The sequence below is a fragment of the Pyrus communis genome, chromosome 16 (genome assembly GCF_963583255.1).
Source record: "Pyrus communis chromosome 16, drPyrComm1.1, whole genome shotgun sequence".
Classification (NCBI taxonomy): Eukaryota; Viridiplantae; Streptophyta; class Magnoliopsida; order Rosales; family Rosaceae; genus Pyrus; species Pyrus communis.
This window is the reverse complement of record NC_084818.1, coordinates 11196014-11268102: the sequence shown is the minus strand read 5'-3', so window position 1 is coordinate 11268102 and position 72089 is coordinate 11196014. Positions and strand designations below refer to the sequence as shown.

The following is a 72089-nucleotide window of genomic DNA, read 5'->3' as shown; positions in this document are numbered from 1 at the left end:
GGCTAGGAGACAAGCTAGGACGGCTAGGAGACAAGCTAGGACGGCTAGTGACAAGCTAGGACGGCTTGTTCTTCCAATACAGAAATTAGGCACCATGTGTGAATAGATAAAGCCTTCTAGAAATAAGGTTTTTAGGCCCCCTTGCAGCTCCCTAACTGAATTCAAGCCTTCAAATTCGTCCATCCTCATGCCTCCATGCTTGCACGATCCAATCTTGGCCCAAAAATGCTCTAGAATGCTCCAAATTGCTTCTTTTTGCATACTTTGACACTAAAACCTGAAATTGCACGAAAATGACTTTAAACACTAAACTAACTAAGGAAAAACAACATAAATGCATGAGAACAAGCCAATTAAGTCACATAAAAATGCTCCTATCACTATGTGGTACATGTAGAAACGTTGACGCTGACTTTTTCGTTAACAAAAGTCTCAACGTTAAACCTTTCGTTTTTACTCTTTGATCCAAGGTTAAACCTCTTATGTGTTGTAAAAAATTATTTGGGGATAATCATTCATTGTGTGGGGATGAGATTGGAATGTTGCGTAAATCAGGTTTCACAAGTCTAACCACACATTGTCATGCAATTATGATTGGTTAAGTCTTTTTTTTTTTTTTTTTTTGAAACACGATTGGTTAAGTCTTTTTATACAAAAGAGAATCAAAACAACTACGGACCTTTCATGTAAGATAACCGTAGATTCTGCTGAAGAGTAATAATCAAACTTGTCTATAGAAAGGAGTGAAAAAGTGCAGCAATCATTTCCTAAAGGAGAATAAAGGAAAGAAGGAAAGAAAAAGTGGGTAAAGAGTGGGGCGACCAACGGGGAAACCCAACCCCATTTGGATTAGAATAATACTATCAAGAACACGCTATTGTATGAAAAGAAGCACATTAACAACAGAGGTTCTTTTGCATTCAACTTCTAGCAAGTCCAACAGACAGTCAATTATGGTGGTTCTTGATAATTATTTCATTTTTAGTTTTACATTTTTTTAAAATTGAAAATTGAAATCTTATTTGACAATTACTTTAATAGTTTTCAAAATTTGACCTTAAGTTTTCACTTTTTTTGTTTTCAATTTTTTTTTAAACTAAAAACTTAAAACAGTTACCAAATAAATTTTCATTTTTCAAAAAAATAAAAATTGAAAACCAAAACTTGAAATGGAAAGCTGAAAACTGAAGATGAAAAACGGCCCCTAAGGAAATCACATTTTTATTACATTGGTATATCATCTGATTGGGTAAATAATGTGCACATACCACGATAATTAATAAATTTATTTCATTGAGTGGTAGTTGTATATGTAACACTTGGCACATTAGATGATATATCAATATGATTTAAATAAGTAGGCTTCCTACCATTACATTTTATTTGCTAACTAATTTTGGATAGAACTTTTATAAATTTCTAAAGAAAAAAAAAGGATTTTTTTTTTCACTAAAACCAAACTAAGCAGCAAATAAAACACGTTTTAGGGGTTTTTATTTTTTCTCTTTCTCTCTTAATGCAGAATGTTTATATTACATCCTCACTTATAGAGGCGGCACTTTTCCAACTTAAAGTATAACGTTAATAATTAAATACATATATTATAACACAATGAAATTATTAAAAAACCGTTTGATAAATATTTCGTTTTCAGTTTTCACTGTTTTGAAAAATTAAAATTAAAATCTTATTTGGTAATTACTTTTAATTTTCAAGTTTCAAAAAATACAAACTAAAAAACTAAAAAAATGAAAATTAAAGGAATTTTTTTGAAAAATAAAGGAATGTTGTGACTTATTTTATTTGAGAGAAAGAGATGGTGCAGTGCGGCATAGACAGAAAATGAGAGACAAAGAACACACTTGAGAAATTCTGTATACCTTATGCCTTTATTGATAGTAAATCAACAACGATTTTTTACCTTCATTCTACAGATTTCAATTTTTGCATTTTTGAAAATTAAAAAAAAAAAATTAAAATCTAAAAATGAAAAGATGATTAAAACCAGCACGGGACGTTACTAAGCAATTCAACACGTGTTGTGGCCGGAACACCGTACGCGAACACGTGGCCAGCGGTACAGCATGTCATTTAGTCCAATAAACCGACAATCTGGTACAAAACTACATGTTAATTCTCTCATTGCAATTTCGATCCGACAGAAAGAATACAATACAATTATGGAAAAAGATGATCATCTTAGCGTTGTGATGCTGCCATGGTCTGCCTTTGGCCACATGATGCCTTTTTTCCAACTTTCAATAGCTTTAGCAAAAGCGAAAGTTCATGTCTCCTTCATATCCACACCAAAAAACATCCAAAGACTCCCCAAAATCTTACCAGATTTACAACCCTTTGTGCAATTAGTCCCCATTCCATTTCCACCGTTGGATCCCGACTTGTTGCCGGAAGGAGCTGAGGCCACAGTGGACCTCCCCTTTGAAAATACCGACAACTTGAAGATTGCATACGACCTCCTGCAAACACCCATCAAGCAGTTCATTGGGGATCGATTGCCTGATTGGATCATAACCGACTTTGCTGCTCATTGGGTCGTAGAGATTGGCAAAGAGTACGGCGTTCCACTTGTCTATTTTTCTGTATTCTCTGCTGCTACAATTGTCGTTATAAGTTCAGCTGAAAATCCCTCTAGTGGTAATACAGATGATACTCTGCCATCGCCGGAAAGCCTTACTTCGCCGCCGGATCTGGTTACTTCTCAGTCAACGGTCGCATTCCGAGAGAACGAGGCGGTCGATTTTCACGCGGGCCTTTACGGAGTGAATGATTCCGGGATAAGTGATGCCGAAAGGCACGCCAAGATTCTATCAGCTTGTCAAGTTTTCGCCATTCGGAGTTGCTATGAGTTTGAAGAAGAGTACTTGGAGGCATACATGAACAACTCTGGGAAGCTTGTGATTCCCACTGGTTTGCTTCCTCCTGAGATACCTGCAAAAGGGGTAAAAAGGGAAATTTCCACTGATGATGGGACCTTTGCATGGCTCGATAAGCAAAAAACCAGGTCAGTTGTGTTTGTAGGGTTTGGGAGTGAGTGTAAGTTGAGTAAAGAGCAAGTCTTTGAGATAGCTCATGGGCTGGAGCTATCAGAACTCCCCTTTCTTTGGGCACTCAGAAAACCCAATTGGGCAAATAGTGAAGCCGATGCTCTGCCTCTAGGGTTTGTTGACCGTGTATCAGAGAAGGGGCTTGTTTGCCTCGGATGGGTGCCCCAAATGGAAATCTTGGCACACCCATCGGTTGGGGGTTCTCTCTTTCACTCTGGATGGGGATCAATAATTGAGACTCTGCAATTTGGGCATGTTCTTGTTGTGCTACCATGCATTCTTGATCAGCCTCTGAATGCAAGGCTTTTGGAGGAGAAGGGTATGGCTGTCGAAGTGAAACGACGCGGAGATGGGTCGTTTAGTAAAGATGACATAGCCAAAACACTCCGGCACGCGATGGTGGAGGAGGAAGGAGAGCAGTTGAGATCCAATGCTAGGAGCGCTGCAACTGTTTTTGGAGATCACAAGCTGCACCAAGAGCACTACATTGGCCAGTTTGTCAACTTTCTTAAAAACGACACTACAAAAAGGTCCTCCTGTTTTTAGATTTCCCAATTATATTAGCTAATAATTTGGAATGGCACCAAAAATTTCACAGCATTGGAGATGCTGGATTAATGTTGGATATGAATTACTGATCCCGTGTGTTTCTATAAGCTTTCAAGTGATTTTTGTGGTGATAAATATATGCTGGACTAATTTTATTGAATACGCCTGGGCTGCCCACTTTTATTATTTTCAAATTTTCTTTCTAAAATTCTTAATTTAATAATTAATTAGGCCTTAAAAATAGGAATTTTTGTTTCTACAGATCAAATTTAGCAATTTAAAATGAATTTTATTTAAAAAAACATTTTATTAATGAGAATTAACCTGTATATAAAATTTTGTACACAATCACAATACCAAACACATAATAATATGAGAGACACAATAAACAATATACACTATAAAGGTACATGAATATATATAGGTACACTACACATAGGTTCATATGTATAGGTACACAAAATTTATCTATAGGTGCATATTAATGGGAAGAGATACGGTCCGAATCTCTCCCATCAAAGGTTGCAAACAGGATAAGTACAAGTGAAGTCGGGTAGTCATGAGTTTTTTTTTTATTTTTTTCTTTTTTGTCAAACAAGAGATTTGTAAGATTAGATATTAGATTAGAGAGCTGACGATATTTGAACTCAGGCAATGATGTAAGGGAAACACTTCTCTTCACCACTGTGGTAGAGTGATACCTGCAAATGTATTGTTACACAAGAGGTTAATAAGAATTAGAAACTTTGTTTCTCTCTCTGGGCTTTAGCTCTCTTTCGTTTTACAGTTCTTGAGATTTCTTAGTTGCTATGCTTCCAACTCTGTTATAATGGTATCTAGAGCTTGCAATTCGCATGTGGAATTTTTAAGTTCTTGATCGAAGGGCTCTTTGTTTAATTCACTGCGAAGGTTTGTAAATTTTTTGGAGGTTGAGTTGCATGTTTCTTGTGATTCATTGTGTTCAATTTCTTGCTGCATTATTCACCACCTTGTTCGATTTAACAAAGGCGGTGCTTCAGATCTGAAATTTTTGGGTTTTTACTTTTTCTGATGATTTCTTGAATCTTGTTCTCTATTATATACATGGAGGTTGAATGATTTGATTCGTTAAGGCCAATGCATCGTTGTGATTGAATTTTTGTCGATGCCTAAATTGTTCTGAAGGTCAAAGCCATATAGTGCTTCTTTCTGCGTTCTTTTGTCGGTATCAAGGCCAATTGCCAGTGTTTCTGTTTTGTTGGTTCAATCAGTGATTGTTTATCAAGTTGTTATCTTGCTGAAAAGATTTACATTGCTGTTGCTATAAGATGGCTAGTTCACAGATCAAGGTTGAAAGTATCTTGGGAATGTTAACCATTAGGCTTGGGGATACAAATTACTCAAAATGGGCATATCAGTTTCGATCTGTGCCAGGGGTTATAAGTTGTTTGATCATTTTGATGGTACTTCAGTTTATCCTCCAGAGTTTGTTATTAACACTAATACAGGAGTTACTAAAGAGATCATTGTTGCCCATTAGGAGTCGGAACTAACTGATCTGGCATTTCTTAGTCTTCTAATGGCTACATTGTCAGATGATGAAATCAATGTTCTAAAAATTGGCCTAGGTGCTACACGGTGGTCATCCGCCCCAAATCAGGAGGAAAATCGAAGAAGAGAATAGGCAAGCGCTGGAGGCTTAGTAGGTCTAAGCATGGTTGAGAAAGGAAAGACGCAGGGCCTCTGTTTTTAATCTGTTTTTAAGTATAAGCAGACACTTATTTACACGAAATATAATAGATTTACTTAAATCCGCCTAGGCGCTAGGCCCCAGCTCGCTGCCCGACTAGCGCCTAGCGTCTTTTAGAACCTTGGTTGAAATTAATCAGGTTCTTGGGTGTAAGACTGCCCATGAAGCTTGGTCTTTTCTCGAGGATATGTATACTACTGTATTTAAGTCCATGATCAATATATTGAAGACTGAATTTCAGACCTTGCAAACGGGTTCAAATACTATTGATAAGTACTTGTCTCGTTTAAATCCATTAGCGATCAACTCATTGCTGCTGGTGAAGTAGTTTTTGATAACTACATGGTAATTGCTGCATTAGTTGGTTTGCCAAGAGAGTATGCTGCCATTCTATGAACTGTTATTTTGGATAGGGAAACAACTATTTCTCTAAAGTGTTTAGAGCTCAACTTCTCAATACTGCAAGGGATATTGAAAGTCCTGAGAATTCTTTGTCACACTCAATGGCTGCAATATATATGCAATGTTTTTCTTCTCAAAATAGGTTTGCTGGTTCTTTTTCTCAACATGGGTTTGCTGGTTCTTCTTAAATTCATTAGAATTATGGCTTGTCTTCTGCTACTGTTGGCATAATTTCTCCTAGTTCTACCCATCCCAATACAATGCCCTCACAGCTTCCACCTCAGCCCTCTTCTCCAATGCCTCAGCAAGTTCAATTGCAGCCACCGCCTTCATATGGTCATGGCTATGGATATACTGGCAGTGCACCTTCAAACTTTAATTCTGGTTCACGATCTTATACTAATCAGAGAGGAAATTCAGGACAACAAAGAGGTGGATACAAGTCCTTTTACAACAGGGAAAGGAATTTAACTTCTGGGAATACCAATACAAGACAGAATACGCAACCAGAGTGTCAAATTTGCCAAATGAGGGGTTACACAACTCCAAACTGTTTTTACAGGAGTCCCAATTCCAATTCTAACATCCAGGAGTGTCAAATCTATGACAAACGTGGTCACATTTCTTTGGACTTTTCATTCTTAAATGTTAATATCAATTGTCACTTAGGGGGCGTTTGTTGCGCCGGACTATCTCGGACTGGATTAGCTTCAAGGACTAAGATGGACTGGCTTAGACTAGACTAAACTGGACTAACTTAGTGAAGCGTTTGGTGCAGTATTGGACTAAGAAGCTGGATAATAACAAATTCTAATATTATATTATTTAATATATAAATTATTAATATTTTATTATGATCTTATCTTTTTCTCCATCTTTTCCTACCATTTCCGTCTCACTCTTTTCCTCTTCTCTCATCGTCCCACCCTCTCCCTCTTTTTTTCCTCTTAGACCTCTCAATTCATTTCTCTTTCTCATTCCTGGTCAAACTCCTTATTGATTCAAGTCTCTATTTCTCTGTCCTCCCTCCCTCTCTAGCTATGCGTTGTTCGAACGGAACCTCACGGCATCAATTTTCCCGACGAGTTGCAGGTTTCCCGATGTGTTTTCCGGCCAACCCTCATTAAATTGGATGAAGTTAGCACAGCCAAAAAATTCATCACCATCCCTGGACCGAGATCTTAACTTTGAATGCTCGAATCTGTCATGGATTTGAAGAAGCCCAAACAGGCCGAGACTTCCAGGCCATTTTTCGGCCACATTCGACCACATTTTAGCCTCGATTCAGGTAAAATCGTAATCTTGCCACTAACAGCTTCAATTTGGTATATTTTATATGAAAGTTGGTTGTGAAATGGATCTGAAAGAGAGTCGGAAAGTTAATGATTGATCTAGGTGACCGGAGATGACGAGGAGTCTGTCGGGAGTGGTCGTTGAGCATGACGAGGACGAGAAAGAGAGGATAGTCTTAGCTAGTCCCATGGTTATTGGGAGGTCTCGCTAAGACTTCTTAGTGAAGGGTTTTGTCCATGCTAGTCCCCTTTAGTCTCATTAATGTTAGTCCCAGCATGGAACAAACATAGTATTGGACTAATAGCTAGTCCAGTCTAGTCCAGTCCAACTTAGTGAGGGCAAACAAACGCCCCCTTAGTGTTATTAATTTAATGAGGGAGTATTAGAGGCGGCACTTTTCCAACTTAGAGTATAACCCCAATATTTAAATACATATTATAATATAATGAAACTACTAAGGAGTCATTTGATAAATATTTCGTTTTCAGCTTTTAGTTTTCAGTTTTCATTATTTTGAAAACTAAAATCTTGTATGGTAATTACTTTGTGTGCTTTCAAAAAGTAAAAACTAAAAACTAAAAAGTGAACTCAAGGAGTTTTCAATTTTCACTTAAGAGTAGTTACCCAAAAATATTTCAATTTAAAAAAATAAAAATAAAAAATGAAACCAATTACTACCAAACAATCCAACACGCGTGGCTGGCTGGGACACCTAAGCGAACATGTGGCAAGAGGACTGAAGGAGTACAATTCCCAACATTACAGAATGTCATTTAGTAACAAGGAAATGTTAGAGAGACTAAATTTGTAAACCAAATTTTGAAAACTAAAGGACATATAAATTGATGATTGGTTTATTACTTAAACGTTGATAAACGTGCTCATTTCTATTGTTGACACATCATTTAATTTACAAATTTAGTTTCCCTATCATTACTGGTACAAAACACAATCTGTTACAAAACCACATATTAATTCTCTCATTGCAAAAGTCCCTCCCCCAGAAAGAATACATTTATGGAAAAAGATGATCATCCAAGTGTTGTGATGCTGCCATGGTCTGCCTTTGGCCACATGATGCCTTTTTTCAACTTTCAATAGCTTTAGCAAAAGCAAAAGTTCACGTCTCCTTCATATCCACACCAAAAAACATCCAAAGACTTCCCAATATCTTACCAGCTTTACAACCCTTTGTGCAATTAGTCAGTCCCCATTCCATTTCCACCGTTGCATCACGACTTATTGCCGGAAGGAGCCGAGGCCACGGTGGACCTCCCCTCTGAAAACACTGACAACTTGAAGATTGCATACGACCTCCGATCCTGCAAAAACCCATCAAAGCAGTTCATTGTGGATCGATTGCCTGATTGGATCATAATCGACTCTGCTGCTCATTCGGCCGTAGAGATTGGCAAAGAGTACGTTGTTCCACTTGTCTATTTTTCTGTTTTCTCTGCTGCTACAAGGGCCTTTGTTAGTTCAGCTCAAAACCTCTCAAGTCGTAATACAAATGATGTTCTGCGGTCGCCGAAAACCCTTACTTTGCCGCCGGATTTGGTTACTTCTAAGTCAACCAGGTAATTTTTGATTCCCACTGGTTTGCTTCCTCCTGAGATACCTGCAAAAGGGGTAAAAAGGGAAATTTCCACTTATGATGGGATCTTTGAATGGCTCGATAAGCAAAAAACCAGGTCAGTTGTATTTGTAGGGTTTGGGAGTGAGTGTAAGTTGAGTAAAGAGCAAGTCTTTGAGATAGCTCATGGGCTGGAGCTATCAGAACTCCCTTTTCTTTGGGCACTCAGAAAACCTAATTGGGCAAATAAGAATGTCTTTTACTCTCTCTAAATTACATATTCTTGCTATGAAGAAGCTTTAAAACGTAATAGAAAACGTAATAGAACACACATTGTAAGAGCAGGGACAATCCTATGTGTAGTGATTAGGGTTCCTCTAAAACCGCATATTATAGTTAATAGAGAGATACACCAAATCACTATTAAGTCAAATTGTTGTCCTACCATAATAAGTCTCACCAAATAGGATTACGTAATTAGTTAATCAGAGTTAAGACTCTATTATTCTAGCCATACTGGAGCTGCATGATTACTTGAATATCAAGTCACTTAAATAATAAGTTTCTCGAGAATCAAGTGATTGATTGACAAGTTATTGATGCTCACAGTAATCCTTACATTCTCCCACTTGAGTATCAATAAATTTGTACACAAAATCAGTAAAAGATAACCATAATAAAAGTCATCATTGAAGCCTACAAATTCTGCAACCAAAATCCTAGTAACAACTGTCATTAACAACCTTAATGCCGAACTACAGAAATGTTGATACGAATTTTACTATACTATATAATCACATACACACTCAAACAATAAGGAGGCCCCTTGCTGCTGTTCTCTGTTTCGATTAGATAGTTTATTTGCAGAATTGATTCTTGGATAACCTCAAACATATGGTAAGCCCTCTTGCCTCCAATATTCTTACTACTCTGATTGCTTCAGCATCTGCTTCAATGTTTGTTTTGTGATTATAGAGCAAAGGAGAGCTATACTCTACCGATGAAGGGATTATTCTACGGTCGGCTCAGATAATTAAGGAGCACGGTGCTAAGCTGGGCAGCACCTACCATGACCACTCAATAGTCTTGCGTAAATCGGGTTTCACAAGTCTAACCAAATATTGTCACGCAATTATGATTGGTTATGTCTTTTCAAATAGAATCAAAATAATTACGAACTTTTGGTGTAAAACAACCGTAGAATCCGTTGAAGAGTAATAATTAAACACATTTATGCAAAGGGGAGAAAAAGTGCAAAAATCATTTCCTTGAGAAGAATAAAGGAAAGAAAAAGTTGGTAAAGAGGGGGCCGGCCAATGGTGAAACCGAACCCCATTTGAATTAGAATAATGTTATCAAGAACACCCCATTTGAATTTGAATAATGCTATCAAGAACACGTTACTGTTAAGGAAAAAAGCACATCAACAAAAGAGGTTCTTTTGCATTCAACTTCTAGTAAGTCCAGCAAACAGTCAATTATGGTGTTTTTTTTTTATATATAACTATTTCGTTTTTAGTTTTTGCTTTTTTGAAAACTAAAAACTGAAATTTTATTAATTACTTTATTGAGTTTTTAACATTTGACCTTAAGTTTTCACTTTTTGGTTTTTAGTTTTCATTTTTCTTAAAACTGAAAACTTAAAATAGTTACCAAACAAGTTTTCAGTTTTCAAAAAGTAAAAACTAAAAACCAAAACGAAAAGTTGAAAATTGAAAGTGAAGACGAAATGGTTATCAAACGGCCCCTGAAGAAATCACATTTTTATTACATGGTGTACCATCTGATTGGGTAAGTGATGTGTATATGTCATGGTAATTAATAAATTTATTTCATTGGGTAATGATTGTATATGCATCACTTGGCACATTGGATGGCACACCAATATGCTTTAAATAAGTACTCTCCCTACCATTACTTTTCATTTCCTAACTAATTTTGGATAGAACTTTTACAAATTTCTAAAACCAAACTAAGCATCTAATAAAATACATTTTAGTTTTTTTTTTTTTTTCCTATGAGTTCTCTTAATGCAAAATGTTTATATTACATCGTCACTTGGTATTACTAATTACATATAATAATATAACAGTAATAGAGGCGGCACTTTTCCAACTTAGAGTATAACGTCAATAATTAAATACATATATTATGACATGATGAAATTTAATAAGGGGCCATTTGATAAGCATTTTGTTTTCAGTTTTTAGTTTTCACTATTTTTAAAACTAAAAATTAAAATCTTATTTGGTAGTTACTTTTAATTTTCAAGTTTCAAAACATACAAACTGAAAATCAAAAAGTGAAAACTAAAGAATTTTTTTTAAAAATTCAAGGAATGTTGATGTTGTGACCTATTCTATATAAGAGAAAGAGTGGGTGATGTGCGGTATAGACAGAAAGAGAGATGGAGAATAGACTTGAGAAATTCTTGGTGGTATCCCATATAACTTGTGCCTTTATTTATAGTAACAAATGACGATTTTTTACCTTTTAAGCAATACAAAACTGATCTTCTAGTATCCTAAATACAATCTACTAATGATTACACAATTGCTAGAATTAGATTCACAACAAGAAAGAAGTTTTCAGTTTTTATTTGAAAATAATAACCAAACAAGATTTTAATTTTTAAATTTTTGAAAATTAAAAAAATTAGGATGAATTGCCAATTTAGTCCCTGAATTATCACCTGAGTGAAAATTAGGTTCCTAAATTTTTTTTTTCTTCAAAAAAATCAATCATTGAATTATAAAACCTGGCAATTACATTCCTAATATTACATTTCAAGCTATTCTATTTAATTTTCAGTCAATTTAAGTCACGTTACTTGCATGTGATACACATTAGAGGGTTGATTGGTAATTTTTCATAAAGAAATAGTATATGGAGTTAACTTTGGAGAGTAAATTAGACATTAGATTCACAACCTATATGAAATGTTAAGGGCTTATAGGCGAGAAAATGACAGTATTACACTCTAAAGTGTGTTAAGTGACTTAAGTTGACGAAAATTGAATAAAATAGCTTTCAATATAATAGCAGAGATGAAATTAGCAATTTTTAATGAATTTAGAAACTTATTTTACCCAAAAAATAATTCAAGAACCTAATTTTCACTAAAGTTATAGTTTAGAGACTAAATCGGCATTTTGAATTTAAAACTAAAACAATTATCAACACCAACACGAGATAGCTAGCTACCAAAAAATTCAACACGCGTCGTGGTCGGGACACCATACGCGAACAAGTAGCCAACGGCACTGCATGTCATTTAGTCCAATACACCGACAATCTGCTACAAAACTACATATTAAGTCTCTCATTGCAAATTCCATCCCATGTTCAGAAAGAATACAGTTATGGACAAAGATCATCATCTCAGTGTTGTGATGCTCCCATGGTCTGCCTTTGGCCACGTGATGCCTTTTTTCCAACTTTCAATAGCTTTAGCAAAAGAAAAGGTTCATGTTTCCTTCATATCCACACCAAAAAATTGTTAACTACATTGCAATGTTTGAGAACTGCAGGGAAAAGCAAGAAGAAAGGATGTACAAAAGAATGAACACAGAGATATTAGAGAGAGGAATACGACTTGTATTAACTAAAAGAATGAAGATTACATACTTTGTTTTTATACTAGTAAGCCAAACAACTCTAACCAAATACTAACAAACTTGCTAATTATATTTCTAACTGTATTGCTGATTTGTACCCTTAATACTCCCCATCAATCTTAACTAGGGAAACCCAATTTCGGATTGGAAGAACATATGCAATCACTACTATGAAACCAAAAAACAGAACACAGAGTTGAACAATCTACAATCTTGCAATCACTTGAAACTTCAAAAACTGCTTTTGATGGAATCACTTCTCAGTTGGCCATCAGACCCATCAACAGCTCCTGCTTATGTCCATTTCTAGGCCACCAGGACTTAAAATCAACATCACCATTTTCGATTGGACGGCTAAGATCAAATGCATCGTAGATGTCGGAAAAACTGCTGCTTTAGCACCCTGGACTGTTCTGCACTTGTCTCGGGGTCTTTGCCAAAATGAACTCTCTTGTGGCCACCCAACGCTTAGCCTGTTACGAACACCTTGAAGCAAATGGAGCACTTGTGACCCTTATTCTTAATAACTCCTTCTGTCTTCTCTTCTCATGCTGAATTATGACTGCATTCAGGCTTGGCAAGCTTGCAACTGGACTCCATCTCCAAAAACTTGTTAATCGAAATTCTATCTTCATAATCCTTAATATTTACCACAGAAGTGGTGCTGGTTGATTTGTGAACACTTTGGTGGCTTCCAAGTGCCTGATACGTGCCAAAAACCTTGTTGCAAAGCCTGCACTTGTGCTCTCTTTTCTTCAGGGAATCAGCAAAGACTTCAGATTCAGTAGCATATAACTTGAGACAGACTCCTCATCCAATCTCGGCCTCTTATATCCTACATCCCTGAAGAACCTATCTTCCATTTCGACATTCTTTTCCTCATCATTCGCAAACCCAGAATTATTTTCGCTAAATTCAAAAACTTTCTTCTCAATAGAGACATTCTTATAATCAAAAATAAAATCAACGAATTTCACAGTATCCTCATAAACAGAAACACCACCATCATTTCCCATGATCCAATTCTTTAAGCCTGGTGATTAAACCGCTAAAACTTGAATAAGTAACTTGTACCTCAATCATTTTGATCTTTTCATGAGCTAAGCTGCACACATCCAAAAGTCCAATGTTCCTCTGCCTTTTGCAGGGGCCTCAATCAAAGAACAACCTCTTATAAAGTTGGAACACACCCTCATGCTGATTATCACAATTTCTTGTGGGATTACCTTTCATGGGATTTACCATTAACAATATCAATTAACATTGGCTTTGGCCTTTAAAACAAAAAATTAACAAACTATAGTGTGGCATCGGCCTTAACTATAGTATCACTGGATCGCCCTTTGTGAATTTTACCAAAAAACAACTACTCTTAACAATAGTATCGGCCTTCACAATTTCAACAACAAAAAATCAACATCTATGTAGGATTACCCTTCGTGGGATTTACCTATTCATCATGGAATTACCCTTCGTGGGATTTACTGTTAACAACTTCTTCTACCCTTCGTGGGATTTACCTATTCACATCATGGAATTACCCTTCGTGGGATTTACCGTTAACAACTTCTTCAAACATCATCATATAACTAGACTTACAACAGATACATGCTAACAACTAAGCTGGTTAGACTCGACATTGTAGGCTGTAATAAGGAAAATATTGCACCGCTCCTCAGTTAGCTCCTGAACAATCTACCATTCATCAGTCAACACAATCTATGCTTCAGCAGCATCCACATTCATTTCTCAGGGGTCCCCAACAAGCGAACAAGAATTCCTTGTCATTACAGAGTGGGATTAATACGACACAAGCAATTGATTCTCTTCATTCGAGTTTTGGTATACTTCAATACCAACATATAAGACAAGATCAAGAAGATCAAATGCATCAGAATCTACTCAACATACAATTTTAGCAGCAACAGATTACAACAACAAGTAAAGTAGGTGCAGTCACAGCACCAAGCCAAATATCCCAGAAAAAACTCATAAGAAAGATGAACAAACAGAGTGTAACAAACATTTTCTTACTAAAACATTTAATCAAACAAATTATGTGCACTGTAAAAACCAGAAATCAAGAACCTTGTAAGAACTTCAATCTTGACCCAAGAACGCTGAGAGAGAAAACCAGAAGTCTCTCATCAATCTAAGAATCCATGGCAGAGTCAGAACCAACAATCGTTTCGCTAATGGATAAGATCTACATCCACCAGTCCTTGTCTTCATCGTACTCCGACAACGAAAAGAAGTTCAAGCACGCTGCCACATCAAAATTGCTTGCACATCATGGAAGCCGCTGTCGTACTGGAATGGCAGCTTCAGTTTGACCTACGGTTTCTCATTCTGCTCGACCACCTCTACGAGTTTGAAAAATTTTGAACCATGGGATATCCACTGGCGCGTCTTAAACAAGATTTACGTCACGCTAGTAACCTCAAAATCGCAGAAGAAAAATCAACCGAGAATATCAAGAAAAATCAACTGAGAAGTTACAGGATGATCGAAGAAGCACCGAATAAAATCTAATGGAAAAAAAAGATGAAAACGATGAAATCTAGTGAAAAACGAAACCACCAGAATCCATGGCGTGAGCCTGGTGACTCTGATACCATGTTAACTACATTGCAATGTTTGGGAATTGCGGAAAATCAAGAAGAAATGATGTACAGAAGGATGAACACAGAGATATTAGAGAGATGAATATAACTTGTATTAACTAAAAGAATGAAGATTACATTTTTAAAAAACATCCAAAGACTCACCAAAATCTTTCTAGATTTACAACCCTTTGTGCAATTAGTCCCCATTCCATTTCCACCGTTGGATCCCCAACTTATTACCGAAAGGAGCTGAGGCCACGGTGGACCTCCCCTTTGAAAAGTTTGACAACTTGAAGATTGCATATGACCTCCTGCAAAAACCATCAAACAGTTCATTGGGGATTGATTGCTTGACTGGATCATAACCGACTTCGCTGCTCATTATGTTGTAGAGATTGGCAATGAGCACGGCATTCCACTTGTCTATTTTTATGTTTTCTCTACTGCTTCAAGGATTGTTTTTAGTCCAGCTGAAAATCTCTACAGTGGTAAAACAAATGATGTTCTGCCATTGCCGAAAAACCTTACTTCACTGCCGGATTTGGTTACTTCTTGGAAGACTATAAATAAATTTGAAAAGATGTGTGTACCTTTTATACAAAAGCATGAACCTCAACACACTCCTACACACACGAACAACTACTCTGACCCTTTGTGCACGTCTAAAACCTCGTAGGTCATCGGGTTGGCTACGATATGTTGAGTTGCCCCTTGGTTTTTCGCCTCCCAAGACCTAAAGCCGAAAGTGATAGCTCTAAAGACCTAACTACAATATTTGAACTGTGGAAAAGCTTGTGTTTCTTATGTTTTCTCTCTTCCCCAAAGCCTCCTTATATAGTGGTTGGGAAGAGTGTATAAAGACTGAAAAACCCATGAAAATCCCAAGTATATTCTAATATGAATATCTCTTGATTTTCACCTAATTATCACATAGATAATTAGGAGGTTAATATCCTCATGTGGGTGGAATACACTTTGATATTTATTTATCCCATAAGATAATTTCTACATCTCCTACTCACCCACATAAGGTGTGGCATAGTCTCGATCAACACACTTAGTTCACATCCATTCTAGTCTATCTCCTCATACAGGAAATGGGACGTGCAACCTCACAAAAAAGAACATACATAACCAGGAGCACTGCCATTAAGCTATCACTAAACTAACAACAATGCATCAGTCAGAAGTTCATCACTTTATGCCCCAGACTGTTCGTAACACACCAGACTTGACATTCTTTATCCCTCATTATGAAATAAAAAACAATGTCATGTTTCATAAGTATCATGTATCCATGTCTTATGTTTGATAACAAATATCAAAAGACACCACGCATGACATGGTGTTTTCTTCGAACTATCTTCCTTAAGCTCTCATGTCAGTCTAATTTGATTTAACTGCTTGCCTAGACACACCTCTTGGGACAGTAGCTAACTTGACCGTCTTAGATAAACGTGCTAAAATAGCAATCATTAAACCTCATCTTTCTAACATAAACTTTAGTTCAAAGGGCATAAGGTTAGAATCATATAGATTCCTTATGGTTCACACAGTGATTGAAGCAAGGTTCAATTCATTACTCCCACTATCAACCGGTTATAGCACATACAGTGTGATTTGTATGTTATGGTGTATCCTCATTTCAATAAGTGTGTCACATGTCCATTTGACATACACCACACGGATCTTAGTCTAGTCGCTACACAAGCGCCTAACCTAAGTCTTCTAGCCTAGTCACCTTCTCGGTGCCCACCTAGATACTCATATCCGGCTTTACAAGATTTAACATGAAACCAATCTGATGTTCGACTTCTATTAAGTCTCATCTTAGACATTTCTAAGGAGACATTTACCTTGTGCATATTGGTACGTTCAACATACACGTGTTCGGTCTCGCATCCCAATGTGTTGAGGACACAAATGTCTCATCCTACTCGTTATCTTAGTGCCAAGGCCAATCGTTTATGTGAAAAACGGATTCTAGCTTGGTGACACTCATAAAGATGTGTAAACAATCATTTCAAAAATAAATAAATAAATAAATAAATATGAAATGAAAAACTTCAATGCCTTTTTATTGAATAATAATGAAAAACTGAAATGAATAACTCATTGTCCTCAACTTCTTCAGAGGCTTAATAATTTCTGAAAACTTCGGACAAGCCTTTAGGTTCAAAGTCTTCCCCCAACCTCTGGAAAACATTTCTAGAGGTCTCTTTCTCAACTGCCCATATGATACTCTTACGGGCCTCATACTCTTCTTTCTCTCTTCTTTTGATCAACTCTTGATCAATGATAGCTCCTGACACTGGTAGTTTTAGCTCACACTCACTTTGGCGCTTGCTACATAACACCACTCCCTTCACTATGGCCACTTTAGGTCTATCAGGCAACCCTTTAACTCCTTCTGTAGGCCTGGCAGCTTGCTTTCTATCTCATTTCACTTCCCAGGTGGCCTTTGCCTACCCTTTCTTAACTCAGTTTAGGTTGATCATGTTTATTGAGACCTTTGGGAAGGGATCCGTGTCTATCATCATATTTGCCTGGGGTTTCTCCAACAATAGCTTTCCTTTAACTATGAGGTTCTGTATCCAGTCCCTGAATTGTACACAATTGGTTATGGAATGATTAAAGGTGTATTGTAGTTTGCTATACTTCTTTCCTCTTAACTCATCTGGCTTAGGCATCTTTTTGGTGTCGTTGGGCATAATCATTCTTGCCCGCACCAACTCCTTATAGATATCCGCTACTTTAGTCAGATCAAAAGAATAAGTCTGGTAGTTGAGGGGTTTCATAGGCACGAATCCTAAGCCATTCAACACTACTTTGTGGTCTTTAATTGGATGGACCAAACCCTTCACCATTAAAGGTTTGAAGGGAATGGTCATCTCTACTACAAACATCTTTATTCCCTTTCCTCCATAGCTCACTTTTTCCAGGCTCTGATCATTCGAACTCCAATTGGTGAATTGCAGCTTTGTTCTTGTAGAAAGGAGGCACCTTGGATGAATGCTTTACTTGCTGTTCATCAATCAACAGTTTTTCATACTTGTGGCTGCAATTACCAACTTTTGTAGTTCATTGAATTCCACATCATAAAACTTCTTTCTCAGGGGTAATCTTAATGCCTTCTGAGCAATGGATATAAGTTGGGCATAGTTGATAGGGAACTAGCATCTCATCTTTATCCTTCTAAACCTCATCATGAAGTCTTATGTAGACTCATGCTCATATTGTTTCACCTCCACTAGTTCATTAATTGTCATCTCGGGCTCCACCCTATAGAACTGTTCATTAAATGCCATCTCCATTTACCCCCAGTTGACAATGGAATTAGGGGGTAACAGAAAGTACCACTGAGATGCTAAGCCAACCAACGAGTTCCCAAACAACCTTAACCTATAATTAGGATTGTCTTCAAACACCACACAGTAGTTGGAAAACTTGAAGATGTGATCTCTAGATGACACATTGCAGTCTTCTCCACTGAAAGTTGGGAACACATGCATCTTGAAGTTAAGGGGAAAAAGGTTCTGCTCATCGATATACTCAGGGTAGAGCTTCTGATACGTGATCCTGAACAGCGGGCGAGCTTGAGGTTGAGCATCCTGGACCATTATCCTTCTCAGCTTAGCCAACTCATTTCTAAGTTGCTAATTGGCTGTATTGTTGTGTGGGGTATAAGGAGTTCCCCATTTCGGGCTTCTCTTATTGCCCAAGAAAGCTTCATTATGTGGCTCCGACTGTCTCCACCTAGCTTCCCCTTCCTTATGAGCCAATGGTGGTGGCCTATAATGAGGGGGTTTGCAAGCACTTATGGGCACACCTTTTCCACTAGAATCTCCAACTTCTTGATTCATTTCATACTTCTTTTTATAGACAATTTAGCCCAACCGCTTTAGCTTTGTTCTTGGCCGAGGGCTTCTAAGGGCAGTGAGTCATCTTATATTTACACTTTTATGTCATCAAAAAGTGTTTTTTGTCTGAGAGTGAGTTGGTTTCCATCACTTGTCACTTCCATCCTAGGCATATGGTCTATGTTTTAATTGAGGAGATGCCAATTTGAACCCAGTTGGCCGACTGGGCCTTGGGTGAGTCTTCATCCAATTTTGGCATTCCTAGGCCTTGTCACTTGTAAAACCCATTGTCAAATATTAGCCCAAACACTTGGCACACCCTTCAATTAGGGGTTCTTTGTTTCACTTTAGATGGGGATCAATAATTGAGACTCTACAATTTGGGCATGTTCTTATTGTGCTACCATTCATTATTGATCAGACTCTGAATGCAAAGATGTTGGAGGAGAAGGGTATGCTGTCGAAGTGAAACAACGCGGAGATGGGTCGTTTAGTAGAGATGATAGCGCCAAAACACTCCGGCACGCGATGGTCGAAGTGGAAGGAAAGTAGTTAAGATCCAATGCTAGGAAAGCTGCAAATGTTTTTGGAGATCACAAGCTGCACCAAGACCACTACATTGGCCAGTTTGTCAACTTTCTTAAAACAACACTGCAAAAAGGTCATCATGTTCTTAGATGTCCCAGTTGTATTGCCTAATAATTTAGAATGGCGCCAAATTTTCATAGCATTGGAGATGTTGGATTATATTTGGATCTGAATTCCTAATCCTATGTGTTTCTATAAGCTTTCAAGTGATTTTTGTGAAGATAAATATAGGTTGGACTAATTTTAAGCTGATTGTCTTAGCCATAGGTATTAGATAATGCTGAGAAAACTAAAGGATGTAGAATTTGATAATTGGTTTATTATTTAAATGACTCGTACTAGGATATGTGCGATCAATTTTCTGGTTAGACTAACCTGTTGTTTAGACATACTTTGGTCAACCAGTAAGTAGGAATGTTTCCAAAAAAAAAAAATATATACATATATATATATATATATATATTTTGGAAACTGGATATATTAACTAGGGCAAAGATGCCAAAATACAACGAAAGCCCACAACGAGGCAAGCAACCAAAAAACAACTCGGAAGTGCAAGCGGAAAATACTCGACGCTAAAAGGAAACAACTAGCATCACCCCTTGCACAACCGAAAAACATCAATGTGGGCAAGGTAGACCATCATTATGTAGTACATGAATAAGTGAAGATAAGGGTTTGTCATGCCACATAAAGTCACATATCTCCACACAACGTCGCGACATCAAACGGTCCGTCGCTATATTGGCTGATCTTGGAGTCCAAGATTAGCTACAGTCATGGAAAGAATTCCCGATTTTCTTGCACCTTGCTAAGGTTAGGAATGCCTCCCATCTGCCATTTTTCATATTACCTATTAAACACGAAATGGAGTCCGCATAATTAGATTCAACTACCACAAAGTTAAGGCCCAACGCCTGACCCAACTCACAACCTAGTATAATTGATAATGCCTCAGCAGCAACTGCACAGGGAGCATGTATACGGTATCGTCAAACAATATAGAATCCTCCAACAGCATCCCTCACCATAACCCTAGTAAAACCGTCATTCGTAACTGTAACCCAGCTTGAGTCTACATTTATTTTGGCATATGGATAGCTCGGAGGCTGCCATCACGCCTCTTGATGATGACGAGAAAGGCCCTGCACCGAACTCCTCTACATCAACATCCCCGAATGAATTATAGAAGCCTTCCTAGAAGCTCTGACGTTCGTAGATATTGCCACCAACACCTGAGAAAGGAAGATTTGATTCTGTTGGAATAGATAACAACACCTAGCCTTCCAAATATGCCAACAAGATAAAGCAACCTAAGTCATGACCCTTTCTCTATCAGCTTTAGAACGCTCGCAGACCCTACTGATATCCAGAATCCATTGTAACCATGTGGTAATCTGATCCCGATGAACCTTATAGTTTAGGATTCCTCCAAACCAAATATTTTCCACCCATGGGCATGGAAAAAGAAAATGCTCAATCGTTTGTTCCTGGGACCTGCATACAGGACAAAAAGGTAAGGAGGCTGACTTCCTTCGAAATAGGGCTGCCATAGTTGCCACGGAATTATCAGCATTTTCCACATGAAACATCTGATCTTTGGAGGGGTCTTAAGTTGCCAGATCAAGTGCCAAAGTGATTCCAGAATGGTGAAAAATGATAACAATCTAGAGTTGGGAAGAGGTATTCCTGTGGAGTAAGCCTAATGATAACCCGATCGAACGGAATAAATCCCTCATTTATCCATAGGCCAAATTAACCTATCTTGAAGCTCAGGATCACCAAGATGGGTAACCAAAATTGCCTCATACTCTTGGGACGAAATAAATGGTTTTAAGAAATCAATGTCCCACTACAACTTTAAGGGTTAATTAATGACGCCACTTTTGTATTGCGACTCACCTGCACCGGCCCAGACGGCATAGAATGTCCCATTGGTAGGGACGGCAGCCACCTATCATCCCAGACACGAATTTCCTAGCCACCCATAACTTGCCAATGAGTCTCTTATAACAAAATATCACGTCCAGTAAGTAAGCTTGACCACGCTCAGGACGCACATCCTCCCCGTTTAGCCTCCAACAAAGAACAGTGAAAGAAGTACCGAGCTTCAGAACCTTCACCCAAAGTGAATTCGGTTTATGGATGAGCCTCTAACATTGTTTTGCCAAAAGGGCATCATTAAAATCCATAAAATATCTAAACCTGAGTCCCCCCTTTCCTTTTGGTAGCCCTAGAGTAGCCGTGGAAACCCAATGAATAATCTTCAGCTCCACTTCCGTGCCCAACCAAAAATTAGAAATCAACGAGTCCATCTCTTTGCAAATGGTAGCTAAAAATTTGAATAGATTCGTCGGATATGCAGGAATAGCTTGAACCACTGCCTTAATCAGGACCTTTTTCCCCGCCTGTGATAATGTTCCAAGTTTCCACCCCTGAAGTTTCCAAAAAATTATATCCTTCACATAAGCCAATCCCCTTCTTTTAGACCTTCCCCACATAGCTGGCACACCAAGATAAGTTCTGGGGTCATCAACAATTGGCATACGAAAAGTACCACTAAGCTTGGCCAATAAGGTCGTCGGTACATTAGCACTGAAAAAAACATTTGATTTCTAAAAGTTCACATGTTGCCTAGAAGCCTCACAGTATTCGTTAATTATCTTTACAAGGCTATTGCAGTTCATCACATCAGCTTTTAAAAATAATAGTGTATCATCCATGAAGAAGATGTGTGAGATAACCGGGCCATGGGGGTTGAACTGAACTCCTGAGATAAGCTTGATCTCACACGCCCGTGAGATAAGCAAAGATAGCACCTCACCAACAAGTAGGAAAAGATATGGGGAAAGCGGATCACCTTGACGAAAACCACGCGAGGGAGCAAACTTACGACATGGCTGACCATTAATAAGAATAGCAAAATTAACCGAAGAGATGCACCTGAATATCAAGCTCTGCCAACGTAGATCGAACCTTATCCGTTCATGACTGCTATAAGAAAGTCTCATTCAACCCTATCATAAACCTTATGCATATCAAGCTTAACTTCGAGCTGAAACTTGCCTTTTGTTGTCCTCGTTTTAAGGAAATGGAAAACCTCATGAGCAATGCCAATGTTATCCTGAATCTACCGACCAATAACAAAAGCATTTTGTGAAGGGGAAATCAACTCCGGTGACAATGGCCTTAGATGATTTGCAAGCACTTTCGACAAAATTTTGTAGGAATAGTTACAAGGCTTATTAGGCGGAATTGAGAAATAGACTCTGGATTGGGAATCTTAGGAATAAGGACCTACGTGTAGAATTAAGCAAGGAAGGTTTGGAATCTCCCCTCATAAACCAACCCATTGATTTCAGTTATAAGATTGCCCTAAAAAGACTAATAAAATACCCATTGGAAACCATCAGGGCCAAATGCCCTAAGGCCCCCTATTTAAACTGCAATGGCCTTAATCTCCTCTATAAAAACTGGTTCAAGAAGAGAAGCATTCATAGCAGCCATCACCTTAGGCTGGATGCAATCCAAAATCGATCCTCATTGTCGTTGACCCACCGATGTAAACAAATTAACAAAGTGTGTATCTATAATTTCCTTCACTCTCCGAGGGCAATCGGTCCACTCCCCGTTCTCATCTTTAAGCTTAAACACTTTATTTCTTCTTCTTCACTGTAAAGTAGACTAATGGAAGAATTTAGTATTCGCATCTCCTTCCTGAAGCCATTTCACCCTCGATCGTTGTTGCCAATATCATTCCTCCTGTCTCCATAACAAATCAATCTCCATATAGAGATTCTCAATTTGTTGTTGATGCCGCTCCCAATTTCCTTGCAATTATCCAAGATATGCTGGCTTTTCCTCAATTCGATGCCTTCTAGCCTTAAACTTTCTCTTACTCCATGCAATTAATTTGGATTGGCAGTCATTCACCCTTTTATTCCATCTAACCATGTTATCACCTAAGCAGTGCATCTCCCAACAATTCCTAACAATTTCTTCATATTCAACTTCCTTAGCCCAAAAGGCTTCAAATCGAAATAGTCTTTCACCTTTTCCACATCTCGGCTCAACCTAAACAGTAATTGGATTATGATCCGAATCCAATACAGTACTATGATCCGAATCCAATACAGTACCATGGGTAACAATGGTATTCGGCTACCTTTCTATCCACTCTTTATTGACTAAGCCACGATCTAAGCGAGCCTCCACAAGATGATTGTTACAATGACCATACCACGTAAATTTGGGATCGTTAAATTCCAAATCCATTAACTCCATTCGATTCATGAAATCCCCCAAATTCCAAATCCATTAACTCCATTCGATTCATGAAATCCCCCAAATATCTCTCCCTGTTAGGCCAAACCTCCGCACCTCTCATCTTCTCCCAATCCTAAAGAAAATTATTGAAATCTCCTCCACAAATCCAAGGATAGGAGAGAATGAGAGAAATGCTGCATTCTCTACTTTATAAGATGTCCCATAAACCCCTGTTAAATGAAACACACATTGAGATTCCACAACCCGACAGTGGCATCAATAAAATACCTTAAAGAGTCCACTGTTTCAATCTTCACCGAATCGTCCCACCATAAACTTAATATGCCAGCTTTCCCAATCAGAGCAACATTATAACCATCCACATAACCCATCCGTCTTCTAACACCATCAGTTCTAAGATCTTTCATCTTTGTTTAGGAAAGAAAGATCATAGTGGTGTATACTTTCGAATTAGCCCCTGAGGGTCCCGAACTACCGTGTCCGACCCAAGACCACGGTAGTTCCAAAACAAAGTGATCATGGTGACCGTGCAACTATTGAAGGCCAGCTGCCACCACCTTAAGAAGAGCTTCCCGCTTCCTCCCTGTAGTTTACCTTCTTCGCTCTTTCTAATAGTTCCTTCAAATGCTCCCACATATCTTCATATTCAACTTGAAGCTCATGCAAGTCCTCCTTACCATAAATTACCCGTTCCATCATCAAGCATCGTTCCCTTATGCTCATTCTTCGAAGTTTTTCAACCCTTCGCTGTTTTCTCTCCACAACATTTTTCGAGGCTTGAACTGGTCGACTTTTCTTTTGCGGAGATTAACTCCAAGCAACATCCATTACCAAAGGCTCAGACCCTTTTTCACATGACTACCCTTTAGATCCCCACAATGTGGGAGACAACCTGCTTCGTTTAAAACTGTTTTACCCCTCGTAGCCAGCACATTCTGCTCGATCTCAGCCAAAGAGGTCTCCACCCTTAGTGGATAGTTCTCTACCTCTGGGAATTCCTCAATCCAAACATTCAAGTTACAGGTAACTCTTCTAGATAGGTTCGTATGTTGAAAAGTAGAGGAGTCAACTGGCCCAAAATTCAAACGTACCTGATGTCTTGGGTGAAAAATATTGTCACGTGAAATCCAGTGGGCCCTGCATACTTTCTACTCATCATTCTAATCGCCGCCATCTCTTATGACTAACCTGCCTTCCACTGGTCTCAATAGTAGGAGAATGCTTCCGCGAGTTCTCAGTGTCTGTAACCTCACTTCCTGTCATACTCTCCTCTCTTTGTTTTCTACATGCTGGAGCACCGCATCTTCGATCACCGGCCCGTCGACGATCTCCTGAACTAACAGCTAAAGATCTGGTAATTTCTCCAGGCTCCCAAATCAGTGTCGTTCTAAGCCAATCACCATACCCTGCCACTCCACCTTTCATTGGTTCAAAAGAGCATTCAGTATTCGCGTGCCCAATTTTGCAACATCAATAGCAGATATCCTGTAATCTTTCATAATGGAACTCAACCCAAGTCTCATCGTTATCATCGCGTTTCAACCAACACCCAGTGATTAGCGGGTGCATCGTATTCACCCCAATAGTCAAATTTTCTAACTCCAAAAAGTCACCTATTTCTTGAGCCAGTCGCCAGACATTAGTCACTGAGCATAGATTTAGCGACACCCCATGTATCTGGACCCAAAAAGGAACTAGTTCCAACTGAATCTCCTCCAAAACCAATTCTAGAGGCCATCTCTGCATCGAAAAAAATTTCATCATAACCGTCCATGGCACTTGACTGAGGATTTTTGTTGTTGTACTTTCATCTAGCACAGTGATTAGAAAAATATTCTCTCTGACCCACTTGATTTGAATATATCCAAATTCCTTCCACGCAGCACAAAGTATAATGTGAACCCCCATTTATTTAGAGTCCTGTGTGTTTGGGTTATTATTTAACTTTAGGCTTCAAAAGAATAAAGCTCAAAATAGCTCAATAAAGGAGATTTTGCACGAGGCCCAGGGTCAAGCCCAGATACCCATCTCGAGATAATATGATGACTCCCCATTTAATGCAAAGGTTAGGTGCTTACAAGAGAAGTGACAACCGATGGAAATCAATCCACCTACTCTCGGCCCAAAAGCACTTTCTGAATGGCAGAACATGTAAAAATACTGATGATTCACTACCCTTCAGTTGCTTTCGGGCAAGAACAGAAATAATATAGTTAGGTTAATTCACCTATAAAAGAAGGAAGAGGGCCCAGAGACAAGGATACTCAACCAATAAAACAAAGAAACATACAACTTGCCTCTCAGTCAAGGAAATACCCAGAAAGGTGTGCTTTGTCCAAATTATGTACCCTATTGATAAGAGCATATTTATGCGACTTTGTTAGCTTATTTTTTGCATTTAGTAAGTTAGTTTCTATTTATTATAGTGATTTAAGTTATTTTCGTGTGTTTGTAGGTTTAAATGGCAAAAGAGGCAATAAAGTGCAGTTTGGTGCATTTTAAAGCAATTTTGGGCTGGAATGGATAGCTTGCATATGGAGCAAGGTGGATGGACGATTTGAAGTTCAAGAGAGGCTAGGAATGTGCTTAACATCTAGAAGAATTGATTCAAGATCAAAGAAGATAGGGAATCAGCTAAAAGGAAGGAATATTATCCAAAACCTTATCCGTTCCTATTTTATCTCAACATTATCCTAACCTTATCTAACTTAATTCCAGCTGCAAGGAGGACATCCAAATGACATTAGGATACCTACAAATCAGGTTTCTAGAAGCCAAAACACTATCCCTAAATCTATGCCACACCACCCTTTCTAGAAGTTCCAGAATCTGCCGCAAAGACCATTCTTTATCCTCCCTGGAATCTGATTGAAAGTGTCTTTGTTCTTTGTTGATTTGGAGTCCTAATTCCCCTTTTCCTCAGCCTTGCCATGCCTTCCCTTCTCCCTATAAATATATAGTGTCACAGCCTTCATTCATCACCTATCTCTCACCACAATTCTCACCACACATCCATCAATCACAGAAATCACCCTTGTTCCGTAATTTTGCAAGGAGAAAGGAGAGGAGACCCTTGGAGCCGTGCCTTGCCATTCAAGCTTGGATTGCTGGAATGTCCTAGGTGTATTCAATCTTTTGTTTTCAATGTTTAATTTAAGTTATCTTTGTTTAAGTGCGAACATGAGGAACTAAACTCGTTTTAGCTAGAGGTGGATTCAAAGCCATGAACATATATGTGATATGAATTGATTTCCTCCAACTATTGTTTCGTGAAACATAAATGCGATTTACTTATCTGTTTGATTGATAACTTATTCTTGTGTGTTGATTAAGGATTCATACTTAGTTTGCATGCATGAATTTGATGCTAAAATATAAGGGAATTTCACCTAATCGTTATGAACTTATATTTATAAGTAGTGGAAGTCACTAGTTATGATTGTCTTAAGTAAATCCATGGCAGGAGTATCATGCAGTTCATAGTTACGAATGTCATGTCAATGCTTATAATTTTCATAGAACTTAATGATCTTTGATATGTATCTCTATCATGCAGTTCATATAGGGAACTTGATAAGAATAATTTGATTGCGTCGTTGAGTCCAATTTAATGAAATTAGGAAAATCTGAGAGTTACTTTGTGCAGGTCACAATTAATTTGGGGCATTGTCATTCATCGTTTATAGGAATAATAATTGGAAATCGATTTGTATACATATGTGTCATGTGTGGAGATGAACATTCTAGCTAGCCTTTCACCCATTCATTCACCCAAATTCGTACCCTTTAGTTTATTTCTGCAATTCGCTTGTTTAAGTTTTAAATTCGTCAAAACCAGTCCCCCTTTAATATTGTGTGTTTGAACTTAGTTAGAACATGTTTAAGTTTATTTCTATTAGTGTTTTGAGTCAAGTTAAGTTAAAATTCGTCCAAATACCCCCTTAGTTCTTATTTATGTTAGTTTAGTTTAAATTCGTTAAAATTTGTCCCCATTTAGTATTTTGAGTTTTTTTTAGTTCAATTTTCGTCCAAATCACTTTCTAGTACCTGTTTTGAGTTAATTTAACTTAGTTTGTGTGTTTTGAGTCAGTTTAGCTTATCTTGAGTTGTTAGAGTTTAGTTTTCTGTTTTTGAGTCTACTTTAGTGTTTTAGAGTTTAAATTGTGTAGATTAGCATCCCTTCTAATCCCCAGCCTAGAACGATCCCTACTTACACATACTACAATTATAGGGTTTAATTTATGTGTTAGTTTATATCACATCACCTTTTAGCCTTAGACTTCTCTTAAAAAGACATCTTTTGTCTAGTGTAAAAGCTCTGCTACCTTTTCTAAATGATGTAGTATCGATTCTCTTATGTAAACCTGTTCACCATTCATCCTGCTTTAAGTACTCAACCCTCTACAACTACAAAGAGAAGAGATTGCAAGATGTTTAAACCTTGCCCGACTCTCTTTGTTTTGTCTTTAAGTTAATAGATCTAGTGTTATGATGTATTCCCCAGTATATATTCAAGTCATTTCCAGTCTTTTGATAAGCCAAAGTTCCTTCAGTTCTCATATCTGGTTCACTTAATGGTTTTGCCGTCATAAGAAGACTAAATGTGAATTGAACTGATGACTTGATCAAATCTGGACCTCCACCCTTTAAGCATACAAGATAACCAACTAAAATTCCTTGATCTCAAGGCATAGAAAAGAACTTAATGTAGACTTAACCCATCTACAACAATCATTTGATAACAAAAAGTCATAATAACTTAGGGTGAAAGTAATCGGCTTAAACACATTTGTTCTACATATGCCATACTGAGATGGTAGTGGCACGCCTAAGCACTCAGTTAGTTTTGATCGTGAGCCTCAAGGCCTACACCTAATGCCTCACAAAGGCACCTTTCAGAATTAACTTTGTCCTCCTCTTGTAGCATCTCGGCAAGCTGGAGCCCGACAATCAACCAAAGTGCCAACTCCTCGAGGAGCTGTGTGCTCAAGCCAGGGACCCCTCCCGACGAGATTTCCTGCCCGAACATAGTTTTGGCACGCCCGGTGGGACCACAAGTCTTGTATGTCAAGAAGACGAAGGAAAGAACAAACCTTCAGGAGGAAGACAAAGCAAAAAACACCCCAGTGTACATGAAGATCTAGCATGGCAAACCTCCGCAAAGACTTGCAAGGGCCTGTCTTGACGGAAAGCCCGACTCCTTCTGAAAAATCATAAGGGAGGGTCACAAATGAAGACCTGCAGGCTACCATGATGGCTGTCTTGAAAAGCATGGAGAAAAACTTTCGAGAAACAAAAGAGAAACTAAGCAGACTCTATTCCTTAACAGGAAATCTGCAAAGAAGGTTAGATCTGGAATATTCTACCCCTGAAAATGACCGTGTTAGAGAAATGATGAGTGATAGGATTTTTTTAGTACCTGCGCAAATAGGGTTAAAATCACTTAAAATACTTGTAGGAATACAAGGTAATTGTAGTATAAATGCTCATGCAAGGTCGTTGTCCCCAAAGATTGTTTGACTAATTTGTAATTAATCTAACTCTTAATTAACTATTAAAACAGATTTTATCAAAGATTTGAGATTTGTGAATTTAAAAAGATTAGATAAAAAATAAAAGAAATCTGAAAGTCTGGAAATAATAACAACAGAGAAGAAAAACGTTTTAATAAAATTAACAATTTAGAGAAATCTAGGGTTTAGCCATCACCGTCTGTGATGTTTAGATCAAATATAAACATGTAAGACTCGTTAAGTTTCGTGAAATTTCAGGGTGATGTTCCAACAGAAATTGCATCAAATTACTTGTCTAAATATCCTAATGGTGATCAGTCATTAAAATATATAGATAGTTTTAATCGCGGTGATTAATAATTCAAAGCAAGCATGCATCCATTCATAAGCAAATTAATAAAATCACATATTCATGCTAAGGCTTATGGCCTAACCCTAGCAAAGGAATTAGTTACGCATACTCATAATAAAAATCAAAGAAAATATCATTAAGAAGAAAAGGAATGAAAACACCTTAAAATAGAAAATCTCCAAGAACCCTAGCAATTACTCTTTGTCTCCAAAATTGCATAAAAGAAAGCGTAACGCCAAAACAGAGAACAGCAAAGCAATCTATTTCCTAAACCCTCGCACAAACCCTAAGACATAGGTCTCTTCTTCCAACTAGGTTACCAAATAATAATAAAATAACTTAGAACATAAAGTCCTAATTAAGTTAGGATAATCTGCCAGGTACCTGTACAGCCACGTTTTAGCCTCAGATATCCTCCAAATCTGGCCCATGATAGGTTATTTTGAAGATCAGGACGTTCTGAACACATCTGCAGAAGACTATGAACCCATCCGAAGCCATCTTGGGCACCAAAAAAGCAATTCAAGCCCAAAACATCATTATTCCAACACTGCGCAACGCTCCTTTATTTTATTGCCAGAAAATAACCGCTTGGTGGAAAAATCTGATATTTTGATACAATCAAGCCAAGTGTCTCACGAACATCCTCCAACTAGAATTACTCCAAAATTCATCTATTTGACCATTTTTTTCTTCAGAGGAAGTCGAAAGTCCTATATTAGAAATACAATTCAAAGTATCAAAATTCTTCCAAAATATACTAAGAATAGAGTTAAATATATAATATGAAATTAACTCATCAATGAGAGAAGCCAGCCCTGTGGAGGAGCCAGTTATTCCTCTGTTTCCTTTACTTGAGGAGAAGAGGAATAAAGGAAAGAGCAAGGAAGAATCCAAAACTAATCAGCCAGTGTTGGAAGAAATCCAAGAAGCAGAGTTGCCCGACCCCTTTTTATTCTCATTAAACAATAGAGGGTAGTGCGGGCCAGAAATAAAGCTGTTACTAGAAGAGCCACAAGCTGATACAATGATTGATACTGATCCCTTTCTACCGATCCCAATAAACATGATCAACCTAACAAGGGCATTGAAAATGAAAGGGAAAGCCACTTGGGAAGTGAAAGCAGAAAGGAGGCCAATCAAGACACCAACTGAATGAGCTATCAAGTTGCCCGAAAAACCTAAAACTGCTATAATCAAAGGAGTAGTGCTATGCAACAAGTGTCAATATGAATGTGAACTAGAGGTACCAATAGTAGGAGCTGATCAAGAAAAGGGAGAAGGAAGAACATGAAAATCATGTGAACGTCATGAGAGCAGCTGAGAATGAAACCTCTAGGAACATCTTCTAGAGGTTGGGGGGAGACTCTTAGCCTAAAAACTTGTCATAAGTATTCAGAAACTATAAAGCTTCAGAAGAAGTAGAGGACAAAGAGGCTAAGACGCTAAGGTGGGTGGATGTGAGGCCACCCCAGCCAAGTTATGCCGGTGGAGATATTAGAATGAAGGGAAAAACACATAACCCAGTCACAAAGAAGAATCTTGCTCGACTTGGGCAAATATGGTATATAGTCGGAATAGATGTAAGGCCTGTTAAAAATATGAGAACCTCCATGATCAGGAAAGTCCAAATGAAGTATAGGGCCCACATGAACTCGTTGAAAGTTCACACTACTTCAGAAACCTCAGAGAATGTAAAGTTCAAAAATGTACCTCATAAAGGGAGAAATCAACCTCATTGGAGAAGTAAAAATGAGATGAAGAAGGCAAACAGTAAAACCGAAGGGGAAGGAGATCATGTACCACAGAGCCCACATCCTGGAAAGTATAGAATCTTGAAGAGAGCTCAACATGATAAGATAATGATGACGACACCTAAGTGGAGCCTAGAGCCATTCTGTTTCAGAACAATATCACCGAAGAGAATGATACCCTCACCATTGCTGGTTGACACTCTCTGCGATAGCCTAGTGCAGGCACAGAACTTTGGCATAACTCAAGAGGAGGCATTGCCTAAACTGATGCTGCTAGAAAAAGCACAGACTTGGTTGAATGAGTTTATGAACCACATTGGGGGCAAGGAGAAAGATTTACCCAGACCCAGCAACTTCCACATAAACATGACATATGTTTTATCAGCCATGTTTCGCGCCGAGCATGATCAACCTCCCGTAATGGAAAGTGATTACTTGGCGACAGAACCTATAATGGCGCATGTTAGTGTCGAATAAGCAGGACAAGAAGAACCCAGCCAAGCAGGCTTGCTCAAGCAATTAATGAAGAAGCCTGAAAGAATATACTCGGACAAAATGGTCTTCGTTCACCCGAGTTTGGCCCTGGCCAACCATCTCAATCCTATATACGTAACTACTCACCTAGGGGAGTACCCTTCAAGAGGGTCTTGATTGATGGAGGGGCCACGGTCAATGTCCTGCCATACAAGCAGATGAAGAGAATGTGCAGCTGTGAGAATGATCTTATTCCCATAGATCTCACGGTTTCTAGTTTCTCGAGAGCTATCACCATGACTCATGAGATATTGCCATTTAGGTTCGAAACATATCATGTTGGGCTTTTTTATTGTAGATAGTACTTCCACTTATGAGGCTTTACTGGGCAGAGATTGGATTCATCAAAGTCTCTCTGTGCCATCTACCTTACACCAACAAGTGGATGTTTACCATGAAGAATGAGAAACAGGATCTGGGTTCTCGGAGATGGTAGAGGCCGAATCACAGCCATTCCTCCTTAAAGCCAACGTCGCAGAAGCCAACTTCTACAATCCTAGTGTTGGGATTCTTCAATGTTTAGGAGTTGATAAGAATGACTACCCAACTAAGGTGACGGCTCAAAAGCTTATGGAGCAAAGGTTATCTCTTACAAAGGAAGAATGAGATCGGCCATTTATCATCCAAATTCCCCAAGACCATTAAATGTCGGAAAAGAAAATGAATGACCAAGTAGTTACAGTCAGGTCTTTAATAAAAAGACTGTTGATGTATGGAAGAGAGAGGAAACAAGAGAGGGAAAACTCAACCAAGGAAGAAGAAAAGTGGAGTGGAGATGCTTCAAGCAGCCGAGTGAGTAAAGAATAATCTTTTAGGGAAGAGTTAGAAGCAGCCATACAAATGGCTGAATGTATATATGATCTGGATGAGCCAGATGATTTGCCCGAAAATCTAGAGTTGGTTGAGTTTTCATGTATAGAGCCTAACAAACCGGCCCCAAAAGTACAAGACCCTTTGAAGACCATTCATTTAGGGACTGAGGATGATCCAAAACCTATACAGATAAGTGGTTTATTGGAAACCAATGATCGGGCAAGGATTGTTAGTCTTCTGCGTGAATATAAAGATTGTTTTACTTGGCATTACACCGATATGCCAGGTTTAGATTCAACCTTGGTAGAACACAGAATGCCTATTAATGAGGGATTTAAACCTGTCAAGCAAGCACCACGGAGGATGTCAAAAGAAATTGAAGAAAAGGTCAAAAAAGAAATCGAAATGCTGGTGAAGACCAGATTTATTAGGCCTGCCAAATATGTTGAGTGGTTGGCCAACATTGTACATTTTTTAACAGCTATAACTAAAGCAGTTAGATGTTGTGTTGACTATAAAAACATTAATGGAGCCACGCCTAAAGATGAATACCCCATGCCCATGGCTAACCTATCCATAGATGTGATTACTAAATACAAAGTTATATCTTTCATGGATGGGAATGCTGGTTACAATCAGATAAAAATGGCTAAGGAAGATATACATAAAACAGCTTTTAGATGTCCAGGTCATATCGGAGCATATGAGTATTTGGTAATGCCATTCGGGCTCAAAAATGCTAGTGCAACTTATCAAATAACAATGAACGCCATTTTTCATGACTTAATCGGCCATAGCATGGAGGTATATATTGATGACATTGTGGTAAAGTCCAAAACTGAAGAGTATCATTTAATGGACCACAGACAAGCCTTAATAAGAATGAGGATCCATAAGCTGAAAATAAATCCAAAGAAGTGTGCTTTTGGGGTAAGATCGGGCAACTTTTTGGGATTCCTTGTTCATCAAAGAGGAATGGAGGTCGACAAGAACAAAGCTCGGGCAATAATGGAGTCACATTCCCCCACCAATAAAGTACAACTACAAAGGCTACTGGGAAAAATCAACTTCTTAAAGAGATTCATTGCTAATTTACCGAGCAAGATTCAGCCAAAGATAAATAAGAGTTCGAGTGGGACCCACCACACCAAGAGGCTTTCGACAACATAGAAGCTTACTTAGCTTATCCACCAGTGCTCATGCCACCTCAGATAGGGAAGCTGTTAAAGCTTTATATTATTTCCTCTGAGAAATCAATTGAAAGCTTGCTGGGCCAAAACAATGAAGGTCAGAAGGAACAAGCCATATATTACCTCAGTAAAGTCCTTACTGAGGTAGAGACAAAATATACTCCAATGGAAAATTTATGTTTAGCTTTGTACCTTAAGGTATTACATGTTGCCTTGCCACATCCACATCATTGCCAAGACTGACATGATCAAATATATGTTGTCAAAACCAATGTTGACAGGTAGAATTGGAAAGTGGATTCTCGCACTGTCAAAATTCAATTTTCAGTATGTACCTCAAAGAGCGATCAAGGGGCAGGCAATAGCAGACTTCTTAGCCAAACATCAAGAAACAGGAGATGAGCTTATCAACATCCCTGGAACTCTAAAGATGGTTAACTTTTGGATCCCACCAATCAAAGCCTCTCGGGCAGGGAAGAATGGGTTCAACAGGAAGTAAAGAGGATATCCAGCCTTTGGATTACTCTATGAAAGCTATATTTTGATGGATCTTATACCAAAATGTTGCAGGAGCAGAGATTGTCATCATCGATCCTAGAGGAACTCATCATTGTTATTCTTTCTTCCTAGATTATCAAGAAACTACCAACAATCGGGCAGAATATGAGGCATTAATAATTGGCCTAGAGATCTTGGTAGAGTTGGGGGCAACTGAAGTCAAGGTATTCAGTGATTCAGAGTTAGTGGTCAATTAATTAAATGGGGAGTACAAGTGCAGACACATCACCATGGCCGGTTATTACTTAGCAACCACTCAATTGTTAAACTATTGGGGCACTGAAATATCAGTCAGCCACATCCCAAGAAGATCAAACGTGATTGCCAACGAGATGGCATAATTGGCTTTTGGAGTACAGATCCAAGAAATGAGGTCTGAATGGGATATCGAAATCCAGAGAAAGAATCTCCTTTCTATCTTTAAAAAGGGATTCAGCGTAAATGTGTTGACTGAGGAAATAGAGATAGAATATTGGAGAACACCTATTGTTCGGTATTTAAAAGATCCATCATTTCCCACAAGTAAGAAAAATAGACAACAAGAAACTAAATACGTCATGTGGGATAAATCTATGCCAAAAAAAACTCCAGATGGACTGTTATTAAAGTGCTTAGGCCAAGACAAATCAATAAGGGTAATGGCCGAAGTACATGAAGAGATCTGCAGGGCACATCAAGCTGGAACTAAGATAAGATGGCTGCTTAGAAGGTATGGTCATTTTTGGCCCGAAATGGAAAAGGATTGCAAAGCTTATGCCTGAGGGTGTGAGGAATGCTAAAGACATGCGCCTCTCCAACATGTGCCATGAGTGCCCTTAAACCCCGTGGTCAAGCCTTGGCCCTTCAGAGGATAGGCGATGGACTTCATCGGGCAAATTCACCCATCTTTTAGCAAATGACACACGTTCATAATCGTGGCAATGAATTACTTCACCAAGTGGGTAGAAGCTTCCGCAATGAAGACAATCACCTCGGGTGCAGTCAAGAAGTTCATTGAAACCAAAATCTTACACAGATTAGGGGTGCCCAAGATGATTGTCACAAATCGTGAACCATCGTTTATTTCAAAAGAAGTGGAGGAGTTCGCAGGAAAGTTTAAAATAAAGATGATTCGATCTAGTCCTTACTACCCTCATTCAAACAATCAAGCAAAAGCTAGCAACAAGGTCTTGGTGAACATTATCAAGAAGATGGTGGCATAAAGCCCCGAAAACTGGCACGAGAGGTTGGGAAATACTTTGTGGGCTTATAGAACTTCCAAGAGAGCAGGAACTGGAACTACTCCTTATGCCCTAACCTTCGGGCAAGATGATTTCATCCCCATGGAAATTAATGTCAATTCTATCAGGATTCAGCACCAATTCGGGCTACATAGTGAAGAATACATTCAAGCTATGTGTCAAGGAATTGAAGTTCTTAATGTAGCTCGAATCGAAGCCCTAGACAAAATCCAAGAGGTGAAGAAAGCTGTTGCCCAAGCATATAATAAAAAGGTAAAAATAAAAACTTTCAAGGAAGGAGAGTTGGTTTGGAAAGCTATTTTGCCTTTGGGAGCTCAAATCAAAGGCTTTGGAAAATGAAGCTCAACTTGGGAAAGTTCTTTCATTGTTAACAAAATACTGGACAAGGGTGGATATTACTTAGCAAATGTGGAGGGAGGCTTGCAAAAGCATCCAATCAATGTTAAATTCCTAAAGAAATATCACCCGGCCATTTGGGACGTTAGGGACTGTTAAAAGAAGAAGTATAAGCGTCGCATGAAATCTAAAGTCAGTTTTGTGCTTATCATATATGGATCTCAAGAGGATGCAAGACAAAGTGATTTAAAGAAATATTGTTCATTTCAGTGAATATTGAAAGTTACATCAGATTTAGCTCAATGGTTTTACATCTTTAACTAAGGAAGTTATCCTAAAAGATTGGGTCTACATTTTTCCCAACTCCTTCTAAAACATTATTACTAGTGGCCAAATATGTTTCAATATGTCCAACTTTCATTTGTTGTCTTGACTCCTTCAAATCTTATGTGCCTTCTCCCAAAAGCTCGACTAAGTTGTCTGGCCAATCAAGTCGTGGTAGTTGATCCTGAAGCATACACCTATGATGATGAAGTGACCAAGAAAGCAGAAGCTATGGGGAAGTCTGGGTTTGTGAATATCAGCACAAGCGAGATCTACCAGTGCGATTAAGGCTACTCAGTTACTCTTCAATGTTATAGAAGTCCTGAAGCGGAAGCAGGGAGTAATGCGCTTTTCTGAAGATATTATAAGAACTGGTTTCTTATTAGGCATGTTATCTCCAACAATGATTGGGACTTGAGAAGTCCATGCAGGTTCTAAGGGATGCATTTGTCCCTCTTTGAAAGAAAGCCTAGTATAAAGGCCTACCCGAAGACGATGAAGGCCATTAAGAAGGCGATGCATGGTGGAAATCCTTTCACCAGTCTTAAAGGAAAATTGGATTCATGCGGCTTCGGGTATCTTTGAGAAGAAGATGGGAAGAAAAGTTGGAATTAGAAGGGTCTAAAAACATTTAAAAACTCTGAGAGATTCTAGGAAGATTTTGATAATTCAGAAAGACTCAAATTGGTTAAAGTATTTAGCCAGAGAATGGAATTAAAGGGAGTTTTATAGCGAATGATCAAGTGACGGTTAGGATTCATAGGTTAATGCAAAGGACCTAGTTCACAAACGGCTACATTAAGACGGCATAAGTTCCGAGTAAAGGCATGCGATGGTGGTTACTGAAAAGTGGTTGTTCAATCATTATTAGCACCTCGGTTTGTAGGCTTAACAACGATTGAAAGGGATCCTGTTTAGGTTATTATTTAACTTTGGGCTTCAAGAGAAGAAAGCCCAAAAAAGCTCAATAAATGAGATTTTGCCTGAGGCCCAGGGTCAAGCCCAGATACCCATCTCGAGACAATATGACGACTCCCCATTTAATGAAAAGGTTAGGTGCTTACAAGAGAAGTGACAATCGATGGAAATCAATCCACCTACTATCAGCCCAAAAGCACTTTCTAAATGGCAGAACATGTAAAAATACTAATAACTCACTACCTTTCAGTTGTTTTTGGGCAAGAACATAAACAGTACAGTTGGGGTTAATTCACCTATAAAAGGAGGAAAAGGGCCCAGAGACAAGGACACTCAACCAATCAAGCAAACATACATACAACTTACCTCTCAGTCAAGCAAATACCCAGAAAGTTGTGCTTTGTCCAGATTATGTACCCTTTTAGCCTTAGACTCCCCTTAAAAAGACATCTTTTATCTAGTGTAAAAGCTCTGCTACCTTTTCTAAATGTTGTAGTATCGATTCTCTTATGTAAACATGTTCACCACTCATCCTGCTTTAAGTACTCAACCCTCTGTAACTATAAAGAGAATAGACCGCAAGACATTTAAACCTTGCCCGACTCTTTTTGTTTTGTCTTTACGTTAATAGATATGGTGTTATGATGTATTCTCCAGTATATATTCAAGTCATTTCCAGTCTTTTGATAAGCCAAAGTTCCTTCAGTTCTCAGATATGGTTCACTTAATGGTTTTACCGTCATAAGAAGACTAAATGTGAATTGAACTGATGACTTGATCAGATCTGGACCTCCACCCTTTAAGCATACAAGATAACCAACTAAAAGTCCTTGATCTCAAGGCATAGAAAAGAACTTAATGTAGACTTAACCCATCTACGACAATCTTTTGATAACAAAAGGTCATAATAACTTGGGGCGCAAGTAATCGGCTTAAACACACTTGTTCTACATCTGACATACTAAGATGGCAGTGGCACGCCTAAGCACTCAGTTAGTTTTGATCGTGGGCCTCAAGGCCTACACCTAAGGCCCCTCAAAGGCACCTTTCAGAACTAACTTTGTCCTCCTCTTCCAGCATCTCAACAAGCCAGAGCCCGACAATCAACCAAAGTGCCAACTCCTCAGGGAGCTGTGTGCTTGAGCCAAGGACCCCTCCCAGCGAGATTTCCTGCCCGAACACTGTGAACCAGAGCCTTACCCACAAGCTTGATTTCATTCTCCATTAATACCATCTTCATAGACCTTTCAAGATGGACCCCAAGTTCTTCAACATCCTGAGTCACCATGAACCCAATTCTTGACCTACTTAGTCGAATCTTATACACCCGTACAAGCAATGGAATTACAGTTTGCTTTCTAAGAAACTTGTTAAACCGATTATGTCGTGGATTGCCTAGTTTTTCCTAAAACTGTAAATCGTGCTTAAGAGATAGTATAGCCACAAAAAGTAGATATGAAAGTAAGTACCTGTCCGCATAACCTTTAGCACATGTATTCTCTACGCCCTTCGATGCTCTGGAAGATGGATTTGGCGTAGTCACCATAAATTCCATGGATGGTTGGGTGTAAATGATCCTGCCATTTAGTTGGGGGTAATTACTAAGACCATATCCAAAGAAGATGTCAAATTTTGAACCTAAAATTTAAATTTGACAACTTATGTGGCATTTTGACATATTTTTATATTTTGCTCTCCACCCGATATGTCAAATTAAACTATTATTTTATTACTTTTTTTTTTCTTAATTTAAGTCTTATTTTATTACATTATGTTTTGCTATCCTTCGCTGACTCGCCTTTTGATCCATTTGCGCAAGCTCGAGGACGCCATCCACTAGATCATCGTCCACCGATTTGCGCCCGATTGGCCCCCCCCTTTTGCCTGGCGCCTCCTATTGGCTCCCTCCTCCACGATCGAGATCGCACAGCCTGGCTCAGCTGGTCGATAAGTTGGCCAAACCTTTGAGTGAGGAGGAGACCATGTCTATGAGCACCATTAGAGGGTGGCATTCTTCTGGTTATTTTATCGAAGGTTTGCTTCCCTTTTTCGATTTTATTAATTGGGTTATGTTCAAAATTGGGTTTTTATCCTTCAATCAATTGAGATTGGATTAAATTGTGTGTTATGGTTTATTTAATTGGATCATCTAATTCGTTTCTGCATCTGGGTTTGTTTCTGAATTGTGTAATTTTCTCTCTTTAGGTGAGAATTGGAATATCGAAAATCGAAAACATTTTCAAATCGATCGTATTTTGAGGCATTGATCTTGTGTTGTTCTATGATGAAAGGTTGCTGGAATGATTAAGATAAAGGAATTAGTCTGGCTTTTTTTTTTTAATAAATGACATTAAAATATTAATAAAAGACATTTAATAATTAGTAAAAAAAAATTAAAACTGCTATCAAATTTGTCAGGAAGCCCCTTTGCTGCCATTTCGTGTCATATCACATACGATTTGGCATTTCGGTTGGAAACAATTAAGGGAAATTTTATTTAAACTCATGTAACCTCATTCTACACCCAACTTAAACTTAAAATATGAATTGTCTTTTTTACCTTATTTCATAATTACCATCAAGTACAAGACGAAATTAACTATAAAACTAAAATTTATCAATAAACCCACACCCAATAATCAAGCCCTACCATCACAAGACAAAATTATGAGGCACAAAATGATGGAGAAACGAAACATGCAACAAAAGAAGGATTTGAAACCCGAAGATCAGTATTAACCTTAACAACAGTCACACAGATGACTGATCTTACAAGTTTCAAAATGCATCAGACGAGGTATAATCTAGATACCAATAAAGCACTTAATATTCCTTTCGAAGAATGGAGAATCATACCGCAGGAACTCATCAACTATGTATCATGGAGAATCATACCGCAGGAACTCATCAACTATGTATCATTCTTTTGCACTTTGAAAGAAGAACATAGGCCACCATAGCTGAAGATTGCCTTTATTTGTTAACAGAGGACAATCAATCTATCAACAACAGAACTTATAGCTGAAGAATGCCTTTATTTGTTAACAGAGGGCACCATATATGGTCCTTCTACCCTTAAACATGCATAAGAAAAACTATGATAAACAGTATGTCCACGGATCATATTCTTTCTGGCAGATATAACACCTAAAACTATCAATTCGCTTTGAAGTGAGACCTGTTATAAGTGGTTTACCTACTCCAGCAGGAACGTGTGCTCTGATTTTGGGTTACATTGGATTTTTATTTTACAAGTGAGTGTGAAGATAAATTTACATCATGAATTAGGTGGGTTTGTGAGGGTAGTTTAGGTAATAAATTTGGGTTTAAAAGATATTGATACTTTAACTAAAAATAATATGAGTGTAGAGAGTAAGTTGGGTGTAAAAAGAGATTGTATGGGTTCAAATAAAATTTCCCAACAATTAACGATGGTCTTTTTTTACTGTTATAATTTATGTGGATAATTTGACATCTCTTTTAAAGATGCTCTAAGTCACCTTTTGTTATTTTCAGTAGATCGGACCTTCTCAATGTCGTCTATGTTCCTGATGCGACCATCTGTACTTGAAGAGCTCAGTGGATCCCGCTTCCCCCTTTCAGTAATCCAGACCCACATATCGGTAGATCCAGTACCAAATTTGGTAAAGGTACAAGTAAAGAGATTCTCCAACAAACAGAACAAATTGGACAACAAGAAGGTTGAAACAAGAAATAGACTGAAAAGGAACTACATTTATGGGATTGAACGAAAGTAGGTAGAATTAGTTAGGTAACATTAATAAAGAAAGGACCCAGCAGAAAAGAGGAACGTGGGTGAACCAAGATAAACAAACAAAATAGAAGAGAAATGAAGATTGGACTGCTAAATGTACGAATTTTCAGTGAAGAAGTTGCGAAATTGAGACAAACACCACCTCTCACAGAAGAGAGAAAGACTCTCACCAAGCAAAATGATACTTAGTACAATGATCGTATTTATTTTCACTTAAAATTCCATAAACAATTAATAAAGCAAAACCAACTTAAAATTCCATAAACAATTAGAAAACTCAATTTTTTGTTGTGATTTTTAAGTTGTTAAATATTTGAAGTCTTTGGATATAAATTAATATAATATTATGGTTAATATGCATTTCGTATTTGCCACTTAGTTAGACCTGACAATTTCTTACACGATCCGTTAACACGACACGAAAATAACAGGTTTCGGGTCAACACGATAACTAATCGGTTCATTATCGGGTCACACGATAATAACCCGTTAATAACGGATCATTAATAAGTTTACACGAGAATGACACGTGGGTAACCTTTTTCTTCACGATAAGAAAAAAAATATTTTGATGATTTTAATTTTTTAAACTACTAAAAAAAACTTACTATAAAATACAATAGATATGATGAATATGTATATATTGTTTATTAATTATTATTCTATATAAATTTTAAAATTTAAGTTTTATTTATTAATTTTATAGTGTAATATAGGCAAAGATTGAGATTAAAAAAATCATAAAACACATTAAAAATAAAAATATCAAACACATTAAAAAAATATAATAATTAATTTACATGTGCGAAAAATATGCAAACGCTCGTAGTCGCATCCTCTACGCTTTGAGGATGGGTATATGATCGGTTGAATTTTTAAAACCATACAAACTCTCATGAATAGTATTTTTAAGAGAGTTCAAAATAAACAAAATTCATAATCATTAATGTATAAGTCTGAAAGATGTGAAAGCATAATAAACGTTTATAATTGCATCATTAACGCTGAGACGATGGTTACATGGTCATTTAGATTTTTAAAACCCTCCAAATCTCATGAACAACGTTTTTTTATTAGAGTGCAAAATTAATAATAATTATTGTAGAAGTGTGAAAAATGTAATCATTCGTAAAGAAAAGCGTTACAACTTTCATGAGGGGGTTAACTTCAAAATTTAGTATGTATATACTAATTTAGTATTATGTTTTACATTTTTTGGGGTCAAATTATGTTTTTCATTTTCATTTTTATTGATTTAAAATATATTTTTCTTAACGGGTAACGGGTCGAATCATATTACCTGATAATATTAACGGATTGATTTCGGGTCGGGTCATATTACCCATTTACTTTAACGGGTATTACACGACACGACCTGTTAAGCTATTGGGTATAACACGAACACGAGAAACACGACACGAATGTCAGGTCTACACTTAGTACAATGATGTATTGGCATTTATTTTCACTTGTAAGTGAGTCTTAGATTTAATTCTCGTCAAAGACGAATTTGAATCACTTTCTTAACGTAGATTACAAATAATGTTTAAAAAAAAATATATGCATCCTTTTTCCTTGGGTTTGTAGCCCTTTAAGTATAAACCTCAAATTCAAAAGGATACGATGATCAATGCTCAGCCAAGCACTAAATATCTAGTCTCAAATTGCATCCAACGGTGAGATGATCACTGATGTAGGAAAATATAATCTCAACATGCTTAAAATAACGCTACAATAATATAGAAGTCCAAAATTGAAAATCTCTGTAGTCCATTGTCATCAAGCAACTAAAAGAAAGAACGCTTTCCTAACGCATCCTAATTCAGAATGTTCACATGTTCATTCGAATCATGATGTGCTGGTCAACATTCAAAAAGCGATGAAGTTATAAAGTAAAATTGCTGTGTAAAAATGAGAATAAATTTGAACGTTAAATAAATAAACTAGAGTGTTAATGGGCAGCACACCTTTTTATCACCACATAAGCTAGCACATATGGACTACATTAAAAACACATAAAAACTGCACTTTCTTCACGAATTTTAGAAACCATTGGAGATTATTAGCTACCTCCTAAAATGGAGATTTAGGACGTCTTCTTTGTACAATTATTCTTGAGAAAGTTGACAAACTGGCCAAGGTAGTGGTCTTGGTGCAGCTTGTGATCACCAAAAACAGCTGCAGCTTTCCTTGCATTGGATCTCAGCTTCTCTCCTTCCTCTTCCACCATTGCATGCCTTAGTTTTTTGGATATCTCATCTCTACTAAGCGACCCATCTCCGCTGCCTTTCACTTCGACAGCCAGACCCTCATCCTCCAAAAGCCTTGCATTCAGTAGCTGATCAAAGACCATTGGTAGAGCAACAAGAACATGCCCAAATTGAAGAGTCTCAAGTATAGACCCCCATCCAGAGTGAAACAAAGAACCCCCAATCGATGGGTGTGCCAAGATTTCCATTTGGGGCACCCACCCCAAGTAAACAAGCCCTTTCTCTGATGTACGGTCAACAAACCCTACTGGCAAGGCATCAGCATCATTATTTGCCCAACTGGGTTTTCTGAGTGCCTAAAGAAAAGGGAGTTCTGATAGCTTCAGCCCATAAGCTATCTCAAAGACTTGCTCTTTACTCAACTTACACTCACTCCCAAACCCTACTAACACAACTGACCTAGTTTTGTGCATATCAAGCCATTCAAAGATCCCATCATCAGTGAAAATTCCCCCTTTTGCCTTTTTTGTCGGTTTCTCAGGAGGAAGCAGACCTGTACATTACTGGCTTTCCAGTAAGTTTATTGTAAACCTCCAAGTATTATTTTTGCTTTTCAAAGGTTGAATTGTATTTTTCATTATGAAAAAAGTTACAAGAAAAAGAAGATCACTCTTATAGAGGATCAAGAGGAAAAGCTACCAGAAAAGTAGACAAAACACAATCCCTAAGAAACTGCCCTTAACCCGTGGAAAAGCAAAAAAACTTAATTAAGTAAAGAAGCTCCTACAACTAAGAAGGTAGACCTAAGAGGTAAGGGACAAGACAAGGTATAGGAAGACAAGAGAGTAGGGTTGAGACCATCACTTTAGCCCATGACTTTGCTAAAGTGAGGATGACAACCCATCCTTAAGAACCTTACAAATCACTTTGGGAAGCTAAATACCAACTCCTTGAATTAAGGGAGTTGACAACTTATCACAAGGAAACCGACCTCAACCATGCAGGAAACCCTAATATCCATTAGACAACTTCCAATACTCCCCCTCAAGCTGGATCCAGAAGGTTGATGGATCCAAGCTTAGACAGAAGCCGCTGAAACTGATTAGAAGCTAAGGGCTTTGTGAAAATGTCGGCCAATTGGTCGGAGCTTCTTATGTAGTGTGTCTGAATTACTTGCGATTGCACATGTTCACGAATGTAATGGCAGTCAACTTCAATGTGTTTCGTTCGTTCTTGAAACACGGGATTGGATGCTATGTGTATGGCAGCTTGGTTGTCACAGAATAGGGACATAGGAAGGGTTGCAGGAAACCCTAAATCACACAGAAGACCCTTGAGCCAGATTAATTCATATGCTGTTGAAGCCATTGCACGATACTCAGCTTCGGCACTGGATATGGCGATGACAGTTTGCTTCTTACTTTTCCAGGTGACCAAGTTTCCACCAACAAAGGTGCAGTAACCACTAGTGGACTTGCGATCGATGGCATTGCCTGCCCAATCTGCATCGCAGTACCCTATGATGTGAGTGTGGTCGTTCTTTGTCATGAGAATACCACGACCAACAGACCCTTTCAAGTAACGTAAGATCCTCTTTACAAGGTTCAAATGCTCGATGGTGGGAGTGTGCATGAATTGACTGACAATACTCATTGCATATGAGATATCTGGTCTTGTGATCGTTAGGTAAATCAACTTACCAACAAGCCTCTGATAGGAGCTAATATTCGAGAGTGGAGTTCCTCCCAAGTTAAGTTTAAACTTGCTATCAAGAAGAGTAATGGCAGGCTTAGCCTCACTCATATTAGCATCCTTGAGGAGATCCATGACATATTTCCGTTGATTAAGAAATAAACCCTTATGAGAAGATGCCATTTCGATCCCAAGGAAATATTTCAACACCCCAAGGTCTTTAATCGCAAATCTTTGTTGAAGTGACTGTTTGAGTTTGGAGATCTTTGCCGCATTATCACCAGTAATTATTAAGTCATCCACATATATCAACACCACTAATTTTCCACCAGCTCCAGTGCGAACAAATAATGATGAATCGGCACCACTCCTTTTGAAACCAACACTATAAAGAACTGGACTTAGTTTAGCATACCAAGCACGAGGCGATTGCTTCAGTCCATAAATAGACTTATGTAACTTACACACCAAATCAGGGTCCTGACTTTGAGGATGTCCGGAGGGCAATCGCATGTAGACTTCTTCTTCGAGATCATCATGTAGAAAGGCGTTCTTCACGTCCATTTGATACATAGACCAACCCTTATTGACAGTAATAGACAATAACACCCTAACTGAGTTCATTTTTGCAACAGGCGCGAATGTTTCTTTGTAGTCCACCTCAAATGTTTGAGTGAATCTGCGAGCCACTAGCCTGGCTTTATGCCTCTCAATTGAACCATCTGAATTAAACTTAATCTTATAGATCCATTTGCAACCCACTGCCCTTTTTCCTTTTGGAAGTTTGGTGATGCTCCAGGTGTTGTGTTGGTCTAGAGCTTTGAGTTCATCTCGCATTGCTTCTTGCCACACAGCATGATTATTAGCCTCATGGAAGTTTTGAGGCTCACTGTGAGTGGAAATGGTGTTAAGAAAGGCCGCATGTGATAGAGTCACCTTTTGATACGACACATAATTTGATATTGGATGCCTCGGTTTATATATGTCAAAGTCTTGAAACCTTGTGGGAGGCTACCTGTCACGCTGAGGATTGCGTCGAGGTTCTGGGAGAGTTGGCTCACTCTCGTTCAAATTTTCAGCCACACTTTGAAGGTTTTCTTGGTTACCGCTGCCATCATCATGCACGGAACCATCAGGGTGAGGGCCTTCATGGTTATCTTCATTGAGATAAGCATCAGTGTTGACATGACTGAGCTCTCGTTGTTGCATACCCTCAGGTTCGATTCTTGGTAATGGGAACAGGTCTAAAATGTCATCCCCTTGGTCTATGATTTCACTTGTCTTGTCAAAAAAAGAGTTAGTCTCATGAAATCGAACGTCTTTGGACACAATCACTCTCCTTAGTTGGGGATTATAACACTTATATCCCTTTTGAGTAGATGAATAACCAAGGAAGATACATTTAGCAGTTCTAGGATCCAATTTATCTCGGTGTTGAGATTGAACATGCACAAAACAGATGCAACCAAACACTCTAAGATGTGAGAGATCAATTTTCCTTCCTTTCAGGACCTCTAGAGGAGACTTGAATTCCAAGACTCGGCTAGGTAACCTATTGATGATATATGCAGCTGCCATAACACCTTAGGACCAAAAACTCTTTGGTACATTCATTTGTAGCATTAGTGCTCTTGTTTTCTCAAGTAGGTCACGATTTTTACGTTCAGCTACCCCATTTTGTTGAGGGGTTCCAACGCAACTTGTTTGATGCATGATGCCATGAGTGCTCAAATATTGTTTCATGATATGGGACATGTATTCGGTGCCATTGTCAGATCGTAAAGTTTGTATTTGAGATGAGAAATGGTTTTTAACAAGGTTATGGAAGTCCTTAAACACTTCTACAACTTCACTCTTAGACTTTAGAAGATACAACCATGTGACTCGAGAGAAATCATCCACAAAAATCACAAAATACTTGTAGCCATCAAAAGATTCACTAGTTGGTCCCCATATATCTGAATGAACTAGTTCAAAACACTTATTTGTCCTAGACAGAGAAGAGTTAAAAGGTAATCTAGTGGCCTTAGACAAATGGCATGTTTCACAAAAAATAGCATCCTTTCCTAAGTTTGGAAATAAAGATGACAAAATGGGTGAGGAAGGGTGAGCTAAACGTTGATGCCACAATTGATTATCGTGAATGGAGTCGAACTTGGCTTGAAACCCTCTGGGATTGCTCTTTGACATGTAATAGAGACCATCTAAATAAAACCCTTCACCAATCGTCTTTTTGGTGGCACAATCCTGAAAAATCACATTGTGAGGAGAAAAAATGGCTAAGCAATTCAAGGTATTTGTGATCCTTCCCATAGATAGAAGTTGAAATGGGAAGGAAGGAACATACAAAGCTACTGACTCAATTTCATCAGACATCAACTTTATTTTTTCTCTTCCTAAAACCTTTACATGTTTTCCATTTGCAATTGAAACTTGAGAAGGCTTTGTCATTTTTCAAACTTTTGAGATTTAGACACATGGTTGGTCATATAATCTGTGGCACCTGAATCTACAACCCAAAAATCATGCAACATATTTAATTTGAAAGCAGTTTTAAAGGCTTTTATAATACCTTGCATGTCCTCTTGGGGTACAGGTTTTGTGTCTGCCAAGAAACCTGTAAACTTGTCGAGCATTGATGTCGAGGTCCCTTCTTCCATGTTATTTGTACGGTCAATTCCAGCACCTCCTTTCTTGCCTTGAAGGTACGACATAAACTCATTCATGAGTTCTGCTGGGTTTGCTGTGAAGTTCTTGAATGGATCTGACCTATTGGAGATGAAGGTAGACGCATGATTTGCTCGATGTGAAGTACGATTCACCCTTTGTATGCCCTTGTTGTCCTTCATGAAGTCAGGCTTTAATTCTGGATGTAAAATCCAGCATGTGTCTCTAACATGACCTGTATTGTTGCAATGTTGACACTTTAAGTGAGGATGCTTTCCTTTGTACCTTCTTTCGTTGGTTACATATGCCCTAGCCTCAGGTACATTAGACATTGTACTCATGTTCATGACTTTCCTCCTTACTTCCTCACGTTGAATCGTTGAACACACGCTTGTGAAGGAAGGCAGTTTAGTGTTCATGAGCATGTGACATCGTAGATCTTCATATGTTAAGTCAAGATTGGACAAGAGTTGGAATATCTTGTCTTCTTCTGCTCTCTTTCGTAGCAGTGCTGCATCGGTCGTATGAGGACGATAGATTTCCAACTCGTTCCACATGTTTTTCATGCTTCCTAGGAGTTGCACAAACGGCTTACCATCTTGTTGCAGATCGAAGATGTCCTTCTTTAATTGAAAAACCCGAGCAACATTATTCTGGCTACCATACATTTCCTTGACTGCTTCCCATAGTTGATACGAGGATTCTGAGTAGCTGAATATTTCAGCTAACTTTCGTTCCATGGAATTCAAGAGCCATGACATAACTAGTTGATCATTGCTAAGCCTGAATTCATAGTTTGGCGAGGAAGTATCAGGTACTTTGATGCTTCCATTTATCAACCCTAACTTGGACCTGCCACCCAGTGCCAAAGACACAGCTCTTGACCATGGCAAGTAATTAAACTCATTCAATACGACTGAGCTTAACCTTTGATTTGGGTTGACATCCACCTCATGCACATTTACGGAGGAAAGCTCTAACAGATTTTCTTCAGACATTTTGGAGATTGAATACTCTTGGAAAGCAGTATAGCAGAAGCAGGTTAATTTTCCTGCTCTGATACCATGTTGCTTTTCAAAGGTTGAATTGTATTTTTCATTATGAAAAAAGTTACAAGAAAAAGAAGATCACTCTTATAGAGGATCAAGAGGAAAAGCTACCAGAAAAGTAGACAAAACACAATCCCTAAGAAACTGCCCTTAACCCGTGGAAAAGCAAAAAAACTTAATTAAGTAAAGAAGCTCCTACAAGCAAGAAGGTAGACCTAAGAGGTAAGGGACAAGACAAGGTATGGGAAGACGAGAGTAGGGTTGAGACCATCACTTTAGCCCATGACTTAGCTAAAGCGAGGATGACAACCCATCCTTGAGAACCTTACAAATCACTTTGGGAAGCTAAATACCAACTCCTTGAATTAAAGGAGTTGACAACTTATCACAAGGAAACCGACCTCAACCATGCAGGAAACCCTAATATCCATTAGACAACTTCCAATAATTATCCTTCAACCTCGTCGCAAGAACGAATGGCTAAAACTTGACTTCCTGAAACAATCTTGGCAAGTCTTGCAGAATCACTTATCCCACTTCCATTCGCTCCAAAAAAAGCCTCGAGGCACATAAAACGCTTCGAACTCTCGAAACGCCACCGTTGAAGGAAACGCAACCCAATCCAGTGGCGATGTTAAGCTTTCCCGTGTTGGGAGAGCATGGTTTCTATTTGCACCCAAGAGATTTTCTGGTCCGCCAAAGAAGACACTGCCAGCCATACAGAAAGGAGAAAAATACCCAACTGGAATACCATACTCTTTGGCGATGTCGACCACCCAATGAGCTGCATAGTCAGATATTATCCAATCAGGCAGCTGCTCCCTAACGAACTGCTTAATGGGTTTCTGCAGCAGATCATATGCAATCTTCAAGTTGTCTGTTTTTTCAAAGGGTACATCCACTGTGGCCTCAGCTCCTTCCGGCAAGAAGCCGGGATCCAATGGAGGAAATGGAATGGGGACTAAATTTATAAAGGGCTGTAAATCCGTTGAAAATTTTGGGAGCTTTTGGATGTTTTTTGGCGTGGATATGAAGGAGACATGAACTTTAGATTTTGCCTAGGCTACGGAAAGTTGGAAATACGGGATAATGTGGCCAAAGGAAGACCATGGAAGCATCACAACTCTAAGATAGTTTGCCATGATTGGGTTTTTTCTCCCTTGGATGGAATTTGCTATGAGAGGTTTTTTTCATCTAATATATATAGTAAAAATGTTTAACCTGATGTTGGAAAGCTCACCCTATATTTTAAGAGTGGTGGTGCAAAATGAGTTTGTTACAGTAAAGTTCTACTTATAAAATTAAAAGAAAATTAATGAAAATTTCAAAAAAAAAAAACTTTAGTTTTAATGACAAATGACAAATAAATATGTAGTGAATAGTATCAAGAAAAGATAAAAATATGATTTTTCGTTAACAATAAACAGTACCTGGAGTGTTTCATTAAAGCTCTCTAAAATTAAAGCGTAACATTGTTAAGGTCTTATGTTCAAATATTTTTTTATACACATTTGTTGAGACTACTTCATAATGTATTTCAACGATCTAACCGTTTAAATTTTAAATCTTCTCTCAAATACCATATCTCTACAAAAAGTACATAAATCCGAAACCATATGACCATTGGATTCAATGGTAGTCATTTTAAGTGTTTTTTTGTAAAGCCGTATTCGTCCATTTTTTCACTACAAATGAATATCATAATAATTTTAAATTTATCTAATTTTTTTTCAATGAATATTGATGAATAGTGAATTGAAATATAATTTGCTCGGATCCTTAAAAAAAAATTACAAAATAAGAATCACAAGAAAATGTTTCAAAATGTATCCCCTCTGTTCTTGGTAACCTTGAAATGGTAAAGTGAAAAGGGGGTAAATTCGAATAGCGGTGACAACTAAACAATAAGAAGATAATACTTGAGTCTTGACTCGTTAGACATGACTTTTTTCAATAATTAAAGAGACTAATCGCATGTTAACATTTTTTTGTTTTTTTTGAACAATTAATATTATCTACACTAATAGAAAGGTAGTGAGTTTAGCTTCATAATAAGGTAGCAATAATATGGTTCAAATTCACCTTTGACGAGAATTGAACCTAAAACCTTTCACTTATAAATAAAAAAAAATATCAATATACTGTAGTTCTAAGTGGCAAACGTATTTTAATATTAGATTCAATAAAAATTCAAAAGACATGGACTTTCCGAAACCTGATATTGGACAAACGTTTCTTTTTTTTGGCTTATGTCACGGGCTTTGTATGAATTTTTATCTCGAGTCTGGACCGCTAATATAGTGGGTGATTTGGAAGCATCTCAACCATGAGTTTTACCGGTGTCATATTGACCGACTAGAGTAGGTATGATGTGCGGTGATGTCCTTCTCTGGAGTGGAGTCCCTCTCGGGCATTAGCAATTACAAGTTTAAACTCAAATTTGTCTTCGTTAGAACATCTTCGAAAGACTCTTACAAACAACGTTAGATTATTTTCAAATAAGATGTCATATCTTAAGTGAAATGTTATGTAATTAAATTTAAAGGTAGAAATAAGCTTCAACAAATATGTCAATTCTATGTGAATTAACATATGAATTTTATATGTCAAATTTGACATATGAAAAAATGTCAAATAATTTTTATTTTTATTTTTATTTTGATAAAAGGCGACACATTTCAATGATAAGGCCAAACTAGGCAAAGAAGTACATAGAATGGAGAGGTCATCCTGAATTAGATCATAGATAAACAAAGGAGGTTCATCGAACCAAATATAATTGCTTCTGGAATGGAGAGCAAACCTAGCAATTCTAGGAGAAATGGAGTTAGCTTGTCAGCGAATATGGGCGAAAGAAACTTCAGTGATCATTTGCATTAGAAATTTGGCATCCTCTATAATAGGTACAACCATAGACAAATCCATAGAGGAAAGCTTTCAAAGCGGAGATGATCTGAAGCGAATCACTCTCAAAAACTATATTTTGTAAACCCTTTTCTTTCACCAACTTAAGCCCTGCTCTAACCGCTTCAGCTTCAATCTGCATCGAAGAGAAAACCTCCTAGAAAACAAACGAAGCAGTGCCAATAAAGTTACCATTGCAATCTCTAAAAACGAAGCATGCCCTACCAGCAGACAAAGATCCATCCCAAGCATTATCCACATTAACTTTAAATTTGCCCAGCGGGGCCTTAGACCATTGATGGTAGCCAGCCTGACGCTCCATGGTGGCAAGTTGATGAATGTATTGAATTTCAAGGTTTGTATATTGATCATAAACTTTCCAAGAAAGAGAACAAGCTCTTTTAAAGAGCTGGAGAAACAAACTACAAAATAGTGAACCTCAGCCACTACATGATTTCTGCCCTAGAAACCAGACAAACAAGGACTAACCAAATAACAATATACAAGTAAGGAAATCCTAGATTTTAGGGAACAATATTGACAAAAAGAGAAGTATGGTTGAACAAGAAATGAGATGACAAGTTGAAAGGTTGTAGCCATCACTTTAACCTGTAACTTAGCTATAGTGATAATTACAACCCATACTAGTGATTGTGATCTATTCCAACACTCCCCCTCAAGCTTGGATCGAGGAGATTGATTGATCCAAGCTTGGACAAAAGACCTTGAAAGCATTCGTCAATGGCTTGGTGAAAAGATCAACAAACTGACTGAAACTCGAAGTGTAACGAGTTTGTATGATCTTTGATTGAACCTTTTCATGAATGTAATGGCAGTCAACCTCGATGTGCTTGGTCCTTTCATGGAAAACAAGATTAAAAGCTATATGCATAGCTGCTTGGTTATCACACATGAGAGTCATTGGTTGAGAGCTAAGAAACCCTAAATCAGACAGAAGGCGTTTGAGCTAGATTAATTCACAAGCAGTAGTTGCTATAGCCCTATACTCAGCCTCAGCACTAGATCGAGCAATCACACTTTGGTTCTTGCTTTTCCAACTTACCAAATTACCTCCAATAAAGATACAAAAACCAGCAGTTGACTTGCAATCCAAGGAGTTGCCTACCCAGTCCGCGTCAGTGTAAACAAGGATATGAGTGTGAGTATTGTTTTACATCAAAAGACCACGTCCCACAAACCCTTTCAAGTACTGCAGTATTCTCTTAACAACGTGCAAATGATCCATTGTTGGAGAATGCATAAATTGACTCACAAGATTGGCGGCAAAGGCAATGTCAGGCCTAGTTATTGTAAGATAAATAAGTCTCCCAACTAACCTTTGGTAGTAACTGATATCAGTGAGTGTTTCTCCATCCATGGTCATTTTGTGTTTGCAGTCAAGAGGTGTAGATACAAGTTTGCAATCAACAATATCGGCTTCTTGAAGCAAGTCGAGAATATACTTTCGTTGATTCAAAAACAATCTCTTCTTAGAAGTTACCATTTCAATGCCAAGGAAATATTTGAGTGTCCCAAGGTCTTTAATGACAAATTTTTGCTTGAGGGTGTTCTTAAGTAACACAATTTCACTAGCATTATCAGCAGTGATAATGAGATCATCCACATAAATAAGAACCACTAAGGTTCCACTAGAACAAATTCAAACAAAAAAAGTTGAATCAGCATTATTTCTCTTGAAGCCAACTTCTTCAAGAACTGAACTTAACTTTGAATACCAAGCACGAGGGGATTGTTTTAATCCATAAATGGATTTGTGCAGCTTGCAGACTAACTCTGAGTTACTGGATTAAGGATGACCAGGAGGGTATCTCATATAAACTTTTTCTTCAAGTTCATGATTCAGAAATGCATTTTTTACATCCATTTGATATAAAGGCCATGCGTGGTTAACAGTAACAAATAACAACACTTGAATTGTGTTTATCTTAGCTACAATAGCAAATGTCTCCTTGTAATCTACCCCAAACGTTTAAGTAAACCCACAAGCTACCAGTCTAGCCTTATGTCTTTCCAAGGTGCCATCAGAGTGAAACTTGGTTTTGTGCACCCATCTATTTCCCATGCCCTTTATCCTGGTGGTTGTTTGATAACACTCAAAGTTTTATTGTCATCCAAGGCCTTCAACTCTTCCTCTATAGCTTTCTTCCACTCATCTTATTGCATTACCTCCTGAAAACTTCTTGGTTAAGAAGCATTTGATATGAAATTGAAGAAGGTTGCATGCTTTGGTGTCATCCTTTGGTATGAAAGGTACTTAGCAACTGGATACCTTGCATTGTAAGTCACATAATCCAGCAATCTTGAAGGAAGGTGACGATCACGAGAAGGGTTTCTTCTTCCCTAAGGCAAAGCAGGTGGTGGTTCTAGATCCTCATGAGGTGAGTGGGATGTAGGTGATTGAATTGATGAGTGTAGCAAGGTTTCCTCTTTATGACTTAGAGGATTCCCGTATTCTCTATCAATGGACATATATATTTTTTCATCACTAGTTGTTGGACTTGGTAAAGGGAAGATTTTGAAGACATTCTCCCCCCTGACTTAAATCCTCCACTGATTGTTTAAACAAAGGTGTAGTTTCATCAAACTTTACATCCTTTGAGACAATGATTTTCCTTGAGGAAGGATTGTAGCACTTGTAACCTTTTTGTGTTGAAGAATATCCCAAGAAACCACATTTGCTAGCTCTTGGATTAAGCTTGTCACGATGCATTGAAGCAATATGAACATAACAAGTACAACCAAAAACTTTCAAATGAGACAAGTCAATCTTTCTTCCTTTCATGACTTCGTAAGGTGATTTTTGATCCAACACCCTACTAGGCAATCTATTAATCAAATAGGTACCAGAAAGCACCCCTTTAAACCAAAGCTTCTTGGGAACATTCATATGCAACATTAAGGCTGTAGTCTTCTCAAGCAAATCCCTATTTTTTCTCTTGGCCGCTCCATTTTATTGAGGAGTGCCAACACAACTTGCTTGATGAAATATCCCATTGGAACTTAAGTATTGTGACATGTTATTTGACATGTACTCAGTGCCATTGTCAGACCTTAAGGTGTAAATATGACAACCAAAATGAGTTGTTACAAGTTTATGAAAATCTTTAAACACATTCATGACTTCACTCTTGCACTTTAAAAGGTATAACCAAGTAATCGTTGAATAATCATCCACAAATATTACAAAGTATTCATAACCATCAAAAGATTCAATTGTAACTCCCCACATATCTAAATGAACAAGCTCAAGCAACTTACTAGCTCTAGACATTTGAGGAATTGAAATGTAACCTAGTAGACTTTGAGAAGTGACAAGTATCACACTCGAAATTACTTTTACACATTGTGGGAAACAAAATGCACAAAACATGGTTTGAAGGATGAGCACGACAGTGATGCCAAAGTAGTTATTCCTGAGAAGGGCTTGAGCTGACTTTAAGACTATTAGGTTTTGGGAGATCCTTTGAAAGATAGTACAACCTATTTAGGAAGAAACCCTCACCAATCTTCCTCTTGGTGACTATATACTGAAAGATGACCTGATCAGAAGAAAAAATAGCATGACAATTTAGTTGTCTTGTGATTTTTCCTACTGACAAAAGGTGAAATGGAAAAGAAGGAACATACAAGGCTGTTGACTCTATTTGATCGGAGATCAACTTAATTTTCCATTTTTTCAACAACTGAGACACCCTTACCATTTGCTACTGACACTTGTGAAGAGTTTATCATTTTTTCAAAGTCATGTAAATGTGAAGATTTGTTTGTCATATGGTATATGGCTCCTGAATCTATTATCTAACAATCATGCACAATCCTAGTATTTAAAGCAGTGGAAAAAGCTTTCAATATACCTGGAATCTGTTTACTTGAGCCTCCATAATCAGAATCAGCAACGTACCCAGCAAATTTGCTTAGCAAGGCAATAGGGTTTTCAATTTCAGTCCCAGTTGTGTTCTCTAGATCTTCACTTCTTTGTTTTCCTTGTAAATAAACAGCAAACTCGTTGATCAAGTTTACTGGATTTGAAGTGAAGTCAAGCAAACTTTCACTCGAGGAAGGAAGAGTTGCTAAAGCTGCATGATTAGCCTTGTATAAGGATGGTTGTGAGTTTCTCTGGAACCCCTTATTCTTCTGGGAGTTTGGCCCGATCTCAAGATGCAGAATCCAACATTTGTCAATGGTATGCCCACCATAGTTGCAATGTTTGCACTTCAGGTCAAACTTTCTACCCTTATCTCTTCTATCATCCAAGAACTTGTGGTTGGAAAAATATGCCCTAGATTCAGGCAAGCTGTTTTTGGTTTCAAGATTCATCACCTTCCTTCGAGTTTCTTCACATTGAATAATGGCATATACACTTGAGAATGAAGGCAGCTCATTGTTCATCAGAATGTGACTACATAGATCTTCATAGTCTGAGCTAAGACTAGCCAAAAGTTGAAAAATTTTATCTTCTTCAGCTCTCTTCAGAAGCACGAAAACATATGTGATGTGAAGTCTGTACACATCAAGCTCATTCCACATACTCTTGATATCACCCAAGTGTTGAACAAAAGACTTACTTTCTTGTTGCAAACCTGCAAGATCCCTTTTTAGTTGAAAAATTCGAGTAGCATTGTTTTGATTTCCATACATCTCGTGGACATTCTCCCAAAGCTGGAAAGAAGAATTTGAGTAGCTGAAAATCTCAACTAGCTTCCTCTCCATGGAGTTGAGAAGCCATGACATAACAAGTTGATCCTTGCATAGCCATGCCTCATATAGAAGATATGAGATTTCAGGTGCCTAAATGGTTCCATTCATGTAACCAAGCTTTGATCTTCCACCGAAAGCAAGTGAAACTACTTGAGACCATGGAAGATAGTTGAACTCATTTAGCAAAACTGAACTGAGTCTTTAATTTGGATTAACTTCTACGTCGGTAAAATTTGAAATGGGTGAAACACTAGAGATCGCACCATCAGGACTGAAAGGATTTTCCTCAGCCATTTGAAACGGCTATGTGAGAACAAAAAGGTTGAAGAAGATATGCAGAGACATGCCACTATGGTCACTGCTCTGATACCATATTGAATTTCAAGGTTTGTATTGATCATAAACTTTCCAAGAAAGAGAACAAGCTCTTTTAAAGAGCTGGAGAAACAAACTACAAAACAGTGGACCTCAGCCATTACATGATTTCTACCCTAAAAACCGAACAAACAAGGACTAACCAAATAACAACAAGTAAGGAAATCCCAGATTTTAGGGAACAATATTGACAAAAAAAAGAAGTATGGTTGAACAAGAGATGAGATGACAAGTTGAAAGGTTGTAGCCATCACTTTAACCCATAACTTAGCTATAGTGATAATTACAACCCATACTTGTGATTGTGATCTATTCCAACAAAATGACTCGCAGGAATTCTTGCCACCAATCCATTGCATGCCTAGCGACAAGGTTGGGGCAAGGATTCATATCATTTTCACATAATTTAGCTTTCCTAGCAATCTATACTGCCCAAAATACCATTAAGCAACCACCAAACTCTGTTTGACTAAAAATCTGGAAGATGTGGGAGACCCACTTTAGCAACGAACCTCTGAAATAAGAGGGTGGACTAACACCTAGTCATGAAGAAAGCCAAACACCCTTCGCAAAAGGGCAATAAAAATAGGTGGATGTTAGATTGCAAGCCATGCTACAGAGAATGCACGAGGGCTCCACCATAATATTCCGATATTGGAGATTAGCTCTTGAAGGTATTATGTCGGATATGATTTTCCAAACTGTTATTTTGACTTTAGGTGGGATGCAAGCCTTCCACAACATATCTCAAAGAACACCATACGGAAAGTGAGACGTAGATGATGATGCTACTTGGATCTTAGGACTAAGCCATTCATGTGCAACGTGGTAAGCGCTTTTGATCGTGAACCTGCCCTTTTTTTTCGTAGTGCCAAACCAATCTATCAATAGCAGAGAACTTGTGTAGGGGAATTAATCTGATTAAGCTCACCTCATCAGCTGAGAACAGAGAATTAATGATGGGTACATCCCATTTTCCATCCCCTACAATAAGCTCATTCACAATAGAGATCCCAACTCGGTATGCACTCCAAGCTCCTAATGTGGCAACGGCGGAGGCTATTTCTATTTGAGGGGTTGCGAACTACCTCTTGCTTTGGGTCACCGGTGGGTGATTGTTGAATATGATTCTAAGGACTCCATTTTTTCATTATCAACTTCGTTGGAATCTGGCAGATAGGAAGCATTTCCTACCTTGGAAAAAGTTTTGAGGCTAGGGAACTCTTTCCAGGGCTATCGCTAGTCTTGGGTCCCAAGATCGGACAATTTGGCGGCGAACAGGTTAGCGTCGCGTAGTAATACGGAGATGTGTAATGTCACTTGGGTCAATCGACCTCCATCTTCGTTGCTTTTTGTTTTAAATAAGGATGGATTGCCTTGTCCCTCTTAATCTTTTATGGCAGGGGAAGGGGCGACGCTCGAACTCGGTTTTAGCATCTTTACTCTTTAACCCCCTTTGCTGCTTGGTTTTTTGTTGGTCTGATGTTGCTTGCCTCAATGTAGGCTTCCTTGTACTATTGTAACATCTTTGCCCAGGAAATGTTATTCCTATCCTATTTTCAATAAAAAATAAAACCTTTCAGAATCTGTGAAGAAAGGATTCTTTCTCGACATCTCTTAGACAAAAGCCCAATGGTCCAGACCAATGGAACAAAAGTGGGCTCAAGGATTCTTGGCCATTGAGCAAAGCCTGTGCTGAACCTTTTTGCAAAGGAGTAGGGAAGGAATGTGCCATGCATTCTAAATATATAGATAGACTCATAATTAGAATGTAGTTATTCCTAAAACTTAATCTTTATTTATTTTTTTCAATTCTAAGACACTACTTCTTATGCTACTCAGTAGTACGGTTTAGGAGTATTCCTTTTTTCTTGTAAATGAGAGATCTTAGCTTCGAAAATCATAGATGACGAATTCAATACCAAATAAGGTTGCCCATCTCCAACCTTTGGAGTAAAATTCAAATTTTAGGTTCTAAACTTACCCCAACTTTCTCCAACCCTTGAGGCAAATATAATTTTTAACCCAAACTCATTTACGGAACAAATTTAGGCCAAGATTCCCCTCTAGTTTAGTGGAATGGCCCACCATATGTGGGTATTTTTTTTTAGTTTTATATATATAAATACATTGAATCTAACAGCTAAAATATAATATAATCAAATCCAACAGTAAAAAGGAGACCTAATGGTCCAAATTTAAATCCAACAACTAAAGTAATTAAAAAGAATTCTTTAATGTGTTTCACATAGTGTTCCACAAGTTTCATAGTGTCAGTTTAGTAATCATTCAATATTTATCGGAATCTCAATATTTTTTTGGTTAAAATGTTCATAAAACTAAATTAAGATTGTCAACATAAATATTTAAGGAAAAAATGATACTCTGACAAAAATGTTATCCTAAATTCATCCTTTAATAATCTCGAGCTAAAAATTTAACCCACAAAAATTAGAGCAAAAAAACTGTTTTTGAGTTAAAATCTAAATTTTCTGGGTTAAAAATTTTAGGTTTTAATCCAATGGTTGAAGATGGTCTAAGGAGAGGGGTATCCACTTTTTGAAAAAATGGGAATTAGTTGTGGAACCCACTCCACATCGAATTTTAACGATCCGAATCGTCTATTTTTGTAAGTCTTGATTCATAGATCATCCTTAAAAAAAATCAATTTAATCAGAAACCGTTTGTTTAATTATAACAATGAAATTTCAATGTTTCTTAGATAACAAAGTGTTCATTAATTTCTTTGAGCTCAATTAGATGCCTTAATATTTCCAATTTGGCTAATATTTTGTAAGGATGATCTATTATGTGCAACTTGAAAAATAGATGGTTCAGATAGTTAAACTTCAAAGTAATGTTGGCCGCACAACTAATTTCTATTTTTATAAAAATAAAAAAAATAAAAATATCTTACTTTAAAGGCTTCGTATATGTGTGTATGTCAGTTAATTCAAGCAGAGTTCTAGCTTCTTATAATCGGTTGATCAAGACGATGAAGGACCTAGAGTAACTTAAAATGCCGTATCGAAAATACAGATGATGGCAAAATTTGAGAATATAACACAAACCCCCAAATGAAAACTTTGTTCGGGGTTGCATGGACCAGGACTCAGAGAAGCCACAACAACCTTATAACTTGGATCAAGTAACAAGAACCAAGTGTGGTCGGTCGGTGGTCCACTTACTTCTCCACTAACAAAATGCATATATTAATATAACGGAGCACCATGACTGGATTCTGTACCAAAAAAAAGCTGCAAATAGTGGCGAATTACCAGACTCCTAAGCGTGGTGTGGCTAATCCTCATATGGATAAGGAATTATTTTGTCTCCAACGTCTATACAAGTGTGTACAATTAGTTTTTTCTTTTTCTAAGATATGGTCACCACCAGATCACTTAGTACTACTATCTAGTGATATTCTTCTTCACTTATAAATGAAAGGTCTTAGGTTTAATCTTGTTAAAAGTGAATTTGAAATACAGTACTACTAGCCCATTATGAGATTAAGTTTACCCTTCATCCTTTTAGCGTAGATAATATCGTCTCTTAAAAATAAAAATTAAAAAAAAAAAAAACAGATATAGTCACCACCAAGAATAATCATCCACCAAAGGACGAAAGGAAAGGACCAATAACTGTTTGTACTTTCTTTGAATCAGGAGGTACATTAATTTAAAGGGATTTAGTGCTACATCACGTTTCAATTTAATATTATATTGATACAAAATTGTTACAGTAACATTGTATTGGTAAATCAGGACATCTCAATAGTGATGACTATGTTCACTATATGTTGCTCCTGAGAATCTGAGAATCAGCGATACGTTTCGTAACATGTTTAGTTATGAGTACTCATATTATTTCAATTCCTGACTTAATACGCGAGTATTTGAATTATTATGATTTCTTAATCTATAATCAAATACTTGAAATACTAATAATTCAATTGATTAGAGGATAGTTGATCTTGTAACCATCGATTTGCTTTCATATTCTATTTTGTGAGGAAAAAAAAAAATTTAAACTTAAGTGCAAAAATCGAGCATAATATCGTGATCAACTAATTTAACTCGCATATCTATTATTTTATACTACTATATTGTTTCCACCAAAAAATATCATCCACCAACGCGAAAAATATGACCAAGAAGATTCCTTTTGAACCAGAAAGTACGCATTATATGAACAAAGATGGATAGCTTTTAGGGCGTGAAGAGAGAGAGTGTTTTTATTTCATTCTCATGTCTCAAGTCTCAGGTCTCAACCACGTTCTGCCAAACCCCCCACTCGGAATATAATGCTTTCGACTTTTTGCCTTTTTTTGGGTTTGAAGGCTCTCGTGAGTGAATAACAAATCTTGTGAGTGTAATTTATGTCAGGAGAAGAAGTTATATGTTACAAATAATTATTACATTTTTGTCACTGTAGTTTTTCATGTCAAATAAATGGATATGTCTGTAAATTCTTGTCGACTTGTCCTTATTTCATTGATATAGAACACCAATTACAGTCTACCCATGTTGTATGAGTTGTTTTCCTATCTTATGTTAACCGTTTTCTGTGGCAGAGCTCATACGAACTGCAATAATAGTGTTAGTTTCTATATTGTTTTTATATTCCATCTTTTTCCTAGCAAGAAGCCAAACTTCCATTCTATTTCATGGCCAGAACTTATCCTCCAACAGCCTTCACGGGTTGTCTGCAGGGTCCTTTTCACAGTTCTTATGTTTATTTTATTTTTTTATTTTTTTGGACTTTATCATCCATCCAAAACACTTGAAGTAGGAAATAATTAGGAGGGGATTGGTTTATGTTGAGCGTATGAATTCAACATCAAGAAAAAAGAGATTTTGTATGTACTTATAAGTAATTGGGTTATTTTCTATGTTGCTAATTAGTTTTATGGTAAAACCTTAACTTTCTTCATAGTATTAGAGCAGGTTGTCCCTCGTGAAAAGTGAAACGGTCACACGTGCTCCACGTTACTCAGTTTGCATTATCCACATGTTAGACTTGAAAACTCACTATATGTGAGGGGGCGTGTTAAGAGTATGAATCTCATATCAGAAAAGAAGGGACCTTGTATACGCTTATAAGTAATTGACCTACTCTCCATTGACAATTATTTTTATGGTAAAACCTCAACTTTCTTCCGTTTACATTTAATACAACGTTACAATATTTTCAACCTTCTCAAGTGATGCATAGCAATGTGCAGCTGCAACTTATCCTGTTTTATACGTTTCAACTACATTGTGTGTAAAATCTTGTTGTGTGACATGAAAGTCTCAACATAAACTTTTTCCTCACATCGAAATTAAAATCATGAAATTACAGAAATGTAGACATTTGATGAACCTTAACAAATCAAAACATGTAACACAAATGTCCAAACCATGATTCATATAATATATACACACAGACGGTTTGTTCCATTGTTCAACTATACAAATGCAATAGACACCAATATACATGTTACCTTTTTTAATTAAAAATTCATTAATACGTTATAATATAACAGGGTAAATTAATGTGGGGGCCACGAGTTTGAGACCCGTGAATCCACGAAGTGGGTCGGCACTGGCAATCCAATCCATGTCTGTCTGGACACTTGGCTCAAGTATGAGGAGTGAAAGCGACGAGATCACGAGATTGGATGAATATATGCAAACTTCAAGAAGGTGCATCAAGAGTGGGATCCACTAACCACTTTCCTATGCAATAATAATTCAGAGGCTCAAAACCACAAATATCCTTAAAATGTCACAGGCTCATGAGTTACAAAATCTAGGAAGTTAAATTGTTAATTTGTGCCTAATAAACTACTAAACTAGGGGTGAAAATGATATTTACATATGTGTGTGTATGATTATAAACAATATTTATTATTCTCAACCATATTACGAGAGGAGAAATTTAAACTCAAAATGCAATTGATCAAAAGAGAATTAGTGTCTTGTTCACCGAGTCAATTAATTCATTAACATTGATTACTTCTGACATCTAGATTAAATTTCCAAGTTTGGAGCACCTTGTTGAGTGAATCCCACATTAGATAAAAGAGAGATCTTGCATGTGATTGATTATAAGAGATTGGGTTACTCTCCGTATTGTCAATTAGTTTTATAGTAGAACCTTAATTTTTTTCATGGTATCAGAGCCAAATTGTCTCATGTGTGAAACCCAATAGCCATATATGTTCCATGTCACCCGATTTGTGTTGTTTAAGTATTAGGCTTGAAAATTTAGCACACGTGAGAGGTAGGTAAATTATTACGTTTTATGGAAATGATATCTAAGTGAGAATTAAAAAATATAAGTTTCATTGATATTTTTCCAATAGAATATTGTATTAACTTTTTTTCTGGAAATGATATCTAGTGACAATTCAAGAATATTAGTAAATTAGTTTATATCTTGGTGTACCTACTTAAGTATTGCGTTTTGACAAGTACATGTATAATAAGGAGTAGGTAAATTATTTTAGTTTACCTACTTATATATAAATAATGCAGTAAGTAAATTATTTTAGTAGGTAAATCAATTTATATGAAAAAACGATTCCATTGAACAATGCTAGATTGTTGGAAAATTAAAAACAAATACTAAAAAAATCATTAGCATGATTAATTTGTTTCTAATGCCTTGATTGGAGTCAAAATTCAAGTGCGGGTGAGAAATAATTTAGAAGGAATGTGGCATAGGTTGTCAATCATTTGTAATAGTAAGTTACTTTTATTCTTACGTGGTAGTTTATTTGAATTTTAAGTTTTTGTTGGATGTTTATGGTGAGTTTTTTTCTAAAAAAATATATGAGTTTTTGTTTTTTTTTTTTTTAATATGAGTTTTAAGGGCCTATTTGTAATGAACCCTTAATATAATCACTTGTTATAATTATAGAAGACTTAATAGATTTTGGAGAATAGACTTGCTCATGATCATGATGAGGTAATTTTTTAATAGATTTTGGAGAATAAATTATTCGTGCAAGAAACGAACTTGACAGGTGATGAAGTCATTTTTCTCCAAGTTTAAAAAGAGAGACTGTTATAACCGTCGTTCTTTATTGGTGGTAATGTATAAGATATAGATCATCAAAATAAATAATACTAAATACATAAAATGCAACTGAAATTTCATTTGGTGATTTGTTTTCTACGATAAGAAAAGAAAACGGTCCAATAGCAGAATAATCATGCTAACTTTTCACAACAGAACCTTAACCCTATAAATACCCCCCATTGATTTTATACTCCGCAACAACCAAAACAAATTCCAAGCTGCCTTTTATCTACAATGGAGCTGTTGGGGAGGAGTCCTATGAAAACCCAAGTAAAACGTCAAACCATCTCTCTCTCCCTCTCTTTTATTTCATTTTCCTGCATTTTCTCACCAACCAAACATCAATTTATTATGCATTTTCTCTTCAAATTTAAGTAACTCGTCTTTTCTTTTTCATTTTTTGCACTATCATCTTTGCATTCTAGCCGTTGGATTGAATAAATCAACGGAAAATTGAATGACAAAATTAAGGAAGGGAGTGTGTAAATCACTTTTGATAACAAAAACTTAAACAAAAATGCTAATGGGATTTTTTTTTTCCTTCTATTTTCCTAATTGTTTCTTAATTTCTCAGGTGATTATTAAACTAGTGCTAGTAGTACTTGTTGTGGTGGCCATGCTAAGAGGGGCTGAGGGCAGAAGGGCAAAGGGCAAAATATTTGAATCGTTTGAGTACACTGCAATGAACTGCAGAGCTCACAGTGCTTCGCTGACTGATTTTGGAGGAGTTGGAGATGGAAAGACATCAAACACAAAGGCTTTTCATGCCGCCGTCAGTCAGCTGAGCCAGTATGAAACACAGGGCGGTGCTCAGCTCTTTGTTCCGGCAGGGAAGTGGCTGACGGGGAGCTTCAACCTCACCAGCCACTTCACTCTCTATCTCCACAAGGATGCTGTTCTCCTCGCTTCTCAAGTCTCTCTCTCTCTCTCTTAATTTTTTTCTTTCTTCTCAAACATGCATATACACACATATTTCCCATTTGTGCATTTTAATCATGTTGAAACTATTTGTGATAAAGGGACTTAACAACAAAAAGATTAGATTTTCTTTTGTTACAACTTACATTAGAGGGATTTGGATGTTGGCTTAAATTATACAAGACTTCGACTAAAACAACACTATCTGGAGTTTAAGCGCAGACGCGTTGGTTAGAGCAAGTGTATTCTTTCTTGTGCATCCGAATTTAAATACTTTTTCACAATAATTCTGATTAGTTTCAAGTAGAATATTATTTGTATAAAAAAAGATGTAGAATTTTAGTTTATCAAAAAAAGAAGGGTCCCCATTTTGAGCTCCTCTTTTGACTAATATATTACAATTTTTTTTCAGTCACGGAGTTAAGTGTTAAAATTACCAACTTGCGAAAAAAAAAAAAAAAAAAAAAGAAGTGTTATAGGTTTTAGATTTAGTATTAACTATCCTAAAATGACGTAGTTTTAGACGTAAGCACAGACTAATCTCCAAAAATTCCAAAATTATGTAATGAATTCGGTTGGTTTGGTTTACTAACTCAAATAATGAAATATGTCTTAGGACATTAATGAATGGCCTGTGCTCAAAGCCCTCCCATCTTACGGTCGAGGAAGAGACGCGCCAGCTGGAAGGTACACCAGTCTTATATGGGGAACAAATCTCACTGATGTCGTTGTTACAGGTAACCTAATTTATTTGATTCAATTCAATTCTAGATAGTTGCGGGATGTGAGTAGCTAGTCGACTAAATGCGTTACGCATATATCGATTAGCTAGGCATGACATCCCCAACCATCCTAATTATTTTATTTGAATAAATGACTAAATTTATTGAGGTCCTTTGATCGTTAGGTGACAATGGCACAATTGATGGGCAGGGTGAGTTCTGGTGGCAACAGTTCCACAAGAAGAAGCTAAAATACACCCGCCCTTACCTGATCGAAGTCATGTTCTCAACCGATGTCCAAATCTCAAACCTAACTCTCCTAAATTCTCCATCATGGAATGTCCATCCTGTTTATAGCAGGTAACCAAACATGCCTACCCACCAAAAGAAACTTTTTGTGATACATTTTATTAATTGTCGCCCAAGCGCATGTAAGTGGCCTACCAGCTGTTGATGCATTGTGAAATCAACTTGCATCAATAGTTGACTGTCACTTATGAGCATGTACGAGTTCAGCCACATGGCACTCAATCATCGGCCTGATTAGTCTTTTCAAAGTTTTCAACGTTATCTTATGATTAAGATTTTGAAATTATGCAGTAATATTCTCGTGAAAGGGATTACTATTATAGCTCCAATTTCATCTCCAAACACAGACGGTATCAACCCAGGTTAGTCAACTGTAACATCATCTGCAGACCTTGTCATATTCAATGGTTCCCCTCTCCACCGAAATTCAAATCTCGCTTTTCGTGGTTTAGATTAAATTATATTTACTTTAGCCACAACAGTACTAGACTTTTACTTTTTTCAACTGAATCATTAAGTGGCGAAATTATGCCTAGTGGGGTCCAATTAAGTACATAATTATCATTAAAAATATATTAATTCATTAATATTTTGGCAATTTCAAATGCAGATTCTTGCACCAATACAAGAATTGAAGACTGCTACATAGTCTCTGGGGATGATTGTGTAGCTGTTAAGAGCGGTTGGGATGAGTACGGAATTGCATTTGGAATGCCTACAAAACAACTAGTAGTCCGACGTCTCACATGCATTTCGCCCTACAGCGCCACCATTGCCCTAGGCAGTGAAATGTCCGGCGGGATCCAAGACGTCCGAGCTGAAGACATCGTGGCCATCCATACCGAATCGGGTGTCCGGATCAAGACCGCCGTAGGGCGAGGAGGGTACGTGAAAGACATATACGCGAGGAGATTCACCATGCACACAATGAAATGGGCGTTTTGGATGACCGGCAATTACGGGTCACATGCTGATGACAAATATGATAAAAATGCACTGCCTGAGATCAAAAATATTAACTACAGGGACATGGTGGCCGATAATGTCACAATGGCTGCAAGGTTGGAAGGCATTGCGGACCACCCGTTTACCGGGATTTGCATCTCGAATGTGACGATTGGACTGGCTGTGAAGGCGAAGAAGCAGCCATGGACGTGCACCGACATTGAGGGGATCACGAGCGGCGTGACTCCTCGCCCTTGTGATCTGCTGCCGGATCAGGGTGCTGAGAAAGCCAAAGCTTGTGATTTTCCTGCAGATGATCTGCCGATTGACCGGGTAGAGCTTAAACAGTGTACATATAGGATGAGCTCTCTGTAAACAATCCTAAGATCGTGTACCATTACTATGTTTTTCAGTCTTCTGGAAAAAGCTAAACTATGTTTTTCCCTCCAGCAATATTTCGGTTACATGAATTCGGAAGTGAAATGATTGCCGCATACCCTCTTTCTTCTTCGACGCACCCCTGTTTAGTTTTGTCCCCCAATTCTCCTTTCTTTTGTTCAATGCAAATGCTAAAAATAAACATGGGTGTGGAGGAGAAAAAAATGTGCGGAAACCACTCCCCCTTCGTAAAAGAAAAGGGCCCGTCAAACTTTCGGTAACTTATCTTGGTAACAAATATGAACACCATCCGAAATTTCAGATGCCATTGATAGTAGTTTCTAAGCAAGCATTTTATTAGATTTTCCCAAGAAAGCAGAGCACGGAATTGTCTCGTAGGAGTCTTAACAACGGAAACAAACTTGAAGGCAAAACAAAATATACACAGAATCAAAGATTTTTCATCACAAACATCCACATTCAGACCTAGCATTCTAAACAGATATAACTGCAACACCGTCGGGCCTTACAACGGTGCTGGGTGATAGTCCTCATCGGATTATAAGCTGCTAACCAGCACAAACCTGCACCAATGAGCGATTGGAACTCTAGAGAATCACAGATTAGTAGATTACACCGACTAGGCAGCCTTGAGATTCAGCTACTGACCCCTTTCACACATTTGACAATTACAGAATCCAGAAACATGTCATTGCAATCAGTTTTGAGATTAGTTTCTAAGAGTATACAACAGATTATATCATGATCCTCATTGAATTGGATCTGGATTGAACCTTACGGACTCTCTCCAGATGAGCTCCTTGATGTTCTCTTCAGTAAACGAGGGTTGCTCAAAATCAAAATTGAAAGGCATTGGGCAGACAGGCTCCTCGTTGATATCATGAAGAGGCGCCAAGTATGGGTGGGAAAGAGCCTCATCAACTACAAAAGTACCGGAGAGAAAAACAACCGTCAATGCAATTAACAAAGATGAAAATTATCAGGAAGTAAAATGGCTCCAGTTGACCTATTAATAAGTTCTTGACAAAAGTTACTGCAGAACTCCGTATTTGAGAATTACAAAACATGCACTGCTGTTTCTTGAATTAAATATCACATGTTTCCGCCAAAAGACACAAGAATAGTAACTAGTAAGTTCCAGTTCATTGGAATCCTGCAGAACTCTGAGATCCTTAATATCATTTATATTATAACTAAACTGGTTGAAGTGCAACACAATAGCTAAGTATACCTGTAATGCGCCTGTTTGGGTCAAAGATAAGCATCTTCTCCAGCAAATCTATAGAGCTAGGAGACATAGTAGGAAACCCGAGCGAGAAGCTCCGCTTTGGGTACTGAGGTAGTTGTCGAACATATCTTCGAGCATTATCACTTCGTAAAAATCCAAGGCTGGAGTCATCAGGTGAGCCTAAGAGCTGTTGGACACAAAAGGAAAACATTGCACCAGTTGGCCAAGATCATTTGAAAGATTATTATTATGAAACGTGTTCATTGTCTATTTCTCACCCATACATATAGAGACTAATCTTATTAGAAATTCATTATTAATATTAGTCAGAGAATCAGTACTGTTTATGCACTGTCTGCCTTGAAACTCGAAACATAACCAAATGTAAATCATATGGAACCTCTTCCCGCATGTTAAGTGGAAAAAAGGTTTTTGGAGATTTCTCATTAAAAGTAGACATGTTAGTAATATAGAAATCAGCGAGAAAGACCTAGAAACCATATACCTCTGTTATGAGTCTCAGCTGATGTACATAATCTTTGCCAGGGAATAGGGGTTTTCTGGTCATGATTTCACCTAGAATGCAACCTACAGACCATATATCAATTGCTGCAGTGTACTCCGAACAATTAAGCAGCAATTCTGGTGCACGGTACCAACGAGTAACAACATATTCAGTCATGAAATCAGTTTCGGATGTTGTCCTGGCAAGACCAAAATCTCCAATCTTAAGGTCACAATTTGCATTCATGAACAAATTGCTGGGCTTTAAATCACGATGCAAAACACCAGCTGAATGTACATATTTGAGCCCTCGTAACAATTGATACAGAAAGTACTGCAAAGGTGGAATTTAAACATATTAGCGAGACCTCAGGCATGTAAAACAGAAATCATGATCATGAGAATGGTTGATAATCAAGGTTAAAATGCAGAGAATTTTTCTTAACTAGCGCAAGTAACAATTTCTATATTATAGTCATTCCAAAGAACACTTGCAATGAAATGTAGATCCATCTTTCAAGTTCCCACAAAAGAATAAAAGAAACATGCCATCTCATTGATCAACAAGTTAACAAAGCAAAGGAACCTTGTTTTTAAGTTGAGAAGATCATTTCTCACAATTTATTATCAAGCTATAGAAAGATGGAGTGTGCGTACATATAAAACTGAGTGGTGAAAGGGAGTGTGTGTACCATATTCATTAGTTGCTTAATTCAACCTACATCAGTGACAAGCATGTATTGCCATCACCAGTAACCTAACAAATAGAATCTGGAATCCAACTATGGAATCTTGGTCGTTTAAACAAACAAACAAAAAAGGAATTAACGTCAACAGCTTATAACCCTCCTGATGATGCTCATTTATATATACTGCAAGAACGTTTATTTATATTCAAATGGCATTGCAAACAAAATATACATCAAGAGAAAAAGTTTTAAAAAAAAAAATACTTTCCATGGGATGCTCAACAATACTAACTACAAGAATCAAATGGCTCGCAAGTATAACATAAACAGATTGACCAAAAACAAGTAAAACAAAAATTAAGAAAAGAAGGCCAACCCGACAATGATCATCATTCAAAGGTTGGTTGGACCGTATAATCTGATGAAGATCAGTGTCCATTAATTCATAAACAATGTAGACATCATTGAAGTTCTCCTTCTGTGGAGGCCGTATGATGTCTTTGATGGCAATAACCTGCAGAAAGAACTAACTTGTAAGCTGTTGACTCCAGAAACACATGAAACATTCTCAAGTTTTTGATCAATATATGTGCAAACAGGGAGAACTGAGTCCATGGGAGATTTCATTTAGGTGCTAAAGACAGGGCTTATTGCAGTAAAACATTTCCCAAACACGAAAAAACAATTATTTAGATGCTAAAGGAAGTGTTTTACTGCATACTATAGCTAAAATTCTTTACACGTATGTTCAGGAAAAAACAATTAATTTAAGGGGCCAAACACAAAAGATCTGCAAGCCCTGTTACATAGGATGTACATAAATGACATAAGAACTCCTCATGGAACATGAACAGCAAAAGGTCACAAAAAAAATTACATTTTCATGATCCATGTGCCGAAGAAGTTTAATTTCTCGTAAAGTCCTTTTGGCATCTATTCTGTTGTCAAATGCATTACCAATCTTCTTAATGGCAACCTCCTCATGAGTCTCAGCGTTGACAGCAGCACTGGATGCAACAAGAAAAATCATCTACTTTCAAATTTGTTATAACAGCATACGATGTAAGTCAAATGAATAGAAAACAAAATTCTTATTGATAAACATCCTTCACCCGACCAAAAATAAAGATTGCCTGAGACACACTACTTTACCAAGCCACTATAAGATTGAGACATATACCAAGAATGAGTCAATTTCAGTAACCGAAAGAAGGGGCAAGGAGAGACGAAAAACGATATGGGTGGAATTTGCAAGGAAGGATTTCAATTAGAGATGGAATGAATATTGGAGCTATGAGTAGGCTCATAGGCAAAAACATTCACGTTGACAACCCAAAATAACATGGAATACAACTTCACGTGGTCGATCCTGATTTTCTAGGATAATGGCTTAGTTGAGCTCAGCAGAGCGTATATCTTGTGGACTAAAATTTCCACCCAAAGGATACATAGCACATCACTAAACCCAGCTTAGAGACACAAATCAACAACTTCAACATCTCATTTAGATCACACAGAAATATGAATAAAACTCAATTACTGTACACAAGCAAACTGACTAAGCTTCCATACACCCTAAGTTCTTTCCTGATTACATACACAAAATTCCCCAATCAACAAAACCTCCCTACCACAAAATACCGAAAATCGCACTAACTCCACAGGAAAACAAAACCCACAAAAACAATCTCTAACAAACGCAAATAAATATCCATAGTAAAATCTCAAAAATACCAAAATCCACATATGTTTAGATTAAAATTTCGATCAGAGTCAGAAAGTGCTTTTCCCGCTTCTTGAACCAAACTAACTCAAATCAATTTTCGATCAAAAATCGATACTTCCAAAGCAAACCCAATAAAGAATTCAAGCAAAAGCAATCAAACCATCAAAAGCAAATCCAAAGATAACAAATTTAAACTGAAAGCTCAAAACCCAGTAAAGATTCAATCTTACCAGACGATACCATAAGCACCTCTGCCGACGGGCCGAAGGGGCGGGACGTACTTCCTGGAAACTTCAAAGATGTTGCCATAGACATTGTACTGAACGTAGCGTCCATGGGTCAGCACCCCTCTGATGTTGTGGTCACCTGCTGAAGCAGAGCTCGAGTCCATGGTCAACCCGGGGGGTCCGAATCCGAAACGGGTGGAAACCCAGATAGGATTTCGAGTCTAGAAAGGTGAGCAAGAGAGAGAGAGAGAGAGAGTTGTGGATGAGAGCTGCTGCTAATGTGAAGTTTGGAAAGGTTTTAACATTGTTTTGGGGTGGTTTTTGGGGAAATTCCAGAGAAATGGAGGGTGGAGAGAGAGAGCGAGGGAGGCGGTTATGACCTGGAGAAACTTGGGTGACCCGTGAAGAAACAAAATGGACCTTTTACTTTTCTTTTTTGTGAGGTTTTGGTGTGGCGTCTGTGATTTTCTGGGATGACCATCATTTTTCCTACTTTTTCTTTGTTTAGATCAAAAGTACGTGAAATTTTTCATTACGACGAGAACACACGTGCTACGTCACGTATTTTTATATAAATTATGAGAAATTTTATTTTTTAAATTATTAATTTTTTAATATACATGTTTTATCATTTGTATAATAACACATGGTATCATATTGAAAAATCTCTTCAAAAATATAATCAAAATTTAAATGGCGTGTTAGGTTTTGAACTTTTGAGAATCAATCTTGGGAATAGTCAGAAGTCAGAAGTCTTCTCGTGTAGTGTAGAAGAATTTTCTTTTACATTTTGGGGTTTTTTCCTTCCACCACCAAAAGTTACCTTGACCCCAATGTTCTTGTTTTGAAAAATGTAAAAAT

At 37.6% G+C, this 72089-nt stretch overlaps 2 protein-coding genes and 2 pseudogenes across 2 annotated transcripts; 2 read left to right on the top strand and 2 right to left on the bottom strand.

Annotated features, from left to right (window-relative positions):
- The first annotated feature begins 2141 nt into the window (after positions 1-2141).
- LOC137721500 (soyasaponin III rhamnosyltransferase-like) lies at positions 2142-3753 on the top strand. The gene has a single exon (XM_068460594.1). It carries the CDS (start codon positions 2181-2183, stop codon positions 3609-3611), a length of 1431 nt encoding a protein of 476 aa, XP_068316695.1. The 5' UTR covers positions 2142-2180; the 3' UTR covers positions 3612-3753.
- A 39086-nt stretch (positions 3754-42839) lies between these two features.
- LOC137719597 (putative UDP-rhamnose:rhamnosyltransferase 1) lies at positions 42840-49637 on the bottom strand (annotated as a pseudogene).
- Positions 49638-63691: 14054 nt separating this feature from the next.
- LOC137721246 (probable polygalacturonase) lies at positions 63692-67152 on the top strand. The gene is made up of 6 exons (XM_068460348.1): positions 63692-63831; positions 64136-64474; positions 65096-65216; positions 65387-65561; positions 65802-65872; positions 66121-67152. The coding sequence occupies exons 1-6, from the start codon at positions 63796-63798 to the stop codon at positions 66828-66830; spliced, it is 1452 nt and encodes a 483-aa protein (XP_068316449.1). The 5' UTR covers positions 63692-63795; the 3' UTR covers positions 66831-67152.
- A 9-nt stretch (positions 67153-67161) lies between these two features.
- On the bottom strand, positions 67162-71687 carry LOC137721247 (mitogen-activated protein kinase homolog MMK2-like; annotated as a pseudogene).
- Positions 71688-72089: the final 402 nt, after the last annotated feature.

Excerpts from the sequence above, each read along its gene's own strand:
- LOC137721500 (XM_068460594.1), top strand. The coding sequence starts at position 2,181 with ATGGAAAAAGATGATCATCTTAGCGTTGTGATGCTGCCATGGTCTGCC.
- LOC137721246 (XM_068460348.1), top strand. The coding sequence starts at position 63,796 with ATGGAGCTGTTGGGGAGGAGTCCTATGAAAACCCAA. Across the intron at positions 65,562-65,801 it reads GTCCATCCTGTTTATAGCAG|TAATATTCTCGTGAAAGGGA; the intron begins GTAACCAAACAT and ends GAAATTATGCAG. Across the intron at positions 65,873-66,120 it reads CACAGACGGTATCAACCCAG|ATTCTTGCACCAATACAAGA; the intron begins GTTAGTCAACTG and ends TTTCAAATGCAG.